The sequence below is a fragment of the Cnephaeus nilssonii genome, assembly GCF_951640355.1.
Source record: "Cnephaeus nilssonii genome assembly, chromosome: 5".
In the NCBI taxonomy this organism is placed as follows: domain Eukaryota; kingdom Metazoa; phylum Chordata; class Mammalia; order Chiroptera; family Vespertilionidae; genus Cnephaeus; species Cnephaeus nilssonii.
This window is the reverse complement of record NC_137076.1, coordinates 13,847,371-13,919,459: the sequence shown is the minus strand read 5'-3', so window position 1 is coordinate 13,919,459 and position 72,089 is coordinate 13,847,371. Positions and strand designations below refer to the sequence as shown.

The window sequence follows — 72,089 nt, the reverse complement described above, 5'->3', positions numbered from 1 at the left end:
TCCCCGACCTCCCCCTGGACCCTCCCCGCCCCCCGCAGCTAACAGCCAGCCCCGAGGGCACCCCTGCCTCTCAGCGCGCGGGCCTCTCCGCGCGCTCCCGGGCCCTGGGCCCTGGGGCTCTGGGACGACGTGGACAGCGGGGCCCCAGTTCGGGCGCCGGGACTGAGCCTCCGCTGCCACCAGCCCGCGGGAGCAGAGGGGGTGATGCAGGAGGCCATCTACCTGCCCCTGCTCGCGCACAGGAAAACGCGTCTAGTGTTTTTGTAGACAAACGTGGGAAGCAGTTTCTTGCCGGCTTTCGCCTGCCTTTGGGGGGCCCCACCGCGCCCCAGGGCTACTATTCCAAAGCGTCTCCAGACTCCTGTGTGTCCCCTAGAGCTGGCCTGTCGCAGCGGGTCTTTGCTCTTTTAATTCCTCCCCAGACGACCCTTTGCAAACCGGTGCAACAAACGAGCTGATTTGACGGCGGTGGCTGTGGGGCTCAATGTGCCTCTCAATTTCCCAAGTTCACTTAATGAGGGGCAGTTCTGACTGGACCAGGTCTTACCCCGAAGGGTGGGGTGTCTGTCCCAGAGCTGCTCAGATGTTAATGTGACTATGGATTGCCTGGGACCTTGTCGGAATGCAGGTTCCGCTTCAACAGTGTGGGCCCGAGACCCTGCGTTTCCTACAAGCTTCCAGATGCCGCTGGTCTTGTAAGGCTTTGAGTTGTAAGGCTTTAGACTTGCCCGCAGGCTCCAGGGGCAGAAAATTTGGGGTTGTTGCTCTTCCCCACACCCCTCCCTTTGCCACAACTTTGCCTGAGGCAGGTCCATTGCTTATGAATTGATTAGAAAATCAATGAAGAATAGACCAAGTCATAAGTTTGGCTTACACCGTGGACTGCAGGAACTTGGCTAAGTCACATAACTTTATATTTCTGTTTCCTAGCTTGTAAATGGGCATAGTGGCCTGTATCCCTGGGTTGATTCGAAGTCCATGCTGGAAAAAAACACACGAATGTGCTTTTTGAAAGATGCAAAGTAATGTAAAAGTATCAGTATTTTATTCTCTATGGATCTGCAGTAATTTCTCCAGAGGCAGATCGCATTGTGGTCAAACAAATAAAAGGAATACTAAACATTCATGTCGCCACACAGAGCTCTTTTATTCTAGAGGAAAAGCTAACCTCTTCTTTTTGGAATGACTTAGGGATCATGGTTCATTTTTTCGTATATTCATATATTCTTTTAAAATATATTTTTATTGTTGACAGTATTACAGATGCCCCCCATTTTCATTTTTATGAGGTATCAGGATTCTCAGGCGAAGGCATAGAAAGTAAAATGACAGTTTGTGAGGACCTTGCTGGCTGCATCTCTCTCGCCAGTCCTGGGGCGCGATTGTCAGGGGCCAGGTGCACCCTGGGGGTCTGGGCATGGGAAGGCATTCTTGATCCTGCTGACCACTGCATTTGGTGCTTTGTTAGAACTTGTGCGAGCTCATTTTTGGAAGCGATGATCCTTCCTTTATTTTGTGGATTTTTTTTCCCCTGTGTTAACACACAGCTCAGAACAAAGACCAGTTTTGTTTGAGCCCGTCTTTAGCTTGGCAGAGGACCCTCATGTTGCAGCAAGGTGGGCTGGAAAGAACTTGGAATTGGAAGAGGAGGCCAACATTCTAGTTTTGACTCAACCATTAACTGCTATAGTTGGTAATGACCATTTATTACATCTGTCTCTTTTTTTGAAAATGGGGCTTGCTTATATATTAGTGGTTGCTCTACTTCTTTTAAGCAAGGGTTGCTGAATGGTGGGTCTTCAGAGATAGTATACTTGACTCCCACTATTTGTTTGATGGTTTTACCATATTAACAGTCTTTTTAAAAAGAAATGTTATATTTGCAGAAAAATTGAACAGAGTATAGAGAGTTCCTACATTAACCACCCCTAACAGTAGCCTCTGTTATTAACATCTGTGTTAGGGTGGTACATTTGTTATAATTTATGAACCAATATTGATACATTATTGTTAACTAAAGTCCACAGTTCACATTAGGGTTCACTCTTTATGTTTATTGTACATTCTGTAGGTTTGGACAAATGTATAATGACAAGGATCCACCGTTACAGTATCATAAGGATTAGTTTTACTGCTCTAAACATCCCCTGTGCTCCACCTCATCTCCCCTCCTTTCCCATGAAACCCTGGCAACCACTCATCTTTTTTACTGTCTTCATAGTTTTGCCTTTCCCAGAATGTCATAGTTGGAATCACACAGTAGGTAGCCTTTTCAGACTAGCTTCTTTCCCAGTGATATGAATTTAAGGTTCTTCCAGGTCTTCACAGCTCATTGTTTTTATTGTCGCATATTATTCCATTGTCTAAATGTTCCACAGTTTGTTATCTGTTCAACTATGGAAGTTCATCTTGGTTGCTTCTAGTTTTTGACTTCTAGTTATGAGTAAAGTAGCTATAAATATCATGCAGGTTTTTGTGTGCACATAGTTTTTAACTCATGTGGGTAAATATCTAGGAGCACAATTGCTAGATCATCTGATGAGAATATGTTTAGTTTTATAAGAACCCATCAAACTGTCTTCTAAAATTGCTGTACTATTTTGCATTCCCACCAGCAACGAGGAGTGAGAGTTCTCGTTGCTCCACATCCTCACCAGCATTTAATGTTGTCAGTATTTGGATTTTAGCCATTCTAATGGTATGTCATTCTAGCCAATTAGCCATTCTAGTGGTATATCATTGTTGGCTCAACTTGCAATTTGCAAATGGAACCTTGTCATATGTTTATTTGCCATCTGTATATCTTCTTTGGTAAGGGGTCTATTCAGATCTTTTGCCCATTTTTAAATGGAATTGTTTTCCTATTGTTGAGATTTAATAATTCATTGTATATTTTGGATACAAGCCCTTTATCAGATATATTTTGCAAATATTTTCTCCCAGTCTATGGCTTTTCTTCTCATTCTCTTAATGTCTTTCACAGAGCAGTTTTAATTGTAATGAAGTCCAGCTTAGTTTTTCTTTCAAGGATAGTGCTTTTGGTGTTGTACCTAAAAAGTCATTGCCTGGACCGTACTGCATTGTAAAACTTTGAATTTGAGCCAATATTGAAAAACAAATCTGACATTGGACAAATACAAATTGAGGGATATTTGATAACATAACAGGCTTTGTTCTGGTTACTGTGGTTTTGTAACAATTAAACCCAATAATTATTGGTATAAAACAATTATTTAATATGCCCATGGCTTCTGTGGGCCAGGAATTCAGAAAAGGTGCAAAGGGGATGGTTCGTCTCCACTCCATGATGTCTGGGTCTCAGTTACAAGACTCCACGTCTGCGGGTTGGAATGTCTGCAGGCTCATTCACTTTTCCGTCTGGTGGTTGGTTGATGCTTGCTGTTGGCTGGGGTCTTGGCTGGGGCTGTTGGCAGAAGCACTATATTTTGTCTTTCCACGTGGCTTGCTTGGCTTACTCACAGCATGGTGGCTGGGTTCCCAGGGTAAGTGGAGAGATAGAAAAAGAGAAAAAGAGATAGAGACAGATAGAAAACTAGGCAAAATCCACATGCTTTTTATGGCCTGGCCTCAGAAGTCACACAACATCACTTCTGCCTCTGCCATACCTGTCAAAGCAGTAACAATTACACTCCCGTTCAGTGGGAGTGAAATAGGCCCCGCCTCTTAATGGACAGTAGTAAGGTGTTTATAGAAGAGCATGTGGGACTAGAAATATTGTTTTGGTCATTTTTGGAAAATATAATCTACTGCAGGCCTGTAATCTTAAAAATTTTCATGATTCTGAAAGCCAAAAGGAGACAGGGTAACTGTTCTAGATTAAAGGAAGCTAAACAGACATGAAAACTAAATGCAAAACGTGATCCAGGATTTTCTTTTGTGATAAAGGGCATTACTGAGAGAACTGGCAAAATCTGAATATCAATGCTAACTTACTTCCTGGTTTTGATAATTTCACTGTAGCTGTGGAAGAGAATGTATGCATTTAGAAAATATATGTACAATTATTTCGGTAGAAAGAGGCATCATGTCTTCAACTTCTCAGCTTAGAAAAAAAAATCTGTCTATCTATCATCCATCTATCACACACACAGAGAAAACACTAAAGCAAATGTAATAAAATCTTAATGTTTGAGGAAACTTGCTGAAGGATTTTTATATGGGGACTTTTGTACTCTTACTGCAACTTTTCTGTGAGATTAAATTTTGTCACATTAAACATTTTCTTAAATGAGGAAAGGGGGGGGGGGCGAGAAATCCCAAATCTCAATATTTGGCCTTTCTTGTAAATTTCAAGATCTAGCTGCATTGGGCATGCATTTCTACATGATAAAACAGAGTCAAAGAATGGCAATCTTTTAAACAATTGTTCTTACTTGTTTTTTAATATGGATTTTTATTAATATGAAAATTTGAGGATACATTCATATGGCTCAAAAAATTTTAAAAACATATCAAACAGCATACATACAGTGAAATTTTTGCCTACCGCTCATCACTTCCCTTCGCATGTGGCCACTTTGATGCTTTCTTGGGGAAAGTCTTCTAAGTTCTTCCACGCAACCCCCTTTACACAAAAGGAAGCATTTTCTATGCATAGCCACCCCCTTCAGCAAGGCCTCTCTTCCCAAATTTGCCCCAGCCTCCCCTGCCTTTGCTTTATGCCCTGCTTGTTCACTCCTTTGTATGACCGGCTGTAAAGATTACATAGGAAAATGTATGTGAACGTAACTTTTTCTAACAATGTGAGCAATATGGATTACATCCACACGTTCTTTGTATGGATCCATTGAAATAATGTATTTGAAAGGCAAAACCTGATACATACAAATGCCAGAGCACTGGCGACTTCCGAGTCACCATTACTGGAGAAAAGAGGAGCATTTTTTCAAGCATGACTATAATGATGTCACTGTCGCTTGGAAACTCTCCATGGGTCCCTGTTGTCATCTAGAAAAAGTTAACTGCTGATCCAGTCCATCTTTTCCAGTCTGTTCCTCTCCTGCGCTCTTAGTCCCACTGGTCTTCCAGGTAGAAGGACCAGCTCAGACTTCTGGAGACCTCCACTCCCTCCTGCCTCAGAGCCAGGGCGTGGGTCCCTTCTCTTTGTTTGAGTTCAAGTTTAGGAAGAAGAGAGAGCCCTGGCCCATATGGCTCCGTTGGTCAAGTGTTGTCCAGTACACCAAAAGGGGGCGGGTTCAATTCCCAGTCAGGGCACATACCCAGGTTGCGGTTGATCCCTGGTCAGGGCACAGAGGCAACCGATCAATGTTTCTCTCTCTCTCTCTCTCTCTCTCTCTCTCTCTCTCTCTCTCAAATTAATTTTTAAAAAATTAAAAAGAAAGATTGAGAAAAAAAAATACAAGTGGCATTTACCTCTTAGCTTAATAGCCCAGTTTCTAAAACAAAACAAACAAACAAAAAAATGAACAAAATACCTACATTTATTTAGGAGTTTACAAGATTGAATGGGTCCAGCGCTTCTCTAAGAACTATTTCTGGATTATCCTGTGTGGGTGGACAGTTTGCAGTGAGGAAAGAACACAGGCTTGTGTCAGAACCTGAGCCGCGAGCTCAGCTGAATGGATACAGCTTCCTCTCCATCAGAGGAAGTCCAGCTGAGCCCTAAGGTCCTTCTGCCTCTAAAGGTCTAAGACATGCCCACGTCTCAAGGAAGAGATACAGTGACTGATGCTGGGTTTGAACTGAAATATACTTTTAAATGAGCCTAGCTCCATAGGTACACAAGTGAGGATTTTATCATGTGTTTTTGGAACCCCTCATAGAGAACTCATTTGATAATTCTGGATAAAATAATTTAAAACATATTCTTAAAGGCATTGTTGGTCTGTGAAGAAAGTGTAGAATCTTCAGAGGTAAACAAAATAAAACAAAATAAATTAAAAAAACCACACCACACCCAAATAAGTGAAAGTAAGAAAAACATTGAAGGCAGCATTCACACCGAATTCATTTCGAACTCCTTGTGACTGTGAGTTTTTATGGCCCCAGGACATGAGATAAAGTTTAAGGCCCACCCAGGGAGCATCTAATAGAAGACTTCCCACATAAATCTGGGAGCCCTTGCAAGCTGTGCAAGTGGAAGTTAGGAAAAAGTCCATAGTCTGGAAGACACAACAAGTTAATCTGTTTATGAAGGCGGGTTGTAGACACAGATTACCTGAAAAGTCAAGCATAAAACTGGCACTCACATATGCAGTATTAATTCACATCATCAAGATGGCCTGAACATCAAGCTAGTAATTTAGTTAAAAAAATGCTTATCAATTATAGTGCCTCAGGTTCCTGATGGAAGCAAACACAGATGTCCAGTAGAGGAACCCACGTTCAAGACCCAGAATTCACACAGGTAATATTTCAAGGAATACAAAATCATGAGTAGAAGTCAAACACACACACACACACACACACACACACACACACACACAAATATACGAGGCAGATAAGGAAAGCTGAAATAAATTTCAAATAGATGCAAAATGGGTCAATGATCAATTGCATTCAACTGGACCTAACTTGCATTTCTACACTCAAAGTATTTTGCAATAGCATCATTTCTTTAACTTACAGAATTATATAATAAAGACAATGAAAGCAGATATAACCTGGAAAGATGCCCAAGACAGGACACTTTTTTTTTTGAGTAAAAAAAATTTCAAAATTGTTCATGGCAGTAGTTTTCCTCATGATCACAATATTATTTAACCTTAAAAAGGAAGGAAATTCTGACACATACTACAACATGGACAACCTTTGGAGACATGGTAATGCATGAAATAAGCCAAACATACACAAAAAAACAAATACTGCCAGATTCCACTTACATGAAGTACCTAGAGGGGTCAAATTCATAGAAACAGAAAGCAGAATGGTGTTTGCCACGGGCAGGGGGGGGGCATGGGGAATGAAGAGTTATTGTTTAATGGATACAGTTTCAGTTTTTCAAGATGCAAAAGGTCTGGAGATGGATGCTGGTGATGGTTGCATAAGTTGAATATACTTAATGCTATTGGACTGTACTCTTAAGATGATCAGAATGATAAATTTTATGTTATGTTTATTTGATCATAATTAAAACAATTTAAAAATGAGAAAACTTAAGTAGTTTTATAATAAATAAATCAAGTCAAAGGTAATAATAGCAAATACATGGCACTTGCTATGGTCCAGGCACTATTCTAAGTATGTAGATATATTAGATCATTAAGGTAGGGGGTATTATGATTCATTCTTTATTTTTACTTATTTATTTTTTAAAATATATTTTTATTGATTTCAGAGAGGAAGGGAGAGAGAGAAACATCAATGATGAACGAGAATCATTGATCAGCTGCCTCCTGCATGCCCCCCACTGGGGATCAAGCCTGCAACCTGGGCATGTGCTGTGACCGGGAATTGAACTGTGACCTCCTGGTTCATGAGTCGATGCTCAACCATGGAGTCACACTGGCCAGGGCTGATTCATTCTTATTTATTGATGATTATACTAAATCACAGATCAAGTAACTTGCCTAAGGTTATATTGCTAGTAGGAGACAAAGCTGGAGTTTCAGACAGTTTGACTTTTAGGTTTATTCTCAATTAGTAGGTAAAAGAATCGTCCTCCAGAGAAAACAGCAGTCCCAATGACTACAGCAGAGTTCTTCCAAATAGTCAAGGAATAAGTAACTCCCGTTCTACAAAAACTATTCTAGAACATCTGTGAGGGTCAACACTGGGTTCTGCATTCACCCAAAGAATGCAAGGTCAGTTTAACTTTGGAATGTTAATGAGTGGAATTTATCACTTAATGGGTCATTTTAATACTTTCAGAAATACAGGGTGTCCCCCAAATGTATACACACTATTAACCCATGATTAATTCCAATGGGTTGAATCTGAAAAGAAACATCAATTAAGCTATCAGCTTTAAAGTGTGTATACGTTTTTTGGCATACCCTGTATATTTGATTACAATTCAATATTCATGATAAAAACCTCTGCAAACTTGGAATAGAAGGAAACGTTCATAACCTGATAAAGTATATTCATAAAAAGCTTACGGTGTAAAGACACAACAGAGAACGCTTTCCCTGTGATTCTGAGAACAATGCCCAGCCCTTCCTTTCAGCATGTGCTGGAGGCCCGAACCAGGGCGGGAGCGACAAGAAAAGGCAGCCAACAGAAACTAAATACAAGATAATATTACATGGAAACTATAATTGAAAAATAAAATCATACAAATAAAAACAAAAAAGAAGCAAAGGCAGACAAAATACGGGGATTGGAAAAGAAGAAATACTAGTCACAGGTGGTCTAATTGTCTACACAAAAATCCAAATGATTCTACAGATACTTTCTTAGCATAGATAAGAGTTTAGAAGGTTTCCAGGTATAAAGTCAGTGTAAAAAACCCCAAACACATGGATATCTACCAGCAACCAAATAAATTAAATAAAAACTAACCATGTATAATAAAATCAAGAAATGAAGTACCGTGCCCTAACGGGTTTGGCTCAGTGGATAGTGTCAACCTGTGGACTGAAGGGTCCCAGGTTCGATTCTGGTCAAGGGCATGTACCTTGGTTGCGGGCATATCCCCAGTAGGGAGTGTGCAGGAGGCAGCTGATCGATGTCTTATGGATGTTTCTAACTCTCTATCCCTCTCCCTTCCTCTCTGTAAAAAATCAATTAAAAAAAAAAAAAAGAGGAAATGAAGTACCGTGACTAAATCTTTCAAAAGATGTACAAAATCCACTGTACAAAGCACCGGGATTGACCCTAAGAGACCAGAAATTGTATCAGGATTATTGTTTAAAGAGGAATCAGTCTACTTGTTAAAACAGTTAACCGAATTCACATAGCGAACCTATGGTGACAGGGTAATAGTGCCTGTATCTTGGTGACTGTACCCTCTGGGAAAGTTTTCCTTTCATGCCCCCCTCTTCTCTCCCTCTCCCCTTCCTCTCCCCAACAGCCCCACACATCTAACAGGTTTCATGCTGACGTTTCTTCCTTTGTCACTTTTCAGGCTTCACAGAGCCCCCAGTGGCTGGGTGACTCACCCTGGAGCCCTGGTCCAGGTATTGCAAAGTGTGTGGGTGCAAGACACCTTCAAGCATAGGATATACTAAGAATGTGCTGAAACCGTGATTCTGCTACCTTGTAACTTAGAAACCTCTTATTTTAATGAGGAGAGCCACAGGGCTTTCAGCAGGTATGTAGATGATTTAGAAAAATGAGGGGGTATGGGTCATTTTATCTTCAGATGAATTTATTTTGGGTAAAGAAAATCCAGGCATTATGCCTTCCTGCTCAGACAATACATTCTTCCTGCAGAGTACCATGTATCTTGATGCTTTGCCATCCAGACAGACCCCCTTTTGGGGCAGTGTTGGGGCGCACAAGAGACTTGGGGAAGTGTCAAAGGCGGCACCCCTAATTATTCCTTGACCTTTCCAAACAAGCCTGTGCATACGCAGACCACCGGGTGTTTATTAGAATCCTTATGCTTAACCCCTGGCTGCCCTTCCTAGAGTACAATGTAACACATGTGTCCTCCCAAGATTACTCACCCTACTGATTGTATCTAAAGATAAAAATTCCAATAAAGGCCTAACGAGGCAGGCAATAGAGGCTGCTCTGCCTACTAAAGCCAGGGGCCCCTTAGCCCTCCCTGGCACAGTCAAACTGTGTCTCAGTAATCTGTTCATTCATCGTTCAGGGGCTGCTGGTCAGCCCAGGCAGGGCAGGAGTTGGTCTACTTAAAAAAATTCTCAGCTGAGCCAGTAGGAACCCTGACTACCCCAGTAGGTTTTCTGTTGCCTTGGAGACATCTTGCTTCCCAAGATTCAGTCCATCAAGCAATACTGGACCTTCCTTCATCCTGGTTTGAGCTTAATTTAGGCAGATCAGTCAGCACAACTGTCTCTCAGACCCAGACCTGTACTCATTGGGGGCAGTCATGCTGTTGCCCCAACTCTTGCTGGTTACCTGCCTCAGAGCTGACCCATTGATTACCTCCTTCGAGTGCTTCTTCAGCTTTTGAGAATTGGTTTTAATCTCATATTACTCATTTGTTGCCGTTGTAGACATGCATTTCTAGTTGACCACAAAGTATTATCTTTTAAAGATTTATATGCAAGAGAAATAGTTAAAATTAACTTTACAGCAAAGTGGTGATAAAAGTGATTGAGCTAGAATCTAAATTTCCTCTTCTTGTGTGTTCCCCTTGCATATTTATTTTATTATTTTGTAATTAAATGACATGGTGGGGAGGAATTTGATCAAGCCATCTTCTGCTGCCTGCAGGACTTCCTGCTACCCACCACTCTATCTTTGATTTTTGTGTGTGTGCAAAATCCAGTGTTATCTTATATTTCCATATAACTTTTAATCTGCTTAGATGTAAAACAAATCTTTAAAAAAATGTATTCATGCTTTTCTCCCCGCTAGAAATTATGCACCCAACTTTTGTTTTTGTTTTAAAAAGTCTGCCTTCAGTGCTGGGGGTTCAGAAGGCACTGAGGGTTTTGAAGTCTCAATGTCACGAATCTCTCCTCACCACCTACTTGAACCCTTTCTTTGTCTCTCACCTGCTTGCCCTCGAGATACTGACATCACATTCAATAACACTTTTTTTGGGGAAGAAACCTCCCAAATGGCTCTATAAACAGAGGGTCTCTCCACTGATACTCATACCAAGATTTTTGTCTCAAGTTGGAACCTCACTGGAGCCTAGAATCTGGATCTGATTTGGCGATAACTCAGCTTCCCTGTGTGGCACAAGAAGCTGGCACAGTTGAACTAAATGACCCCTTGCTACACAATCAGAACCGAAGGGTTTGGAGGAAGCCGCAAAGTCTGGACCCCAGCAACTAGGGTGAAATCTTTGCCTTGCAATTATAAAAAAGTTAAGTCTGACATTTAAAATTTATTTTTGATTGATTTTTAGAGAGAGATGGGGAGGGAGAGGGACAGAGAGAAACATCGATGTGAGAGTGCAACATCTATTGGCTGCCTCCTGCATGCACCCTCCCCGCCTGGGGGTCCAGCAAGCAATCCAGGCATGCATCTGGAAGGGATGCAACCAAGGGCCTGTGTACTTGGTTTTCTGATTTTTATACAGGAAGTGTAACAGAGATGTAAATATTTATAATTTTTATGCTTCTGGCAAGACAGAACACAACAACACAAACACATTTTAATAGTGAAATATTATAAACAATATTGTCTTGTACTCATGGAATGGTTTAGTGACCACGAGAAAATCCCTGTCTCAAACATGCTCATAACTGGGAAAATCATTCAATTAAAGCAATTTTATAACAACAATAACAACAACAAAAATCATGCTAAATTAAAAAAATATTGGCCTTTGTGTACTTAGTATAATTTTCTATTGTTAGTGTTATTGAAATATATTTTAAAGCTATTCAATATTTGATTGAAAAAGCAGATCAAACTGCAAAAAAAGAATATATCCTTTGACTTAATCCTATGTTTGTATTCTACAGAAAGAATACATGATTGTACAAAGATCTATGCTCCAAAATGGTAATTGAAGTGGTATTTGTAATTGAAAACAGCCTAGATATTCATTAATAGACATTTTGGTGGTGATATAAAGAGCCAGCATGTAGTCATTTTTAAAATGTACGGATTTGGAAGAAAGATGTGCCATATATATATATATATATATATATATATATATATATATATATATTTAAGTGAAAAATGTGAGTTGTAGACAAATAAATATTCTACATTTAGGAAAAAAATGTGTGTGTGTTTGTGTGTGTAAATGCACAATGGCTTTGTGTGTTTAAATTTAGGAACAAGTTAGGAAGAATACAAACGAAATGTTAAGTTACTAACTTGGGAGGTGGGATGGATAAGCGGAGTGTACTTTACAGGTTCAAACATGAAGTGATGGGATTATGGGTAATTTTTGGTACCCTTTCTATTAGTTATTAAAAAAGAAAATCCTGAAACAATGCTGCAGGACAGGATGAAAAACTTTAGGCCAAGGAAAATGATGCTTGAGAAAACTTTGAGCCAACACTGCTCTCTGCTGGTAGAGTTGTGTCATGCACCCTTGGTTTCTGCCAATTGGCAGAAGTGAGGTCCTTCCTTCCTTGTACCCGGAGAGCGCTGCGGGCCACCTACTGAAAGAGCAGGGAAGCCGCCGGGTGTGTAGTTGACCGACTTTCAAACCTGAGATGCACGTCAGAATGACCCAGGTGCCTGCACGGGAGCAGGTTTACTTTTGAGACCAGAAAAAGCCCCCAGGCGTTGCTAATAGTCAGATGTGGGTTCTTGTCCCCAGCCTTCAAGCGGGTCACGGCGTTAGTCGTGCAGGGTTACACAGTAAGTTTTTAAGCAGGGTCAGGTCTGAACCCAGGTCCCTTGATTCCTAGTCTAGGAAATTCGTTTTGATTCTCCCCCTTGTCCTCCTTTGACATTGGCAGTGGGGGCGTCCCGTTTCAATTTGTGCCCTGAAACCACATTTAGCCAGCAATGACCTTGCCCACTCCTGTGGCCTTTCTTTTTGTGGGTGCACCTGGGAGTTTTCTGGACGTTCGCTCTTGTTCACCTCTTCTGTTAACCACAAGAGGGTCCTGGGATGCTAGACCGATAAGTTAGGAATCCAGCCCCTTCCCTTCGTTTCCCTGGGAGGCCCTAAACACAGGCCCCGGAGTTGGAAGTCTTGGCCAGAACCAGGCGCCACTGCTCATTACCTGTGAGATCTTGGGCAGGAGAGAGCAAATCTGTAAGCCTCAGTTTCCTCATCTTTAAAGTGGTACCATCCCTTTGAGGGTGGTTAAAGGGTCAAGTGGAATAATCTGTGTGCGGCATCTAGCTGTAGTGCTTGGCATCTGGCTAACTATTGGCTCTTCTTTTTCTCTTTTTGTTAATCTTGACCTGAGGGTATGTTTCCATTGATTTTTTTTAGAAAGGAAGAGGGAGAGACACACAGAGAGAAAGAAGCATTGACGTGATAGAGACATTTTGATTGGTTGCCTCCCCCATGCAGCCCAACTAGAGCCGGGGATCGAACCTGCAACCAAGGTAGATGCCCTTGGCCCCAATCGAACCTGAGACCCTTCACTCTGTGGGCCAATCCTCCATCCACTGAGCCAAACTGATTAGGGCTGATTTTCTTTTTCTAAGGCAATGTGGCAACATTGAGAGTGGTTAGAAGGTATAATGACACTTGGAGCCGGATGAGCAAAGGTAGCAAGCCGTGCCATAAACGGTCCCCATTCATTTCAGAGAAGTTCAGCCGAGTGTCCATTTAACCCTTAAAATCTGTCTTCACCTAGGAGAGGATGTATAGAAATAAAGACACCAAAAACTCCAGAAAATAAAAGTATTTTCTAATTTCAAAGTGTAAAAATTTCTTTTCATAAAAAATAAGTCTTTCCTTTTCCCCCAGTATCTTCACATCAAAATTTAGACATCCCCCAAATAAGCATTTTATAAGAAAACTAGAGGCCAGGTGCATGAAATTCGTACATGGGAGGGGGGTCTCCTCAGCCCAGCCTGCACTCTCTCCAATCCAGGACCCCTTGGGGGATGTCCTACTGCCAGTGGGGGTTCGGGCCTAAACCGGCAGTCAGACATCCCTCTCACAATCCTGGACTGCTGGCTCCTAATCGCTCACCTGCCTGCCTGCCTGGTTGCCCCTAACTGCCCCGCCCCCCACCGGCCTGATTGCTCCTCACTGCCTCTGCATGCTGGCCTGATTGCCCCTACCTGCCCCCCCCTCCCATCCCCTGCTGGCCTGGTCACCCCTCATGGCCCCCCCCTGCCGACCTGGTCATATGCAGCCATCTTGTGAGGGTGTGAGGGTCAATTTGCATATTATCTTTTTTATTATATAGGATTACTTATGCACAGTATATTTATAAACGAATAAAGTGACTTTAGATCCTCAAATAGCAAAAGTATTCAAATATGAAAAAGAAGAACAAAGCTGGAGGCATCACACCCCCCCTATTTCAAACTATATTTCAAAGTTATAGTAATCAAACCAGTGTGGTATTGGCATAAAAACACAATATAGTGGTTCTGTGTCCCATACCTCCAAGTCAATGACAAAGGAATGGCCCCTCCTCTGGTAAGACAAAATCCAGAATCTCCAGGGTTTGTACACGAAAGGAGAAGGTCCTGGTGTGTGTGTGTGTGTGTGTGTGTGTGTGTGTGTGTGTGTGTGTGTGTGTGTATTGCTGACAAAGCAATCTCAGTGTTGCTTTTTACAGTCTTGTCATCTTAGGGTAGAACCTCCAGTCTCAGGAATTTGCTTCTCTGCATTTAACTCTGCCTTCCCTTAGCTGGGATAAGCTGGGACTGTAAAGGAATAGTGAATTTTAATACATAGAGAGCAGAGGGAATTAAGCAGAGAATATCCTATATAATAAACGGCTAATATACAAATCAACTGAATGGTGGAAGGACCTGTCGCTATGACCTGTGCTGGCCACCAAAGGGCAGACAATCAACACAGGAGCTGGCCCCTGGTGGTCAGTGCACTCCCACAGGGGGAGCACTGCTCAGCCAGAAGCTGGGCTCAAGGCTTACGAGCACAGTGGTGGTGGCGGGAATCTCTCCTGCCTCCATGCAGCACTAAGGATGTCCGACTGCTGGCTTAGGCCTGCTCCCCTAAGCTGTCAGTCAACCCCCGAGGGCTCCCAGAGTGAGAGAGGGTGCAGTCTGGGCTGAGGGACCACCCCCCCCCCCCCCGCTTGAGTGCATGAATTTTGTGCACCGGGCCTCTAGTAAGGAATATAAAAGACATGCTTGCAAAGTAGATCTCACCCAAAGTAGCTTGCTGTCGGGGGCTTCCAGACCCTGTCCTACTCACTTGGACCTTTAGAGGAAAAGAGGACCCTTCTAAGGAATTCTCTCTTCTAATCTTTAATATCTTTTTTCTTTCTTTTTTGAGACTGGCCCATTCCCAAGGCCTGGGGCAGGAAGCAGCCCTGTTTTCAGTACAGGTCTAACAGGGGTCCAGTGGCTTAATATGGGACATTGACGAGAGCACTCGAGTAGCTAAAATGATACATGTGCAATGAGATGGGAGACTGGTGGGGAGGGAGGGGATGCTCTCTCTCACATCTACCTCTGATTAGATGACCTCTTGATTGCAAATACTGACTTACTGTGATATCTTTGAGAATGCATTTTTTACATTTTAACTACACTTTAAATGCTTTAGTATGAGTTCATGAGTGGGGCCGAGGACGGCAGCGTGCACGGGTATGTGCTTGCCTGTGTAGTTGTGGGATGGTGAATGGTGACTTACCTCGTGTCCCTCTGATCACAGAGAGCTCTGCGTCATGTTCAGTGGCATGGGCTCAAACATGGGTTGATTGAGAATCGAATGATGTTCCTCCCACACTGGTGGCGGCAACATGGGCTTGAGAACTGGGAAGCCAGGGAGAGTTGCCTCTTGTGGCTGCTAGGCCCAAGGACAGGAGAAAGGTGCTTTGGGAGTTTCAATCTTATGCTTTCAGAAGTATTTGCTGCCAGGGGTCGAGGGAGGGAACGGGCTAGAAAGGGTCAATGGGGGAAAAAAGGATACACCTGTATAACTTTCAACAATAAAAATAAATTAAAAAATAGTATATGCTGCTAGCATTTGCTTACCTTTCATCCCTCTGCCAGCTCTAACCCGAATCCAACCCTAACCCCACCCTCACCCTTCCCCACTTCCCCACTTCCCCTGCGGTGCTTTTCTGCAGAATAAGCCTCATCCTCCACGGCAGGCTCACTCAGACCAGTTTCCAGAACAACTTTGATTCCAGGTAAGAGCACTCTACACTGGCTCAGCTCTGTACCAGTCCCCCCTAGACGCTCCCCCAACCCACACATGCACACACAGAGACACAGACAAACAGACACACACACAGTAAAGTGTGGACATGTGCTCCAGCCATAGACCTCTGCCTTATTTGCTCTCCACCATGATATATATGATCAGTGAACTTGGCCTTATAATAGGGATCTTTTCCCAAGTTCCATAGCCTGAGCCTTTGCCATGTACCCAATATATTTTTGTCATTTGTCCCTTTATTGATCCCGTATTTACTGAGTGCCTGTCAGGCACCATGCTGGATGTGGAGGTTCGTACCTGCACCAGGAGCCCACTTGCCCCTAGCTTCCTGCTCTGACTACTTAGCAGTGTCTGTCCCACTCTTCTCATTTGTCTGGGTGCCAGAGTACCGTGACTCAAACCTGTGCCTCCCAGCTGATGATTGCTGATATGTCTGGACCTCATAGTCTTGTCCTCCCTGGGGCTGGGGCTTGTTCCTGGTGGGAGGGAACAACTTGTTACCCTTCACTAGAACTGTGATGGCAGAGGCTGGCCGGACCCTCCAGGGACAGCCCCTCCCAGTACCTAGAACTGCCTAGAACAGCCTTCTCCAATCCTGCCCAGCCCCAGGGGAACACTGAGAGCCCACTGAGCCCATTCCAGGGTCTGCCTTTCTGTGTGCTAGTTCACCAAGTCCTATAAGGTCTAGGTAAAGCTTAGCAACTAGTGTGAGCCCAGACAGGAGCAGTGTGACCATGTGATCATGTGTACAGTGTGCAGGTAATGACACTGTTGTTAGAAAAGAAGGAGCTCTAAGAGGAGAAAATTGAACTATCAGTTAGAAAAGGAAGCCTCCCAAAATAAAATGAATAAGTTCCTTAAGAAAAACTGTCTTGAGCTTGAAAGATGGAGGGACAGGCAGATTAGACAAGGGGTTGGCTCGGGGGGCTGGCTCCAGCTAACCTTGGTGATGAGAGTCGTGGGTCCTACATATCTGTCTGCCATGAAACCTCTGTGTGACCCAGGAGTATGAACCACGTGTTTCCTATGCTATGACATCTGGATCCTTGCTGACCCTGGAGGGACTGTCCCTCTCGGGGCTAGTCAACTCCTAGAGACAGTAAATGTATGGCCTGCAAGCCGCCTTTTGCAAACCAACCAATCCAGCACCCATTCCTTCAATTACTTGTATTCTGCCAGTGGCCACCCAGCATGTGCTACATAGTGATCTTCAGATGGCTGCTACTTGTGCTGAACTTGGAGGTGCCCAGGAGAGGCCAAACTGTGAAAAAGGCTGATTGCCACTAGTGAAAAGTATGGGGCACATTGATCCCAGATACTGCTTGTTTGAGAGATTTTAGGAATGTCTGAAGCATGAGCAAAGACAGGCTGTTCATATGGAAAAGCCACTGGAAACAGCTTGGGTGGGCTAAGAATTCGGTGGGGCAGAATCTCAAGGAATCACCAGGGCATGGCTAATGGTGTTAGCTAGATGAGTTGATGGAGATCAGATATGGCGCCTGCCTGCCAGCTCTGCAGGGGCTGGGCTCAGAAAAGGAACAACGGCCTCTGCCAGCACTTCTGTATGGGAGAAAGCTGTTCCCCAAGCTCTTTCCCTGATGCTGGGAAATTCAGTTCTTCCCCATATGTCCCTGGTGCCCTGTAAGCTGCTGCCCCAGTGCTGGAGCTCTTAGCCACTGAGGCTGAGTAAGAATCCCTCATTCCTCAGGGGGGACCTCCATAGAGGAGATGTCCCCTGCCACATGTAGGTGTGGGACCAGTCTATTTTGAGTCTCCACCCCTCCTACCAGTCTCAATGTGTCTTCTTTGCATCATTAGTTGCATTGGGTGCAGTGGGAATGGCACCGAGTGTTAGACCGGTGGGGTCAGACTAGACCTGGATTCAGCAACTTCGGTACTTGAGTTCTGGGTAGGAAAGAATTCAGAGCCAAGACTCAAACTATAAGAGAAGATCTATTTAGAAGGTCATAGACGTAGAAGAAATAATTCGTAGAAGAAATGGGCTGAGGACACAAGTTATAGAGGCAAAGAAAGGGCCCTTGGAGCTTGGGAGTGAGGAAGGTCAAGGTGATGCACCTGGGGATGGAAGGAAAGAGAATGGAAGGGTGCAGGTGTGCTCCTGGGAGGGAGAGCACACTGGGTCCTCTGTCCTAAGGGTTTTATAGGGGGAAATTTTTAGGGGAGGTCCGGGAGGAATATCTCACTAGAATATTCAGCAGCTTTCCAGATGTGGCCTTTCAGGGTCTGGGTCTGCGCTGATTGATTGGTCAGCACCAGGGCAGGGGTCATTATTCAATGCAGCTGGTCCTGATGTCAGCTATGGTGTTGTTTGTCTGAATTGGTTGCTTTTCTGGGCCTGGAACTGAAATACAACTGAGGCCTAGATGTTATCTCTAAGGAGGAAAGGTCAGGGGGTTCTAACCACATGACCAGCGATATGCTAGGGGAGGAGAGCTCACCCTGGGGATGAGGTCCCACCCTACAATTGTCCTTTGCTAGTCACCCAGGGCTTTTCACCCTGGTGACCTTCTATACCTGGCCCATTGTCCTTCCTCTGCTCCTATGTCTAACTGCCCACCACAATTGTAGGACTTTTTCTGTTTAGCTAGAATTCAGGCGGTTCTGAATGATGGTTGTCCTGTAGTTTAGTTGTAATTTTGATGTGGTTGTGGGAGGATTTGAGTACTGCATTTACCTACACCGCCATCTTGCCCAGAAGCCAGAGCTTTAGTTTTTGTGTGTGTGTGTGTGTGTGTGTCACTAAAATGAAAGATTGGATTCAATGGATTTTTTTGAGTCTCCTTTTAATGACTCAGTTAGGCTTGGCAGGTAGTGGGTCTGCTGCCTCTCCCCCCTCCAACTCCCTCAGGAGCCCTAACCCTGGGGATCCTTCCATCCCGGCCACTCAGGGGGCTGAAGGAGGTCAGTCCGTGCTCACTGCCGGTGGCACGTTTCCTAGCAATCCCAAAGAAAGAGCTCTGTCTCCTAAAGGTGAGATTGGAATTCTGAGTAAAAGTCAGATGATCTTTATGTCTTTTTGAAACGGAAAGGTGATAGTTCTAAAGAAAATACTGAATTCAGGTGCTTGAATGTGAAACTATTAATCACCCAAATAAAAAAAGTCCATTTATTACAACTTAGAAACATGGATCTCCATTTTTTGTTTTCCCAGAATCACAGATGTGCCCTCAGAGGCACTGTTGTTCTAGTCTCCTGTCCCCTGATAGCCCCAAGCAGAAATCCCATCTACAGTGTCTCTCTTTTTCTTTTATTGTGAGAACAATAAACATTTAAGTGTACAGCCCAGTCTTGTTAACTACAGGCACAGTGTTCACCGCGGGTCTCTGGAACTTATTTAGCTTGTGTAACTGCACCTCTATCCCCTCCGAACAACAGCTCCTGGTTCCTTTCCCCGCAGCATCTGGCCAGCACCACTATGTTCTCTGATTCTAGGAGTCTGACTATTTTATATGTTTTAGGTAAGTGGAATCATGCAGTATTTGTCCTACTCTCTACTGTGTCTTATAGGAAGTTCTCTGGGCTCTGGTGTTACTCTGATGTGTGAATTGATGCCGGGATCTGGGCACAGAACTTCAGGTCTAGCTGCCCCACGTGAGCCACATGGGCTCACAGTCATCTCAGATCTGGGCTCCTGTGACTGTGGCCCTAGGCAGATGCTTGCATTTGCCTTTCACTATTGGAGAAAAGTTCCAGGTCTGTATTTGCCAGAAAAACAGTTTTACCTTGTAAACCCTCTAGATGGTGCTACTTGTCCAGTGTGTCTTGTTTCTTCTCTTCCGCCCCCCCTCTTTTCCTTTATTTTGAATCACTTGGCATCTCACTGTGGCCCCCCAGGCCTGAGTTAGCATCCGTTGTCTTAGTGGAAAGTTACCATTGTCAGACTTGATGAGTGACGTCAGAGATGATTTCAAATGGAAATAATCCTCACCTCCGGGTATTTCAAAATGGTTTATGGTAGGAATGTGATGTAGGGCTTGTTTATGTGCGTGGCATGTGGTTCTCATTCTTTATTCCGTGCACGGAAGGTGGATGATGCAGTGATGTGGCTGGGGTGGGTGGGAGGAGTGAGCTGTCAGAGGTTAGGTAAAGTCTGTACCCTTTCCTCATCCCTTTCTCTGTCTGATTCAACTTTTCCTTAGATAAGAAAACTATCATGAGATCCTGGACCATCACAAGCCTCCAAGTATCTCCTTTGTCTATTCTCAATACTCACTGAAATGCCACCAGGATACATTAATTTCTTTGCATTACCAAGAACCTTTCTATTAAATATATATTTACTCACCCGCACAGTTAGCTGCAATCATACTGATCTGGGAGTCAGATTTTAATAACGGAAATGAAAGGATGATTTAGAGGAGTAGGAAAACTTTCTGTGACGGGGCAGGAAACTTGAAAGGTGGGTGAAGACTCGGGAGGAAGCACTGAGATGGGAAGTGGGAGGGAACCAAACACACACTTTGCCAGGAAGTGCTGAGCACAGCTGGGTCCTGTTTGAATGGGACACTGCTGATACAACATGGACCCCTAGGAGCAATCTCTTAGTAGAAGGGATGCTCACCGTACTTTGCTAGGGGTCCTGCTGCACATGCTCATGAACACTCACCAAGTTACAGGCATCTTATTCCTTCCCAGGAGCTGCTTCTTGTTGAGGAAGTGCCTGTGGAGAAATGGTTGCCCGTTGGTGGAAATGGATGGGCTGCAGTTCTTGATGCGATTTGTTAGGTGTTATTGGCAACATCTCATGGCTTTGTTCTATCATTTAGGGCTGTAGATGGCCACTGGCAGGTGAAGTAGATCATTAGGAGAACTGTGGGACTCGAGTAGGTTCAGGCTTCTTGCTACCATGGGTTTTACAGGTGTGAAATGTGAACAGAGGAGAGAGATGGTCAGATAAGAAACAATCGTTTTCTAAGTAATTAGTTAAATTGGATCCATAATTCTCAGTTTTCTCTTTGCTGTTAATTTCCATGTTGCAGTCTGAAGTAAGACTTACCTTGACAAAAGAAGGGTAGGAGGACTGAAGAGAGAAAGAAGGCCGACAAGCAAACAGTCTCTTTCCACCTGATGTGAGTGTCCTGACCCCGGGATGCAGGCAGGCAAACCTTGGCTATTATCCCGCACTCCTCCATAAAGTGGTGGTGTGGCCTGAGGTAGGTGATGGGAACACACAGTCCGTGCAGTTTACCTAATCTTTTTGGAGAGGCCCAGGCTTCTAGTTTATCTTACTTGCACAGGCGATCAAGTTCTTCTAAGATGTTGGCTGGTAAAGGCTTAAAATATCACTTCTAGGGATTTTTGCACTTTAAAAACTCTTGAATGAACTCTAAATTCCTTAGCTTTTTATTCAATGTCCTCGATGCTCTGTTCCCAGTCTTACATTCCTAGACGTATTTCCTCTTTACATGCCTTTTCAGATAGCTAGGCCACTAGACTGTAAGCTCTTCCAAGGCAGGTGTGTGATTTCCTATCTGGTGTTTGTGGTAGATACCCAATGAATTGTGCTTCCCTGAATTCATACCCTGTATAGTCCCCACCTCACTGAATCTGGACTGACCCTATGACTTGCTTCGACAAGTAAAATCTCATAGAAGTGATCTTGTGCCGGTTCTGGGCCTTGGCCATAAGATGCATTGTAGCTTTTGCTTTTGCTCTCTTGATTGCCATGCAAGAAAGCCTGGTTTAGCTTCCTTGAGGATGTGAATTCTTGGGGAGAAAGAGGCCCTGGAGTATGAGAGGCCACGTGGAGAGGGAGAAGGACATCTAGCAGTTAACCCACTGCCATTGCCCTGGCTGAAGTGCCAGACGTTGTGTGAGGCCTTCCTGGACTTTCCCGTCCTGGTGGAACCATGAGCTGATGAGGAGCAGAGAGAAACCAGGCTCCTGAGTCCAGTGTAGAATGCAGAACTGTGAACAATTCAATGGTTGTTGTTGTTCCAAGCCACTAAGCTCTGCGGTATTTGTTACTCAGCAATAGTTGATGGTGTAGTACTGTAAGTCATCTTTGTGTTGGCATGATAACAGGGTTTCATTCATTGGCTCACTATTTCCTAGGCATGGTTCACACTTTCACACCTTTTCATGCCTCTGTGCTCATGTTCCTCCAACATGAAAATCCAACTTGGAAAATTTTTTCCCCCATTTTTTTATTAAGGTATTAACATGTGTACATATCTTCCCATCAACTTGGAAAATTTGATTTTTCCCTTTTATTTATCAAAATATAATTGATCCTACCTTCTCTGACACCCCAACTAGAATTGATCCTTCTCATTCTGAATCCTTTGGTGCCTCTTGCTATTTGGCATATCCTGTCTTTATGCATATGTCTTCTGAATACAATTACATGTTAACCCCCTCAAGGGAAGGTTCTATTTTTTAAACATCTTTATTGAGCTCTAATTCATATACCAACAAATTCACTCATTTGAAGCATACACTTTGATGGGTTTTAGTATATTAGGTGTTCCATGGGTGATAGTCACACAACTCTGCCACAATCTAAGTTTAGAATACTTTCATCACTCGGAAAGAAAACCCATACCCATTAGTAGTCAGCTCCCCGTTCAAACCAACCCCCAGCCCAAGGCAACCACTAGTCTATTTGGGTCTCTACAGATTTAGGATATTTATTTTTTAAAAATATATTTTATTGATTTTTCACAGAGAGGAAGGGAGAGGGATAGAGAGCTAGAAACATCTATGAGAGAGAGACATCAACCAGCTGCCTCCTGCACACCCCCCACCGGGGGATGTGCCCGCAACCAATGTACATGCCCTTAACCGGAATCGAACCTGGGACCTTCCAGTCCACAGACTGACGCTCTATCCACTGAGCCAAACCGGTTTCGGCAGATTTAGGATATTTTTGTTATAATTTATTTTTATTTACTTTATTATTATTATTATTATTATTATTATTATTATTATTATTTGATCAAGTAGCAGAAGAACAATCTTTCTGTGTTGATGAATTGAGTGAAACCTCTAAAACCTTTCAATATCTCCAAGAATGACTATGCAGTGGTCCAATCTCACATTTGGTGACAGGGGCAGAGACAGATTTTGTTGAGGAAGATTTCCAGGGTAGCTCATACATTGCCCCATCTCTGCATCTCTGTTGTTTTATCTTCAGCGTGTACTGGAAAAAGAGCATGGTGGGATCTTGGGTTGAGCCTGGCCTCTGCCAGCTACCAGTTCCAAGCTTCTCTGGGCATCAGTTTGCTCAGTGATAAGACTTTGCGGGATTAGTGTGGCGACCAGATGAGATGACACACAGGAGATACCTCCCATAGTACCAACCAAGTTCTTTCCCTTTTCCCAATGCTTGTCCTTTGAGCCCCTCTCACTGTATAGAGACTTGATGGTGGCTTGGTCCTCTGGCCCACCACCCCAGCTACCACCTTGACTCTGCTCCAAGTGGGTTGTCCTGCTCAAATGAGGAATGGATGGGCCGAGGCACTATGGATAGGAGATGCCTGGAGAGCTGGGGACAGTGTGATGGTTCCAGGGGACATCCCCAGACTTTTCATTAGTTCCTTCGAAAGATAAGACTTTGGACTATGGCTCCTCCTTTGTCCAGTTCCCTCTATAGTGACTTTTTGGGGGCATGTGTATAGGCCACCGCTGAGTTGCAGATTGGGTGGGTTGCAGATTGCTCATCTTTTTCTATGGGTTGGCTGACGTAGATTTGCCCACACAGAAAGGGGGCTATGCCTTTAGTGATTTGGTCTTCCCTTGAAGAGATAGCAGAGAAAGACAAGTGTGGGTAAACACAGGGCAGGCTCTTCTGAATATGCTGGTGGACTTGCTATTCTCTTGGTCTATCAACTTTCACAAAATGTACAGTTGGGGCTGCCTGTTTCATCCTGAGTGCCCATGGAGAGAGCAGGCAGGGAGCGGAGGGCCCTAGGTGCAACATGGATCACCTTCTTATGATTTCCTTCCATCTGAGTCACCACATGCTCTTTGCTGCAGATTCTCACCCAGGGCTCCCAAGGGTGGGGATAAAGCAGCACAAGCAGAGCAGCATCTATAGAGTCAGGGCATTCTTGGGACAGAGTCACTCATTGTCATGGGGGAGGGGCCCTGGTAGAGACTGAGAGGTTGAGCTAGTCTTTTGCTTGGTCTCATGGGACAAAACGGGTATCAGTCCTGTTTTCTGGGCCTAGGACTTTGGTCTTTGGTTCCCACTTTGGGGAAAGAAGAGCAAGAAGGGCCATTTAGTCCTCAGTTCTCACTTAGTCCTATAGTCACAACACCCCTAGCTCCAAAGTTTGTTCTTACTATCCCCCCAAACTGCCAATTTTGGTGAAGTCTGGATGCTCCACTGCATATTCTTGGGTTCTCCCCATGTTCCCTCTGCACATGCTGCTGGCTGCTGCTCCGTGTAGCACTCCCATCCTCCCAGTGATGAAGTGGGGCATGGCGCCTGGTGAGGAGTGAAGAGTTTCAGATCATAGTTCCTTTTACTAACTGGTAAGAGAATTCCCAGCACCGGCCTGCTGGCTTCTGTGAGTTTGAGGGTACCCACCTGCAAATCTAACTCTGTCTTTGGTCGGAAGGGCTCAGAATGAGCCTTGTTGACTTCTCTCAGCCAGAGCCTGAGGGTGAAAGAGAGGAAGCTCTGTAGGCGCTGGCCCTGCGTCAGAAGTGCAGGAATAGGGGCTGGGGATGTGAGGATGTGAGCAAGAACACGCAGGAGACTCGCTCTCCTATCCCTTTGATTGTTTTCTCCCCCCTCCCTTTTCCACTTGCATACCCCCGCATTCATAAAAAGAGGAAGCGATGTCATCACATGTGTGCATGCCTCCCCTTCTGAGATGCCTCTGGGTCACCGCTTCCTGTTTCTGAGTCATCAGGAAGGTAATTTCCCCCTGGTGCTCAATATCCCCAGGGATACTCTGATCACTCAGCTTCTACCCAGTTTCCTCTTCTTCTCTCCCTTCTTTACCCCACACTTCCCCCACTCCCCCCCGCCCCCCCAAAAAACCACCCAACTAAATAAACACAGTACAGCTGCTGATCGGAGCTGCTGCAAGCTCACAAATTGCACGGTGGATTACCGCCCTCAGCCCCTATTAGGGAGGATGGCTGAGTGCCTGGATTTAATTGGATAGGTAATTACAACTGAAGATGACTCTTGAGTGCATCTCCTTCTGCAACAAGATCTGTCCTAGATCTTGCCTACTCAGGGAAGGGGGGAGGTATTTGGCTGCCCACCAAAATAATGAATCAAACTGCCAGAATAAGATACTCCAGGAGGCACGAGATGACACTGGCAGGATTTGTTAGTCAACTGAAGTAAATCTTCAAGGAGCCAGCCCCCCATTGCATTTGTCTTCCCTTCTCTTCTGTTCTCCTCACCGCCCCTTCCTTTCTAGTTCTTCCTTCTTCCCTCCCTCCTATCCCCCTTAAATTATATACCACACTTGCTATTTGCCCATTTTCCTCTTTCTGATTTCCACAGAAGGGAAGGGACCAGTGGGACCAGGAATATGAACCAAATGCTTGGGGTTCAGTAGTTAATTTCACAACCATTTATTGAGTACTCACTATGTGGCAAATGCTTTGTTAGGTATTGGGGCTCCAAGATCTGAAGATACCCTCTGGCCTTTAAGAATATCACAGCCCTGGCCAGTGTGGCTCAGTTGGTTGGAGCATCGTCCTATACACCAAAAGGTCATAGGTTCAATTCCTGGTCAGGTCACATATCCAGGTTTCGGGTTTAATTCCTAGTTGGGGTGCATATGGGAGGCAACCGATCCATGTTTCTCTTTCATCTCTCTCATTCCTTTCTTTCTCTCTCATTAATAAAAACATACCCTCAGGTGAGGATTTTTAAAAAAAAAAAGAATCTCACAACCCTTGTGGACATTTTGTTTAGTGATTTACCTGTGGATGGCCACTGGGATTGTTAAATGATATTTTAAATAAAACATGGGCAAAATTAGAGGCTGAGGTGGTCAGGGCTGAATTCAAAACTAGAGAAGTGACAGGACACAGCATCATGAGCCATTTTAGTGGATTTGCATGGATTACAAAAGGGGCGTCCACTCTGCTTAGGCTGGGGGCAAGCCACCCAGCGGTGGAGTGGGGAAGAGGCAGGCATGTTTGCAAGAGCCTAGGATTTAGAGAGAGTTCCCACCTGAGAGCCTCCATTTTCTTGGCAGAAGTTGGGAGGTGGGACTGGAGAGGGGGCAGGGTAGAGGTTGGGTGAGAAGGGCACAGAGCAGAGGGACCCCTACAAGCTTTGCTGAGGAGCTGGGCGTGCCGGTTGGACACCTGGCTGCACTGCATGGTTTCCTTCTGCCACCCTCCCTGGGACTCCCACTGTCTTCAGTCTCTTGTTTTCCTTGCTCTCTGAGCTGTTCAATTATGATTGGGACTAGAATTGAGAGACTTTGAAACCTGCTGTGCAAAACCTGGAAAAGAGAGGAATCAGAGAACTTTTCCATGGAGCCACCTTCCAGAATGCCATGCTGCCTCCCTGAGGAGTACAGCCCCTGCCTCGTGGCCACAGCCTGGACAAGGGACAAAGGGACTGTCCAGGCTCTAATGCTGTGGGGACCCGGGCAGGCGGTGGGACAGCTCCCAGCCTGCTGTCTTCATCCACCAAGGAGAGCTAATGACAGGAGCCGTGACACAGGGCAGCGTGAGCCTAAATGAGAATGATGCCGGAAAAGCTTGTGGCACAGATGGTGGCCACCCTCAGTGTTCAGGCTGTTAGCTGCTGGGCCGCCAGCACAGGGCCTGCTGTCCTCTGTGACCAGTCACGCTCTGGCCTCGTGCACCGGAGTTGCCCCCTATCCACTTAATCTTAATTCCCTCCTAATGGCCCTGGTGGTGAGAAGATCTCAAGTGTCACGGGCTGGTGTGGCGAACGCCCCTCCCCCTCTGTGTGCGTCTTCTGGGTGCGGCAGGCCCGATACAATTTCACGTATTATTTGGGCGCATTCACTGGGGTTATTCTGAAAGCATGGCTTTGTGAGGCTTCTGGGGCCTGGCTGGGAATTACGTAACTGCTTCAGGCGGGTGCACTGAAGCCTGCAGAAAATTTGCTGGGAAAGCTGGTGAAATGGAGCTGCTCAGGTTCCCGGAGGAGAGAGGGAGGCTCTCCTCTCTCCAGAGACTCAGGGGAGTCGGACACACAGTTTCATTAGTACCTCCGTCTTCTTTACCCAGCAGGTCCCGGCCACACGGGACGTTTTCTTTTCTGCCTCAGAGCCTTCGCACATGATGCTGTTTCCGAATGGAATGGTGCTCCTTCCAATCTTACCTGGCTAAGTCTTACTCATAGTGTGGGTCTCAGCTTAAATGTCACTTCCTTATGGAGAGGAGATCTTTGCTGCTCTTCGAACCTGAATCAAACCATCCTTGTGCTTGGAACTTCTCAGGAGGCAACGAAGGAAGCATGACGAGTTACAAAGACCTTGTCAGAAAGGAGAGGAAATGCTGGCTCCTCACGGGGGAGAGCTTTCTTTGGCACTGAGTTCCTCCCTGGGGCCTTCCTAAGGAATCATAAACTAATATGAATGGCAGATTGCCCTCAACATAAATCAGGTGATTAAGGTTGGACTAAGGGGACAGAAAATTCCAGCAAGTCCCAGTCTCAAGGTCTCTGAGGGGGGAGTTGGCCAGGGAAGGCTCCACAGAGGAAGTAGTGAGTCCTTTCCCTTGTGGATGGGAAGGATCTGGAACAACTTGGAGAAAAGACAGCCTGGGCAGGACTTGATGATTATGGGAATGAAAGCGTGAAAAAGTCCTCACATGTTGCCCAGCGTGTAGTAGGTGCCTGGAATACCTTAGTTTTGATTTCTCTAGTCCCTGGAGGTTAGTGTTAGTCTCAATAACACAGGCCTCTGCTATGGTACCCAGTGTGGCCTTTAGGCTAATCCACAAATAATCCCTGCCCACCTCCTGTGCCCACTTCCTCTTGTTGACAGTGTTTCCTCTAAACATCCGACTGCCTCACCATCATTTCCCCCCATTATAGAAAGCAACAGAGGAATAGGCATTCCAATAATTGAAATAGTTTCTGTTCTCCCAGAAACACAATATCCAAAGTTTTCTGTCCCACATACTTGAAACATCTTTTTGTAAGCATTTTGTCTTCAGAGGCATCTCTGGGGTACCATGTTGGGGCCAACTTCTTTAAACTCCGCGGCAGTGAGTGAGCCACATGTCTATAGAGCCTCCCATCCACACCAATAGTTCCCTTTCTGGGGGAGCTCTAACCTGCACAGGGTATTGGCAGGTGCCACCGTTGCTGTATCGTGGGCAGCCACTTTCCTGAAACAGGGAATGAGGTTGATCCCCCAGCAAGGATAATATTAGAGAAAAAGTAACTCCTCATATCTGTACCACATTTCATTATGCTGATGCATCTTATCGATGCCAGGAGTCCCCAGGTTCACGAGAGATGGACAGAGAGGGCCTCTGGACACTGCAAGAGCCGGTCATGGAGCCTGATCATCTCCCCACCAGGTAGTTGGTAAACTCGATACCACCAGGTGTCTTGGTCATTTCGTCTTCATAGCTCATTGCCACATCACAAGAAGTTTCCTTCACCACTGCGACTATCTTGCTGTCTGCAGCACTAGGTAGGATGATGCCATGGTCCTTCAACAGCATCCCGAGGTAGTCAGTAAGGCCAAGGCCAGACAAACTAGCTGCTGGACACCAAGAAGCAGACAGTAACCTTCAAAGATGGGCACACACTGGGTGATCACAGCACCTGAATTCACCACAAAGCCAGTTGTGAAGCCAGTAGCAAAAAAGCCAGCACCCCATGGATGGACATAGAGAGACTGGAACCCCCACATACCCAAAAACACTTCAGCGATCTGCTGTCAGCTGGCCAGTGGGCTCAGTGCTGGTTCAGTAGTCAGGACAGGGCTTTCGCTTCAGGTTGTGGTCATAGATCTGTTTCCACATGACCTCCAGGGCCCTTAGGACGTAATGAGAGCATGCTCCACTCACTGGGCAGCTGACGGACAGTGAGCTTCTCCGTCCTGGGCTGGTCACCCCGACACTGCTCCAGCGTGCCCTCTGCACCCAGCTGTGGCCTTTGGTAGGGCGGATGTGTGGGTAGGAGAACTGGGGCTCCTGGGACCCAGCAGGCCCGCCTGGACAACTCCTGAGCCTAGTGTATCACCACCGGTAGCTGGTGGTGGTAGCTCTCAATACCACCTCTGGTTGATGGCCCCGCTGTTGGCCACTTCTGCCTCCTGGCTGCGGTCAAGAGGGCGGAACGTGTGCGGGGTGCAGGGGCCTTACAAGGTTCCAGTGTTGCGTGGGGACAGCCGGCCTGGAACACCGCGTCACAAAGACCTCCCCTACCAAGGGCCCACCGCACCGCGACGCACAGTGCGCTCTGACGTGCGGCTTCTCCACTTCCTCTCTATCCGCTCAGACACTGACCACATCTGGCCAGCAGGGCAGGGATTAGGGGGTGACAGGTGAGGAGGGGCTGAGGGCGCTTGGAGGGTGAGCGGAGGGTGAGGGGCTGCTGAATTGTTGGCCGTGGGTGCAGTTCAGTCCTGGGGCACTCGCTTCCTCCGGCCAGCATCTGACCTTAGCCACCGGGTTATCATCCGAGATGCTGAAAGGGCAGCAGAAATCCTGGCTTCACGCGCGTGGGAGGAAGTGGGGAAGTGGCAATAGAGAGAGACGAGGAGCTGGACAAGTTCATTTCAAAGTCTGTTCCAAAAACATCTGACTTCGTTTCTTTACATTGTCAAGAAGGCTTTTAAAGCCCAGCTGCCTCTTATTAATCCTGTTTGGGCTGCTCCCCTTCCCGCCAGCCTTGCTCTCGGCGGTGCCAGCATAAACGGCCTGGTGGAAGCGGAGGGCACGCCGAGTGACGTCAGCGCCAGGGTCTGGCCTTCAGATCTCAGCCCAAGCAGCTGAGAACACAGCGCCTTGGTCTCTTTCCAGGGAGAATGTAAAATACTCCACCGACTGCCCTAGAATGCTCGCAAGGCTTGGGGGGGGGGGCCACGGGATGGAAGGGAGGGCATAGGGTGCCTTCTCTGTATGGCCTTTGGGGTAGCCTATAGACCCCAGGCCTACAAATAGCTCTCAGCATGAGATAGGGAAAGGAGCACGGGTCTTGGGGATCACAGAGCCTGAGGTTTGAATGCAGACACTCACAGTTGTGTGATCATGGGCTCGCTAAGTAGTCTCCGAACAATGTTTCCGCAAGAGTATGATGTGAATGATAATACCAGTATCCACCCAACAGGGTTGTTGGATTACAATATGTTTCTTTATGAAAAGAACCCAGCACAAACAGGGTCTGGTGCATAATAGAGGCTCAAAAATGTTTTCTCGCTGCGTCCCTTCGCCCTTTCTTCTCTTTCTCCCCCCTTCTCTTCCCTCTTTCCCTCCTCCCTCCCTCCTTTCCTTCTTCTCCTTCAGAGAAAGCTAACACATGTCTGTGGGAGTGGGGTGGGGTGAAATCAATGAGGAACATGCCCTTTCTTGTTGTGCAAACCTCGAAAAGCTTTGGAATCAGAGGAACCAGGCACCTCTGGAAGGCACGGTACTAGGAGGAGGCAAAAACCAGAAAGGCTGCTGGAAAGCTTGCACAAAGAACACAGGTGCTCATGTTCATTCTCCAGGTCACGAGGCAGCTGCCCCTCCGCCTGCTGCTTCTCCCCTCCCCCGCCAAGACTGTGATGTATTCTGACACTTGGCAACGTGCTGAAAGGGGGCACTTTGCACATTGAGCAGTGAGACCCCTTAGCCCCTTTTCCTGCTGAGCCCGCTCAGTGTGGGCAGCCAGGTGAGGGGACTGGACATGGTGTTCTGGGAAAGTTGGTGCTCCAGGCAAAAGACCGACCAGAATGATGGATCCCCCTCAAACTCTGGTTGAGTTTGCCAGGCAGTTAGGCCTGCCCATGCATAAAGAACCTCTAATGAATGTTTAGTTCCTCACCATTAGGTCAGAAAAGAAGGGGTAAGCCTCACTGGAGATTTGAGGCAGGATTATGATGGTTAAGATGGAGACCCTGACAAATAAATGAATGGAAAGACAAAGGTAAGGTAGGGGACATAATAAAAATTTGAAATACACTGATTAATGCCATCCAAGAGATAAAAAGAAATACATCTAAGAAATAAAAACAGAGTGTTATATAAAGAAACATTCAGAGAATGGAAAGGGGCTTTCAGAAGTTAAAATATGATAGCAGAAATTCCAAGTCTACAGGTAATGTTGAGAAGACCTCCCAGGGTGTCAAGCTAAAAGACAAAGTTAAGAAAAATAGAAAAGACGGGAAAAGTAGAGAATCAGTCTAGAAGGTCCAACATCTGACTATTAGGAGCCCCAGAAAGAAAGAAGAAAGAAAATAGAGGGAATTAATTATCAAAGAAAAGGGAAGCATATTTTCTGAAATCCTGGATTTCTAGTCTGAAAGGGACCAGTGAATGGCTAGCATAATTAATGAAGAACAGTTCTCATGCAAAGCACATTATTATGAAATATCAGGATCCTGAAGATAGAACTTCCCTAAAGCTACCAGGGAGGAACGCAGCAGGTTATATTCAAAGGACCAGGAGTCAGAATGGCATAAGACTTCTCAACAACTTGGAAATGGTGTAGCAACGCCTTCAACATTCTGAAGGAAAATGATTTCCAACCTAGAGCGTTGCTCCTAACAAAATGATCAGTTAAGAGTGAAGGTCTCAAAAAAAAAAAAAAGTGCCTTCCTTGCATCCCTTTTCAGAAAAACTATTGTAGGATGCTTTGCACCAAAATGCAAATGTAAACCAAGAAATAGGAACACTTAGAATCTAAGAATTAGAGGCAATAAAACCTAGGGAAGTAAAGGAAATTAGTGGGATGATGGTGAAGGGCAGCAAAGGACAGCAGTTGGGTAATGGCCTGGAGAGAAATCCTTCCATATGAAAGTGACGATGGAAGGATTATATGAGAAGAACATTTCAAGTAGTAGATTTCCTGTTGTTTTTTTTTTTTGGAAAGTGAGGGGCTGAATTAGAGATAGGTACACAGAAAGATTGAAAAAAGAGAGGTAATTATGTAAAACAAAATGTGTACAAGGAAAAGCATAGCCAAAGTACACTAAATGTATGAAAAATATATAGACATATTAACATAAATATTGAATAATAATTTCACCACTAACTAGATGTAATTATATGGGGAGGGTAGTGGGAGGGGAAAGGGCTGTTTGTATGCCTGGTGGGGGATGATGAGGGGCTGATAAAGAGAACTGAACATTCATCTTCCATGGTAGGAAGATAAAAGATAATCTCAAAAATTAAAAAGTTAAAATAGAGTATACATAGGCTATTTAGAAAAAATGAGGTTTACAGAAAAATATTTTAAAAATTATGAAGCCTTATAGCATTTTTTGACTTTAAAAGCTATGCTTATGCATTACTTTGATTAAAAAATGGGAAGTGAGGAATGTTTATTGCACACCTAGGTTGTGAAGACCATCAACTGGAAGTGGGGTCTTGAGTCATGGCGACTTCTATTTTTTTTAAGATGGGAGAGGCTCAGGCGCATTTATAAGCTATATTCTAAGAGGAAGACAACACAGAAAAAAGAAAAAGAGAATTAATGCTGCAGGCATGCAATCTAAAGCAGAGGTAGGTAGATTGACTTTAGAAGCAAAGTCTAGGGAAGGAAGGGTAGGTATGGACACAGACACATCTGGGAAACAGAGCTCCCACTCAAGGGCATCGATTTTCTTTGTAAAATAAGAGGCATAATGTTGTCAGAGTGAAGACGCTGTTATGGAGATGGTTTGAAGAGAGTGTTAAAGTTAGGGTTAGTATTAGTATTAAAAAAAATGTTGGGATCATTATTACCGAGGTGATGGGCCCTGGAGCAGATATCAGTGAGAATGGAAACCATTCACTTGGCAAATCTTTCCAGTTGTGAATTTTCTCTAGTAATCTCTGCAAACCTGGGGAACATGCCTGGTTGGGATATTGGGGTTTGCTAGATGAGCACTGAACAAGGGTAGGACAAAGAAGCTGAGGGTGATGGTGCGAAGGGGTTGACATTCTGCTGCACAGGGTCTAGACTAGACAAGGGAGGAGGTGAAGTGGAGAAGTGTGAACAGACTTGGAGAAAAAGCTTCAAGAGCCTGGGGCACTGTGTGAAGCTGGAGAGTAGAGTAGGAAGAGAGAGCAAGGGAGCTTCAAGGAAAAGGTGTTTTCACTGGAGGTAGGTTCTAGAATCTAAGAGGCTAACATTTTGGCAGTTCCCATGTGGACAGGGGGCGATGAGGCCAGGGTTCTGAGTGGGTTGTCCCCCGGGATCACTGCAGTGCCTAAGGTGGAGATAGCCAGTTTCCAAAGTCTGATGAGTGTCCTGAGAATTACTAGGCGGTGAGGACATGAGTGCTATGAGGAGAGGCAGAGAGTGGTAGAACCAGAGAGCATGAGAGTCCAAAGGGAGGATCAAAACTAATAATGAAAAGCTGGACAAATCTAGAATATGGGACATGGAAATATGTGCACTCCATGTTCTAGAGGGCTAGGAGGAAAACGATATCCTGACAAGGGTATCGATGAGGCAAGTTGATGGAAGGAGCACCTTTCAAAGATGTAGATGGGGTTTCCAGGGGGTGTAGTATTGGGAGGGAGGTTAGCAGGAAGCAGATGAGTCAACTGTGGAGCAAAGGAGGATACACTGTGGGTGGAGGTCTAGGATGGATAATAGGCATGGAACCACCTGGTTTTAAGAGTTTGATTTAAAAACTCTGATGCAGAAATGTTTTCTTTTATTGGAAGAGAAACAGACCTCCATGAGGTGGGGAGAAGGGTAAAGTGTAAAGCATTGCCTAAATCTGGCCCCAAGGAACTCCCAGAATGGAAGATAAGCAAACACATTCTACAGATGCCAGAGAGGAGGGAGATTCTGTGCTGCTGAGCTGACTGGAATCCAACCAGTCCTCTCAGTTTAATACTTTTTAAATGGCTAACTCAAAGCTAGCAGCTTCTGATGGGCATGACTAAGCTCAGCTTACTCAAGGACAGGGTGTTTCTAAGAATCTTGTCTTTCTCCAGGACTAAGGTCAGGCTGGGAATCTTAGGATGGTATTTTCTTGAGGTGGGATTCTAGTCAAATGAAGTTTGTCATCTTCTGGAACTGTTCCACATGGAGCCTCTTAAATTTACTCTTTGACTCCCAACATTTAGTATCTTCCAGGGTTTACTTCACAGCACCCCACCTTTCCCCCACCCCGTTCCCTGCCTCCTGAGCCCTGCTGGAGCTAATCATACAATTGGGTGCATTAACAACCTACAAATTCACAAGGGCTTACTTCCTATGTTATCAAGAAAAACTGAGGCCAAAAGACATGACTTTCTTGTAAACTTTTCCAACTTTTCCCCACCTATACTTACCTTGCTATTTTCTGCAGTCTTAGAGCTTACTTGTGGTTCATGTTCAGGTTCAACAGCTTTGCCAGTGGCTTTGGCCATATCTATCACAGCTGGCACTGCTGTCTTAATGACCCCCCCCTCGATTCTCCCAAGCTTGGTTACTGTCTTCAGTCATTCTCTCTCAACAGTTCCTTCCTCTCAGTCCATAAACATAGTTAATTCTTTCTCATTCTAAAAACACCAAGGCCCCCCAAATTCTCCCTTGATCTCTGACCTCCCCACCGCCTTAGCCACTTCCCTCTTCTGAAGACTGTCACTGACATTGCTTTTTTGATGGCAACCATGTCTTCCTAATGTCTGTATCCAAAGGATTTTTGTGGCCAAAACCGGTTTGGCTCAGTGGATAGAGCGTCGGCCTGTGGACTGAAGGGTCCTGGGTTCGATTCCGGTCAAGGGCATATACCTTGGTTGCGGGCACATCCCCAGTGGGGGGTGTGCAGGAGGCAGCTGATCAATGTTTCTCTGTCATCGATGTTTCTCTGTCATCGATGTTCCTGACTCTCTATCCCTCTCTCTTCCTCTCTGTGAAAAATCAATAAAATATATTAAAAAAAAAAGAGTGACTTTAAAAACACACACAAAAAGAATAGCAACAACAAGAAAACAACAAAAAAGGATTTTTGTGTATGTCCTGAGTTTTCTTTAGCTTTCTTCTGAATCTAACAGTATTCATGACTTACTTTCTTAAAGTCTGGTGCTTTTGGCTTCCAGAACTCTACAATCTCCTGATTTCTCTCATACCTCTCCAATCATTTAGAAACCGTCTCCTTCAGGAGCTCCTCTTCTTCTGTCCACCTTGTCAGTGTTTGTGTTTCCTTGGGTCCTGTCCTCTGCCCACTGCCTTTGTTCCAGGAAGTGCTCACCCAGACCCAGGACTTCAGTTACCACCTAGATGCAGGCAACTTCCAGGTCTCTTTAGGGAGCACCAAGTGTACATATTCCACTGCATCTCTACTTGCGTTCCCACAGACACCCCAACTCAACCTCTTCCACACTTGACTCATCTCCATAAACCAGCTCGATCCCCAGGAACTTGAAGGCCACGTGTGTCCCTCTCTCACACACATCTATACAATCCCCAAGACCTGACAAGTTTTCTTTCTAATTAATTTTTGAATTTGTTCCCTCATCTCCATTCCTGTTATGGACAACCTAATTGTTAACTTTCAAAATTTTTATTGTAACAATTTCTTGACTTCTCTCTGCCTTAATCCTGTCCCTGTTAAATCCACTCTTCACACATCTGCCCTGGTGATCTCTTTAAAACACTAATAGCTCCACATTGTCTACAGGAGAAAGTTCAAGCTTCTCAACACAGAATGCAAGGCTCAGCCCAAACTCGCCTCTCCAGCCCTTTCTGCCTCAGCAGCCCTTCCTTCCTTCCCACCTGCCGCACGGTTATGCTCTAACAACACCAGCTACCTCAGCATTCTCAGCCCATGCCAGGCTCTTACTTTTGCTTAGATTGTCCACTCTGCGAAGATAGTCCCATTCCCTCACCTGACCCTCCTTTGATACTCATCCTTTAAGATCCAATTCAGGTGAACCTTCTCCAGGAAGCCGTCCTTGAGCCCTTAGACTGCTTCTGCCCAGAGTCCTCCAGTGTCTGTATACATGAGACACTTGGTGTAATAAAAACAACAAGGACTTTCGAGGAAGACTCACCTGGATGAAAGTAGGAGCCCTGGGGCCTTGGACAAGATACTTTCAATTTTGAGCCTCAGTTTTGGGGATGATAATATATATATTTTTAAATATATTTTATTGGTTTTTTACAGAGAGGAAGGGAGAGAGAGAGAGAGTTAGAAACATCGATGAGAGAGAAACATTGATCAGCTGCCTCCTGCACGCCCCCCACTGGGGATGTGCCCACAACCAAGGCACGTGCCCTTGACCGGAATTGAACCTGGGACCTTTCAGTTCGCAGGCTGACGCTCTATCCACTGAGCCAAACCGGTTTTGGAGTGGGGATGATAATATTATTTAATTTATGAGGATACTGGAAGGGTTATCTTATATAATGTATTTGTAGTGCCAGATATATAGTAGGCCCTTAGGAAATGGTAGATATTCTTATTATTTTGCATCTACATTATTGTCTCTACCACAATATTTTATATAATCCGGGTGTAGGAGGGATCTCTTTTCATCCTTTTTAACTGTTATTAATGCGTGAAGGATTACCTGGGAATCTAGTCTTACTGCCTCTTGGACACAGGGCTTTCCTAAGCAGCTGTCACTAATAAATGGTGACTTTGCCTTGCGGAGAGGTGGACATTGAGGGGTAAGAAACGGATGCCCCTCCAGCCTGGGCTCTACAATGTGACTGGGGGCAGTTTCCATGTCTTCCTAGAGTTTTTTCAATCTTCTTCAGAACAAACACTGTACCACAGAGGAAAAATAAGAAGTCTTTTATTAGGGGCCGTAGAGCTATCAAAAGAACAGGACAAAGCAAACTGAATGGAGATTATATCTGTATCTAATTTGCGTGTTCCCTTGTCCATGCCCGGGAAGGGCGTTACAAATGGAAGACTTTGAAAAGAGGATGTCCAATGTGGCTGCTTCCTGTCTCCCAACCTATCATCTCCTCCATTGCCTTCTTAATGTCCCCTAAGCCTGTGCTCCCATTTCTTTTCACAGCCCCACCCTGCCCCACAGGAAGTGTGCCCTGCCCTCCTGTGCTTTACAGATTGGAGCGCCTCTTGCTTTGGCTGGATGCTGATGGAGTTGTCCCAATTTTTTTATTGCTACCGCTGGTTGGAGTGAAGATGGGCTCTAATTCTCCAAATATGGGTGGAAGTGTGTGCTCAAGTTGCAGTGTGATCTCCCCACCAGTTTAAACTAAAACCAAGCTCACCTTGCCAAGGTAAGCAACACAATTAAGGCTTATTTGAGGAAAGTCTATTCCTTCTCCAGTATCTTGCAAAACCAATAAAACCTACCATGAGTTTGTTAAGCAGCATTCTACTATGGTAGTTACAAATGCCCTCAAGCCTTGACCAGTTGGCAACAGATTTTACTAGATTTTTCTTAGTTTCAAAATGCCCTCTCCATGAAATGGGGGAAGAGGGGTCCCACTTAATGTTGACACATCCAGTGATCCTGTAATGTTTTACTGTGAGCTTCTTGAGAGCAGGGTCCCTGTTTTATTTATCCCGATACTCTCAGTCTCTCTCACAGTGCTGGCTGGCCTCATAGAAGGCTTTCTATGATTACATGCCTGTGGACTGTGCCAAGGCACCCCAAAGTTTAATGAGAGTTCTCTAACCTTTCGTTTCTTTTGTCAGTAGTGTAAGTCAGGTTTAGAGCATAGATTCACATGGGTTCTCATCCAGCACAGGTCTCTCCTTCCTGAAGGTCCAGCATCAGGATGTATGGGGCTTTAGGATGATACATCAGGCCTGTAGAACATTTCAAAGGCAGGGGTTGGCAAGTGTTTATTTGAGGTCTTACCATTTGCTTGCCAATGTGTTAGATGCTGGGATTACAGGAGGTGAGTGAGAGATAGCTCTCCTAGAATTTACAACTTTGCTCAAAATTCTTAATCTCTAGGCTATTGACAGAGTCAGTTTTAATAAAAGGAGGAAAACATGGTGTGATTTTAGAGGAACTCTCCCTTGCTCCAGCCTGATATTTAGAATGGACTTTAGTGTTGTATTATAATCACTTCAATCTCTTTTATGTACAGCCTTCTGGACAGCTAATACATACTGGTGCTTAACACTCTTGTACAAAAAAGGAATTGAGAGCAGTCTTCAATTTGGGAAGAGGGAAGACAATGAAGCTCTTTAGCTACTGTGTTGGGAGAAAGGGGATGGTGCTAATGGGGGCAGGGATGGGATCTGGAGGCAGTGGCTGCAGTGACTGACCCGGAGGGGCTAGGCAATACTGTGCAGAGTTTAACAGTCGTTGGGACTTCAGTTCTGCTACTCACGAGTGGGTTGATCTCTAGCAACACCCCTAAAAATTTAATAATATAACTTTAAAAATCTATAACATGGAAATTATAATATTCCATTTGTAAGAGTTATTATTTCTTTCTCACCTCTACAATTTGCCTAGATCTGTATGACTTGTGGGCAAAGGTATTATTCTCTGTTAAAATGCAAATACTCTTGGATTAAGGTATAGAAAACTATTATTGACCATAGGCATATTGGTAGGAATTAAAAGAAAAACAAACACAAAACACCTGTCACCTTGGAAAATAGAGCCAAACTCCAGGAAATGCATTCCCTGCTAGATATGTTGAGAAGAGAGGATAGTTGTTTTTTTTTAAATAGATATAAGCCTGAGTTTGTTCTGCAGTGAGGAGAGGACTTAAGGAGGGAAGGAGGACTCTACACATGGGATGAGGGGGTCCTAGAGTTTGGGATGGGAATTTGAAGCTTGTTGTCATGCCTCTTTCATAGTTTGGAAGGCTCAGTGCTTTATCTATCTATCTATCTATCTATCTATCTATCTATCTATCTATCTAATCATCTATCAATAATCTATCTACCTATTTTCTATCGTTCATCTATTATCTCTATATCTATTTTTTAAATCTTTTACATTGTTTGAGATCCTCATAAAAATAGAAGTTGCTTTTATGAAGATGTCTACTTCAAGCAAAGACAGCATTTTTGCCTAGAGAGATATATAGAGAGATAGAGGCAGAGATAGGGATAGAGAGAGAGACAGACAGAGAGGAAGGAAGGGAGAGAAGGAGGAAGGGAGAGAGAGAAAGAAGAGGGGGCAGAGACAGGGGAAGAAAAGAGAGGGGAGGGGAAAAAAAGAAAGGAAAGGAAAGCTATATTTGATGGTCAATGTTAGATCAAGAACAATATACTCTATCCTGGTCTGAAAGCAACTTTTGTTCAATCATACGTGCCACATTTTAAGAAGGACATTGATAAATCTGAGAGTAACTTAAGAAGACAGTTAAGAAATTGCTGAAGGAACCAAGGATGTTTAAGTTGGAGAAAACCTAAGAACCCACATGAAAGGTGTTTTCAAACATCTGAGGCAGAGTCTTGGGGAGAAGAAGCAGGGCTTGTCCTCTGTGTGAGGGAACTATGGGAAAGAAAGAGTCAGTGTCTGCTGGCCAGAGTCTCCCCCTCCCGAGCCCTCCAACTCAGGTGCAGGTCATGGAGGTCTGGCTGGTTAGGGGTGCTCCTGTCTATGGGGAGTTAGGCTAAATGACTCCAAAGCTCTCTTCTGAGTCTAAATAGTTAACAACTAATTGCTTTGATGTAATGAGACTCAGACCAACCTATTATTAAATACTACTTTAGAATCTTGTTATAAAAGCACTGGATATGCATTATGAAATGTTTGGGAAGTAACATTATAAAGATGTAGAAAAAGTGAAATGTATCATTGAATTTATCAATATTTCCATATGTAGATTCTGGTTTCTCATTGTTTGTGGCAATAACTTCTTCCCTCCAAAATTATATATAAAAACTAGCATTTGTCTTTTTGTTATGCTTCATTTTTAACTTTACTTTCATTAAGATTGGAGGCATTGATTCAAGTACCTGCCCCTCCACCCAATGGCTACTTGTTTGATTACATATTAAATATTTATCTCCTCAAAAACACACACACACACACACAAAAACACAACCAACCAACCAACAAAACCCAAAGCAAAAACAAACAAAAAAAGATGTAGAAAAAGTATTGTTCATTTCCTACCTGATGATAACAACTACTGACATTTTGACATATTTACTTTCAGTTTTTTTCTTCACATTTCAGGTCAAATAGAAAAGCAAATGAAATCTGTTTGTGCTCCTGCCTTCTCTTTGGTTTCTGTGTCCTTCCTTTCTGCTCAACCTTCCTTCACTCAGTTGCTTCATACTTCTCCCACTAGCCCTCTTCCAACCTGCTCTTGAGAAAGGATCACATTCCTTTTAAAAAATGTTTTGTTATGTTACGTCAGTGTCATTGCTACCAAAAATATCTGCATTCTAACCCTTATTCTTGACTGTAGAAATAAAGGCTTTGTTCTCATTGAGGTCATTCCTCAAGCACCAGCAGCCAGTGGGTAGAGGCAGTACTGAGAGATGCCAGGATCCTCCCATGAGTCCCTGAAATGATGATAATTATCGCTCCTGGGTGCCATGCTCCATACCAGCTAACTCCAGTCTTGACAAGTAAGCCATCATTTCTGCCAGTCAAGGCCCTTACTTACAAATAACAGAATCTACTCCAGCTAGTTTAAGCAGAAAGGGATTTATTAAAGAATGCTATGTACCTTACGAAATCTCTGGAAGGGCTACATAGCCAGAGAGGATGTTATACAACCAAGAACAATGCATCCAGGACAACAGCTAGGAGCCACACCAGGGAACTATTCTAGCAAAAACACCACTGCTGCCACCACCCTCCACCTGGCACAAATCATATTTGAGACTGGATCCAGAAGCTCCACTGTAGCTGTCCCAGAAACAAATACCTCCACCCCAACACTTGCCCCCAAATTTATCTGCCTGCATTCAGCCATTGCACAGGCAACCGCCTTCTACATCCAAGTTTTGGGTGGAGCTGACTGGTCACTTGCCTTAACTGTGCTACAAAGCAGTCTGGGAAGTGTAGTGCTTTTTATTTTACTTTGGGAAGTTGTATTAGAATTCTCCAAAGAAACAGAGCTGATAGCATGAAAATTATCTATCTATCTATCATCTATCTATCTATCATCTATCTATCTATCTATCTATCTATCTATCTATCTATCTATCTATCTATCTATCTATAATATGCCATCTAGCTACCTAGCTACACACAGTTGACCCTTGTACAATGTGGGGGTTAGGTGTGCCAACATCCTGCACAGCCAAAAAAAATCCACATATAACTACAGGCATTTCTCCACATACACAGATTCTTAACCTTGAAGTTGATTCTTGAAAAATTCAGTTTTGAACTTATGGGTCAATTGAAAAAAATTCACCTATAAGTGGACCTGCTCAGTTCAAACTGGAGGTGTTCAAGGGTCAGCTATATATACATATGGAGAGAGAGAGAGAGAGAGAGAGAGAGAGAGAGAGAGAGAGAGAGAATGGGGGATTTGGTATATTCTGAGGAACTGGTTCATACAATTGTGGAGATTGAGAAGTACCAGGACCTTCTGTCTGTAAGCTGGAGATTTAGGAAAGCCAATGTTGTAGCTCAGTCCAAGCTTAATGGCCTGAGAACAGGAGGACTGATGGCATACAGAGAGGCAAATAATGAATTCTCCCTCCTTCCACCTTTTTGCGTATTTGGACCCTCATCAGATTGGATGAGGCCCACCTACATGGAGGGGGGACAGTCTGCTTTAGTCAGTCTAATCTCTTCCAGAAACACCTCACAGAGGTACCTGGAAATGATGTTTAACCAGTTATCTGGGCATCCCCTGACTCGGTTGCATTGATACATAAAATTAACTATCACAAGAGAGATTCAGAGCTGGAAGTAAGAACATGCAGGGAGGGCATTCCTTGGTTTATAGAGGTCACACCGATGAGTTTTAGGGATCAAGTACTAGGCTCAGAAACCAGAGTCCGAGTCTTTGATGTACCTCCTGGTGTCTGCCTGTGATCTTGGACTTGAGGCAGGATGGCTTCTGCTTTAGTGCCGACTGCCCACTAGTCCATAAAATGGAGCTCCAAGCAGCTGGCTTAGACGGGTAATGTTTTAATATACATGCCATAGTTTTCAGTTGAACTTTGTGCCTATTACATAATTGTGGCTTTCCCCCCAGAAAATCGTATTTAAATTTATTTTTAAAATTGGGGTATCATTGATTTATAACATTATGTAAGCTTCAGGTATGCAACATTATACTTCAACATCTTGTATGTACTATGTTGTGCTCACCACCGAAAGCCTAGTTTTTGTCTCCTTTTGTTTGAAATGATTATTATTAGGCACTCTCCAAAGGCAGATCTGTTGGTTAATTTCATAGCTCTCTAGTAAATAAGTCTAGTTCTTCCATGATAAAACTCAATTTTTCTAGGGCACCCACACATTTTCTCTATGCCCCTCTTAAGATTTAACACTGCAAATAGTATTTTTTTTATAAGTAAACTGTGATTTTTTTAGGGCTCATTAAAAAAAAGACAAGCTTCAACTCAGAGTTAATTTGAGATGGAATTAAAATCCCATCTTCACAATTTACAGTGAGGAATTGCAGCGTTCCTCTGGCAGGTGGCTGGACTCAGGGCAGAGAAAAGAGCTGCTTCCTTCATGGTTAATTTAGACGGCGTGGGTGTCCTGCTTTTCTATTATGACCTCTAAATTAAACATGTCTGGTTAGATCCATGTAAGGTTTTTTAAAAGTGGCAAATTTAAGAATCACCTTTCTTTAAAACGTTTAAAAAATTATTTAATTTTTTAAAATTTCAGTTTTATTGAGGTATAATTGGCAAGTAAAATTGTAAGATATTTAAAGTGGTGATTTGGCATACATATACATTGTGAAAGCATTCTCCCTATCGAGGTAATTAACACATCCATCACCTCACGTTATCTTCCTTCCTTCATTTTTTTTTTGTGTGAGAACATTTAATTCTACTCTCTTAGCAAGTTTGAATTATACAATACATTGTATAACTATAGTCACTATGTTTTGCATTAGATCCATGTTTTATTTTATTTTTAAAAATGTTTTTATTGAATTGAGAGAGAGAGGAAGGTGAGGAAGAGAGAAACATGGATGTGAGAAAGAAACATTGATTGGCTGCCTCCACATGCACCCTGATTGGGGCATCTAGCCCACAACCTGGACATGTGCCCTGAACGGGAACAAACCAGTGACCTTTTGTTGCATGGGACAATGCTCAACTAACTGAGTCACACAGGCCAGGGCTAGCTCCATCTTTTAAAATAAGATGACCTTTTTATCTTATAGCTGAAAGTTTGTACCCTTTGCCAACTTCTCTCTCTTTCTTCCACCCTTGGTGACCACGTTTCTACTTTTTTTTTTTTTTAGATTCCAAAAATAAGTAATACCATGCAGTATTTGTTTTCCTTTGACTAATTTCACTTAGCATAATGCCTTTATTATGGCTGAATAATATTCCATTATCATATTTTCTTTATTCATTCACCTGTTGTGGACACTTAGGTTGTTTCTATGTCTTGACTATTGTGAATAATGCAATGAACATGGGTGTGCAGATATCTCTTCGGTATCTTGTTTTCAGTTCCTTTGGCTATATATCCAGAAGTGGGATTGATGGATCATATGATATAGTTCCATTTTTTATTTCTAAAGGAATATCCATACTGTTTTTCATAGTGGCTGCTCCAGGTTACATTCCCACCAACAGTGAATGAGGGTTCCTGTTTCTCCACATCCTCACTGACATGTGTTTTCTCTGGTCTTTTTGATGGTAGCCATTCTAAATGTATGAGGTGATATCTCATTGTGGTTTTGATTGTATTTTTCTGATTTGTGGTACATCTTACCATGTACCTATTGGCCATTTGTACGTCTTCTTTGAAAAAAAAAAAGTCTATTCAGTTCCTTTGCCCGTTTTCAAATGGGATTGTTTGTATTTTTGTTATTGAGTTGTATGAAGAATCACTTTTCAATATGCAATAAGGCCAAAATTGACACCTCATTTAATCATAATCACGGATACAACCGGACCCATGCCTGGGTCACTGTTTACTAACATTATACAAGTTAGTTCCTGTTTATCTTCAGACACAAACTGTCCATGTTTATGATTCTGGGTTCCTTCAAGGCCTTTACCCTATTTCCTCTCAGCTCCCCTCCCTCCCTTCCCATCTATCAAAACCCCCAAGACAAAAACCCTAGAAATACAGAAAGCATGCCCCACCCCCCACATACGAAAGAAGCCCCCACATATAAGTTTGCATTTTCTTTCTAAAATGATCGCTATGCTGAGGGTCTGACAAATGCTAGGCTTTGAAGGTTTATATAAAGGATGAAAGTAATGAGCCTGAAATATGGAGTATTCCATGCCCCACCCCCATATCTCACTTGGTGACTCGGACTGGGACTGATATGGAAGGGTTAATGAGCTGTGACAAAGTTTCTCTGGATTGGACACACTGCTTCCTGCAGCTTTGGCATTGGTCCTTTGCAAGGGTCACAACTGGGGTGAGGGCACGGACAATGTGGAGGTGGCTGGAGTTGTCAGACACTTGTAGGCGCCGTGGCCAACATGCTGTGTTAGGTTTAATCACAGCAAAGTGGAGTTCCCGAGTCACCATCCCCGGTGGGCATCAGGCCAGTTGAAGGTGAGATGTACTTTGGTCCGTTTCCCCAGATATTTTGGCATACCTGCGGGCCAGTGTTCACTGGAGGTCTGTTTCTCTAGGATTATTTTGCTATCCTAAGAAGGCTCCAAAAGTTGATTAATGAATGCTGGAAGACCCAGATGAGTCCATTTGAATTGGCTGTTTCTTCAGTGTGCTAAGGTGTTTGAGTATCCATTGTTTCCTGTTGGATGTGGTACAGCAGAAATAACCCCAGCTGAAGAGTCTAGGACCTGGCTTTTTAAAAAAATATATTTTATTGATTTTTTACAGAGAGGAAAGGAGAGGGATAGAGAGTCAGAAACATTGATGGGAGAGAAACATCGATCAGCTGCCTCCTGCACACTCCCCACTGGGGATGTGCCTGCAATCAAGGTACATGCCCTTGACTGGAATCGAACCTGGGACCCTTGAGTCCGCAGGCCGATGCTCTATCCACTGAGCCAAACCGGTTAGGGCATGGACCTGGCTTTCTTACTAGGCATGTGACCTTGGTTAATTTTCATATATATGTATATGTATGTATGTGTGTGTGTGTGTGTGTGTGTGTGTGTGTGTGTGTATTGAGTGGCCAGATTATTATGATCTCTGAAAGCATAATAATCTGGCCACTCAGTGTATATCCCATATAATAAAAGGTTAATATGCAAATTGTCCCCTCTATCAGGAGTTCGACCAGCAGGCAGGCCGACCAACTGCTCATGTCCCCTCCCCCTGGCCAGGCTGGCTGGACCCCATCCATGCACGAATTCATGCACCGGTCCTCTAATAAATATATATATATATATACATATATATATATACTGACTGGCCAGATTATTATATGTTCAGAGATCATAATAATCTGGCCACTCAGTGTATAGTATATATATATAATTAATCTTCACTGGAGGATATTTTTTCCACTGATTTTTAGAGAGAGTGAGAGGGATGGAGAGAGGGAGGGGGAGAAAGAGTGGAGAGAAACATCTATGTGAGAGAGACACATCGATTGGTTGCTTCCAGCATGCACCTTGACTGGGGCCGGGGATCAAACCTGCAACTCAGGTACCTGTTCTTGACTGGGAATGGAACCTGCAACCCTTTGGTGCACAGGCCAATGCTCTAACTACTGAGAAACACTGGCCAGGGCTCATTTCAATATTTAAAAATGATTCTTCAAAATCATATTTACCTGTGAGGTGGCCACACAAGTTAAAAAAAGCAACAAGATTTGTTGCTTTGGGCTGAATTAGGTCACAATCAGGTGGCAGTGCTGTCGCCTGTTGCCCAGAGGCTGTGATTATCTGTCAAGGACCTCGTATCTGGAACACACATGCTGAGTCAGCCCAGTCATCTGTTAGATTATCACAATGTCTGAGTTAAAATACTACTGTGAGCCCTAGCTGGTTTGGCTCAATGGATAGAGCGTCAGCCTGCAGACTGAAGGGTCGCAGGTTCGATTCCGGCCAAGGGCACATGCTTGGGTTGCGGGCTCGGACCCCAGTAGGGGGCGTGCAGGAGGCAGCCAATCAATGATTCTCTCTCATCATTGACATTTCTATCTCTCTCTCCCTCTTCCTTCTTCTCTAAAATCAATAAAATATATAAAAAAATAAAATACTACTGTGAGTTCTGCTACTACTACTGATAATGGTGTCTTTGGTGGTGAATCCTGAGGTGCCTTGGAGCTCTGATGTTCTAGAAATTTCTAGGTAGGAGAGAGGAAGAAAAGGCTGCAAGGAGAACCTTCTTGACTAATTGTGATCATGTGAGGTGTCTAGTTATGAAGTAGGAAAGCTTGCCTCCAACAATGCAATGTGTCTCTACTCCTGTTGGGTCCCTTCAACTGGTCAAGTCATACAGATTGGCATGTTCCATGTTCCAGGAACATCTACCTCTCCTTCCCCCACCCCCAACCCACAGACACTTACTTGTTTATCTGCCAGGTACCAAGGGGCTTCTTAAATCGTTTGTCTGAATGTACTCTGTGTAAACTAAAGTACATCCAGAAGGACCAACAATTGATAAATCTTCTCTGGGGACAGGTTGTCTGCGCAGAGAACCCAAGCACTCAATACAAATGTGTTGAAATAAATGATGTGAGTGCAATTTGCCTTGTCAGTCAGAGCTAGTTACTTCTGCCTGAATCACTGGGAAGATTGATATTTAAAGGAGTCTAGTCTGCCATGTCAGTTTATTAGCAAGTCTATTCTTCATGGAGAATCTGGATAAAGAGTATAAAAAATACTGAAAAAGCAATGCTTATGACACCCATGCCAAAAAATAAAAAAATGTTCCCAGACCCACTCTGCTCTTTGGAAGCTTACTTTGATACGTATGAAATTCATTTTTAATTTTTAAAGAAGTGCAGTGTTTTTCTCAATGCAAACAAAAGAAGAAAAGCAAGGAAAGAAGGATTCTGCCTCCCAGAAGTGGTGGTACCTCAGACATAGTTAATGAAATTCAAACAGAAGAATCCTATATAATAAGAGAGTAATATGCAAATCAACCAAACAGCAGAACGACAGATCGCTATGATGAACACTGACCACCAGAGGGCAGATGCTCAATGCAAGAGCTGCCCCCTGGTGGTCAGTGTGCTCCCACAGGGGGAGCGCTGCACTCCTGGTGAGTGCAACAGCGGTGTCTGGAGCCTCTCCCACCTCTGTGGCAGCTGGACATCCCCTGAGGGCTCCCGGACTGCGAAAGGCCGCAGGCCGGGCTGCGGGACACACCTCTCTCCCCCACTCCTGCCCCCCGGAAATGTCATGCACCGGGCCTCTAGTATAGTCATAAAAGTGTGAGAAAAATGACAACTTACTTTTTCCTCTTAAAAAACACTTAAAAAAGTCTGTGTGTTAAAATAGCACTAACTGTATTTGCAGGTAATGCTTTACTGACACTGGTATTTAAACACCATGTTATGAAGCAGCTTTTTAAAAGATATGTGATAGCAGCTAACTGAACACTTACCATGTTCTAGGCACCATGCTAAGCATTTTATATGCATTGTCACATTTAATTCTCCCAGCCTGTCTTTATGGTAGGTACTGTTATTTTTTTATTTTTATTATTTTTAAAAATATAGTTTTTTGATTACTAGAGGCCCGGTGCATAAAATCTGTGCACTTGGCGGGGGGCAGTCCCTCAGCCCGGCCTGTGCCCTCTCACTGTCCGGGAGCCCTGCAATTGATCGCTCCAAAGAGGTAGGCCCTCCCACCCAGCCAGGGCTCCGTGATGGATCGCCCCCACGGAGGGAGGTCCAGGCTACCCACTGCAGTGCTGCTAGCCGGATAGCCTGGCCCTACCTCTTTGGGGCGATCATGCAGCCCACCGATTGATCAATCACCCTGCCGGCCGGTGGCCTGGGCCTCCCTCTGCAGGATGATCATGGGGCAATAGCTGGGCCCCTGACCAATCACATCGCACTGGCCTTGGCTGGCCTGGCGCCAATGGGTGTCTTAGCATGGTCGTCCAGAAGGTCATCCTGACGGTTGTTCTGCTGTTTGGTCATTCGGTTGATTTGCATATTACACTTTTATTATTATAGATATTGATTTCAGAGAGGAACGGAGAGGGAGAGAGATATAGAAGCATCAATGATGAGAGAGAATAATTGATCAGCTGCCTCCTGCACAACCCCTACTGGGAATCAAGCCTGCAACCTGGGCATGTGCCCTGACCAGGAATCAAATTGTAACCTCCTGGTTCATAGGTCAACACTCAACCACTAAGCCATGCCGGCCAGGTAGTACAGTTATTTTTATAGATCAGAAAATGGAGGCTCAGTGGGGCTTCTGGCTTATATATCTAGATAGCTGTAGAGCTAGAACTAGAATGTAGGTCTCTGTGATTCTAAAGACCGTGTTCCTAACCTGCAATCACTATTGTTCATTGCACAAGAATTGGCACTTCCTCATCAAAGCTCTTCTCTGACAGATTTTTTATAATCTGCTACACAAACTGTAATCCGCAGGTCCACCAGATTACCTTCTCCTGGAAGCAAAGCTGCCCTCACCTTTAGGAAGGAATGGGAGGATCCAAGGTTTGAGAGGGCAACTGCAGAGACTCTGAGGGAGAGGGTTGATTGAGAATTAGAAAAAGAATTGCTTTCTACTTATAAAGGGAATAAATCCTGGAGATTTATGTACAGCATGGTGACTAAAGCTAATGGTACTGCATTGGTAATAAATTAGATCTTAAAAGCTCTCATCACACACACACACAATTTGTAACTGTGTGTGGTGATGGATGTTAACTAAATTTACTATAATCAGTTTGCAATGTGTACATATATAAAATCATTATGTTATACACCTAAAATCAATGCAATGTTATAAAAAGGTATTGCCCACCACTCTTCTTGAGTTAGGAAGATAAGTGTACACGTTCAGTAGTGGACTATTTTCAGCAAGTTAGCTCTTACTAGCTGTGTGACCTTGTCCAGGTCTTTGTAATGACTCTAGCCACCACCTTTGAACAGCCTGCTCCTATAGTTAACTACCCAATATTGTAGTTTCTGCTTTTCGTAACAACCTCTCCCTCTTTCTCTTCCTTTTCCCTTGTACATCCCACAGAAGAAAAGGAGAAAGAACAGTGGACAGAAAGTCTAGTAATAAGAAGCAAGTACTTCCTGCCATTTTATTTTTTTGACGTGTAGATTTATTGGTGCCTTTTAAAAAGAAAAGTCAAACATTTCTGAATTCCTTTTCAGGTTAGGAATTGATGGAAATATTTTGGATATTATGCATAACTAGTTGAATTCCTTTAGCATTCCTTAGCAATCAAAAAGTTTTATAGACATCTCAGGAAGTTATTTGGGAAGGTATTTCCTCATATGTATGACATGGAGCAAAAATTTGAACTAAGCTTAAGTAAGAATGTTTTAAATTGAGATTCAAGCTAGTATCATGAGATACGGTTTTCACATAAACAAGTGATATACTTTTGAGGCATTCCACTCTTTTTTAAAGCAAGTGGTTTAACAGCATCTGTTTTTGTTTAAAATTTTAAAATTATAAATAAAAAAAATTTAGTAAAACAAACTCAGAAGTACAAAAAGCATAAAGGGGCAGAAATGAAAGACTTTAAGTCCTACCTCAGAGAGACAATCACTATTAACATTTCCTCCTAATCTTTTTTTTCTATTCGTGCTTTAGGTAGTTGCTATGATACAGGAGAGGCTTGGTTATGAAAGGATAGCAAGCATCTCCAAATTTCTATCTTGTAAAACTACAGAGATTTTTTTTTTTTTTTTTTTTTTTTTTTTTTTTTGCTCCACGTCCATTGTAGATCTGCTGGAAACCCTGCACGTATGGCGTGTCTTCAGTCAGAGCGACCACTGCCTGGAACACTGCTGCTGACTACGGGGGGGAAGAGTTCTCCAAGTGGCCATACTAGAGATTGAAGGCTCAGACAGGAAATGACACATGCTATTGCTTCTTCTCACAAATAAATGGCAGTAACCGACCACGTGGCCTTACCAACCACAGAGCACCGTCACATCATGTAGGTTTTAATATAATACATTTATTACTAAATGTTACTTCTAAAGCCTAGTTCCAGTGGTATGAAACTCATAAAATGACACTGCTTTTTGAATTAGTCTATAGTTCAGACTTTCAACTAATTCCCATGGGATTGTCATGGGAATTCATTTGTGTTGGTCATATTAATTATAGTTGGTGTTCAAAATAATGTGTCTCCCCCGTTCCCTCCGCCCCGCGCCCCCTCGCCTTCCACAGGTTGAGAGAACCACTAGCTTAATACTCTTGTACTCCAGTGACTAAATTTGACTGCTGAGTTGGGAAAGAGAAATTAGCTAACATAGCACAGGTCTTCTCTCTTTCCTCCTGAGAGGGCGCTGTCCACAGGAAGTACAATCTTCCTTCCCCCATGCTATCAGGGCCATCTGCACTGGCCCAGTTGGGGCGACCAGTTGTCCGCATTGCTCAGGCTGAGGGGTTTCCTCCAATGGGAAGCTTTCAGTGCTAGAACCAGGAGAGTGCTTTTCCATGACCAGCTAGTCAAACCTGGATAATCCTGGGATCCAGGACTAGGAAGCCCGTTGTTCCATGTATGTCACTGTCATGTTTATCAGTAATATCATCCATAAAGCTGATAGTTTAGTGTAGTGTCCTATCAAAGACAGGCTTTTGTCTCATTTCTCAGTTGGACCAGAAGCCAGACGCATGGGAGAGATGCTGCTAACAAACCTGTTCTACCTGAGCGCTGGGCCAGCACTGTCCCCACTCGCCCTGACGCCGTAGCCTGACCATGGACTGACTTGGCAGTCTCCGCAAAGAAGGAACCCAGATCTGAAGTTGCACTTCTCCAAGATAAACATCCCCATGGGACTAATAAGCTTGATCTCATTGAGGTCTAAGATCAGAGTTTATTTATCTATTTGGCTTCTGTGGTGTAATTTTTGCAAAGCCCAGGGATGTTTAGAGAACCAGACCCATGGTGATTAAGGGAGGGTCAGATCAAAGTAGGGCGAGACGAGCAGGGGGAGACCATGAGTGAAGGAGGCTGAGGAGGAGGACAGTGCTGGGGCAGCTCCCTCACCCTGAGGAGGGCCAGGGTAGGGCAGGCCAGAGAGCACTTTCGGATTCTTTAGTGTAGGGGTAGCAGAGACAGTGACTGGCTTCACTTCAAACATGGAGAAGCCAGGGAAGCGGCCAGTACGCCTAGAGATCGACTCTGGCTTCTCAGACAGAACCATCGCCACATATGCTGCCTCCTTTTACTTTTCATACATTGCCAAATATTTCAGTTAAAGCTGCGATAAAAAGAAACAAAATCTCCTTCAAACATTTAAGTAGCTTCCAAATGTTTCATTTGCATAAACTTTTCTGCTGTGCCTATTTGCATATCTGTCATTTGCACAAAGATAGTCTCTTAAATATTTTTAAGATCTATTGTGGCTGATACTCAGCTGCTTTTAATGTATTCATGCCGTGGCGACATGCAATGTTTAACAACCGGCATAGCACAGGCCCTGGCCAGTCAGAACAAATACTAGGTTGCTAGGCTAATTCCCACACAGGCCACCCTCAGCCCCATCCCTGAGCCTTGCTCGTGTCCCTTCTGGGTCTGCAGTGTCCTCCCAAATCCTTCAAGGTCAAGTCCATGTCCTTCTTGTCCAAGAAGCTGTGTCCTCATTGGTTCCTCTCTCCTTGCGTTCCTACAGCACCTACAATTTGAGTGATACAAGCTTACTATGTCCTGTGTTGTTTTTCTCTCATTTCATGCATGTTGATCGATTCTACTGAATTACTCCTAAAGGTCAAGAACCAGTCCCTAGCCTTCTCCTAAACCCCAGAGCACTGGCATAAAGCTGAACAAATGCTGATCCTGGTGTTCGTGCAGGTGTGGTCATTTTTAAGCCAGCCCTGTGTATATGTGAATTATCTTGTTAGTACCTCTCTGCAGGTTAAGTCCCAAATTCTCTGATACTTCAGTGTTCTTTGCAACTCTAGGCCTCCACACCTTTTCATTTTTTTTCTGCTTTTTGTATAGTATTTCTTAAAGAGTGGTGTTCTGGGGAGCTTGTTAAAAACACAGACTTCTGGGCCTTCCTTCAGGGTCCTTGGGGTGGGGCTCAGGTGTCTGCTTTTTAAAGGGCTTCTGAGATTATTCTGACGCAGCTCACCTGGCTTCCTCAGTTTCTAAAGACACATTATACTGTAACTAGTGGCCCAGTGCATGAATTTGTGCACATTGAAAGGAAATTAATTAGAATAAATATTTAATATCGCTACTCGCCCTTTCTCTATAATAGAAGTGTCAGAGATGAAAGAAAATTAGTAAAATGTACATGAAAATAATATATAAATTGATCAATAAAAACAATAACAACATGATATAACAACGGATATTTTCCATGACATTTTTACTGTCAGAATCTTTGTTTATCATTAATTTTTTTAGATATGCGGAGTATTCTGGAAAATTTATATCATTTGGACAAACTTTGCCTTTGTTACAACATCGAGTACATTTTCCATCAGATGCTTTTTCATCGGAGAAATTTAGGGATAGGCAAGATTGACATGTAATAGTCATTCCACCACAACTATGTTTGATAATTGCATCCTCATTGACCTCATTTTTGCTACGAAGGCATTTTCTACCGGTATTGGTAGTATTTGTCAATGACTGTTCTTCAGACATATTCTGTTGACAATTTTGGCTTCAGAATGTCAACAAGAACGTGATGTCATTACCTGGTGCCTACAGCCACTGTTTGCAGCCTGGGCTGGGCTGTGGGCCGCATTTTGCACCATGGCAGCATTAGCTGTGATTTGGTGGGTTGTCACTTCGGGATGGTGGTGGGGCTTGTGTCCCACTTGGGGGGACCCGAGTGTTGCTTTGTCAGCGCCAGGTTCCTGGTGTGTTTCTCTGTGCAGGTCACCACTGCATCTGTGTTGAGCATCTACCCCCTGGTGGTCAGTGCACGTCATAGGGACTGGTTGGAAGGTGGGAAGGACACTTAGCATATTAGCCTTTTATACACTGAGTGGCCAGATTATTATGATATCTGAACGCATAATAATCTGGCCATCAGTGTATATCCTATATAATAAAAGGCTAATATGCAAATTGTCCCCTCAACCAGAAGTTTGACCACCAGGCAGGCCGGCCAACCGCCCATGTCCCCTCCCCCTGGCCAGGCTGGCCGTACCCCACCCATGCATGAATTCATGCACCGGGCCTCTAATATATATATACTAGTAGCCCATTTGCAGGAAGAATCCTGCAAGTGGGCCGCTGCTGCCGTCGTCATTGCAGCCGCCGCTCCTGCACCCGCGCGCCGCTGCCGCCTGCCCACTCCGCCCTGCCCCGCCTCGCCCCGCTCCGCCCCACCGGGGCTTTCCCTCTGGCAGCCACCTTGCTTTCTGCTTTTCCTCCCTCTTCTTTCTAAGTTGTCTTCAGTCTTTACTCCTCCCTCCCTCAGCGTATGCAAATTAACTGCCATCTTTGTTGGGTATTTGCATACTCGCCCTGATTGGCTGGTGGGCATGGCTTTGGCTGGTGGGCGTGGCTTGGGCGTAGCGAAGGTGCAGTCAATTTGCATATTACTATTTTATTAGGTAGGATACTGACTAGCCAGATTATTATGCTTTCAGAGATCACAATAATCTGGCCACTCAGTGTATACCAGTATATAGATGTGACTGTTTACCTCCTGCTTCTCCCCCACCTTTCATTTTAAAAGTTGCTGTCCTAAAGGTGGGCCCTTATTATGATTGTTTGGCATTTTGAGACCAAAACTTCAACGTTCTCTGGTCCATCGCGCTTTCCTTGCCTCCGATGCCATCATGCTTGCTGCGAGTAAATACAAGCTTTTCCAAAGGGAAGTGCACGGTCTTGGGTCTCACTTTCTTGTCTACAGAAGAGGCCTGTGAGGCTTTATGGATTTAAAAAAAAAAAAGAAGAAAAAATTTCAGTCCTTCTTTTTGATGAGAAGGTGCAAATGAGGTGCTAACGATGCTGTCAGGAACACAAAAGGCAGGTCTTAGTTTTTCTCTTCCAGGCCAGTTTCATAATCAATGACTTTCTGTTCAGGTTTCTTCTCCTTGTAGGCAAAGACTGTCCTGGAGCTGGTGGTTTCTGTAACCACTGGGTTTTGAGAAGCAGGTTTTAGGATCTTCCAGCAGTTTGTGGGGCTGGAGTAGCATTAGCTACGTGCACCAGCGAGCATGCACCTAGACGTGGAAAATGCCCACTGTGTCTTCCAAAGTGGGTCCCCAATAGGCCTGTGGAAGCGTTTTGGCCAGGGCCCTCTGCAGATATGAAGCTAGAGGCAACCATACTTCCATCGACAAGTAGTTAGCATGCCATTCATAGGTCGTTAGCTTTATACCAGTGCTCTGGGGTTAGGAGAAGGCTAGGATTGGTTCTCGAGGAGAAGCAATCAATGGGCATGAAATGAGAGAAAAGCACTGAAAGATGAAACAGAGGGCCGGAGACCATGGGATACCAGGACACAGGCTTTATTGGAGCTCACCCTGCCGGCCGCCTTCCAGAGGGGAAAAAGGGAGAGAGAGAGCATGCCTGGGTGTAAGCGCCTTTTGAGGGGAGGAAAGGAGGGGACGGGACTTAGGGCACTCAGCACACGCTGATTGGTGGTTTCATATAAGGCACATGATTGGGCACCTAGGGACTTAGGAATCAGGGGTTTAGGGTATTTGGCAGGTGCTGACTGGTGATTCAATGTACAGTCCATATAAGGTGTTCAGGAATGTCCGGCTGCAGGTGGAGTTTACGTCATACTCCGTCCATCAGTTGGGGGAAGGGAGGATCTATCAAGCACCACAGGGCAGTGTAAACTTATATCACTCAAAGGCCAGAGGAACCAATGAGGACTAGAGTGGCAGGGCAACTTCTTGGAGAAGATGAACGTGGACTTCACCTTGAAGGATTTGGGAGGACACTGCAGACCCAGGAAGGACACGAGTAACGCTCAGGGGTGGGGCTGAGGGTGGCCTGTGTGGGAATTAGCCTAGCAATAGCCAGGGCTCAGTCTGGGACCTGTGTGGTGGGACAGGCTGAGAGGGCCCCTGAAAGGCAGGCAGAGAAGCTAAAAACAAAACAAAACAAAACAAAACAAAACAAAACAAAACAAAACAAGAAATAGGGGGCAGTCAGTGTTTCTGAATGGGGGAAATGACATGTTTAAAGAAGTTTTTGTGGTTTTTCTGGAAATGACTTTATAACCCAGGATTTTATTGTAGTTCAACAATTTAGCAACTATCTTGCTGATCTCTGAGGAGTTACAATTTGACTCTGAGCTGCTTCTTCCTCTTAGATTGTTTTTTCTTTTCTGATTTATAAGGTGATGATGATGATTTTTTTGCAGCCCCCCTATGTCTGGGCACCAGCCAATCAGAAAGGATGAGGCTTTGTGTTGGAGCAGGTTCCTGAGTCATCCCATGGGCCTAGGGGTTAACCTTTCTTTTTTTTTTAATATATTTTTATTGATTTCAGAGAGGAAGTGAGAGGGAGAGAGAAATAGAAACATCAATGATGAGAGAGAATCATTGATTGGGGGCCTCCTGCATGCCCCTACTGGGGACTGAGCCCGCAACCCAGGCATGTGCCCTTGACTGGAATCGAACCCGGGACCCTTCAGTCCGCAGGCCGACACTCTATCCACTGAGCCAAACCAGCTAGGGTGGGGTTAACCTTTTACTTACTGGATCATGGGAAGTGTGGCTAACTCTGGGGCAGGTTCAGGGAGAGGTCAGAGAAGTGTGTGTGTGTGTGTGTGTTTAAACCATTTGTAAAATATTTAAATATCTTTTTGTTGTTGTTGTTGTTGGTTTACTAATCCTCACCTCAGTATATTTTTCCCATTGAATTTTTAGAGAGTGGAAGGGAGGGAGGAGGAAAAGGGGGGGGGGAGAGAGAGAGAGAGAGAGAGAGAGAGAGAGAGAGAGAGAGAAGAGAAACATCGATTGGTTGCCTGCTACATGTGATCAGGGCAGGAATCCTGCAACCAAGGTACACACCCTTGATCAGGAATCAAACCCTCCACCTTGATCAGGAATCAAACCCTCCACCCTCTGGTGTTCCAGCCGACTCGCTAACCACTTAGCATACCTGCCTGGGCAAAATATCTTAACAGCTAGTGCAGCTACATCAGAGAGGACTGATGGGATATCAGCTTCTCATTCATATTTAGTTTTTGGTGATAAGTTTTCTTCATTACACAGTTGAAAGTAGACAACAGAGAAACTAAATGCTATGTTCTACATCAAACAAACAAACAAGAAATAGTGCTGTATTGGATTTTATCCCTTGTTTGATAGCTTCTGTGTTACCTTGGTAAAAGATTTCCTGAATTTTAAGCCTTTTTCAGGAAAAGGTTGAATGGGAATGGGGGACACGAGCAGAGAAGGCGAGAAGAAGCCAGCATTTCATAGCGTAACGAAATGTTCTCACCCACAACTCAGTGCAAAGCTGGGGACCCCTGTCTGCTGGGAGCCAGTCCCTGGGGAGGGGTTTGTGCTGGTGAGGACCTCTTTCTCAGCACCTTACTGTGGAGTGATGAGTGAGTCAGAGACAAGGGCCTGAAGGGAGAGCTGAGAGACTCCAGTTCCAGCTCCAGCTCTTCCAGGGACCAGGCCCAACTACCTTTCTGGGATCATTTCTTTGCTTCTGAAATGCAGACAACTATGCCTGCACTCCACTGGCTGTAGGATCTGATGAGATGGTGCCTGTGCGTCCCGTGGGCATGAAAACTTCATGCAAAAAGAAGCATTCGGTGTCTTTCCTCTAACTGGCGTGGTAACCTTCTCTGTGTTGTCCAGATAACCACGGTCCAGATAATTAACGTTCAGTCATCAGAGTTGCCTGTTTTTTTTTCCTCAAGTGGGTCTTTCCTCCGTGTGAGAGCAGCTGAAGTGGTGTCTGTGCACTTTATTGCTAGCTCTGTGACTGTTTCCTATGGGGCCAATGGACTTTGGCGGGGTGGGGAGCTCCGAAGCCTGGGGTGGCTTCTTGGGCAGTTTCACCAGTCAGATCCTCTGATCCAATATGCCCTGGGGCCCCGGAAAGCATGGGTGTTTGGGAAAATAGACTATTGACCATGAAAGTCCTGAGCATCTGACCACTAACAAGAAGCTTAACTTTCTCCCAGTAAAATGGTCCCCTACCACCTGGGTGATCCAGAAGGTGGGTTGGATGTTGGCTGGGCCTTACACCAGGGCTGAGTCATCAAGAAGTCAGAACATCCTCCTGTCCAAGGGCTAGATATGACCAGGGGTCTGGATTGTACTGACTTCAGTTTCCTTTGCTTTTCTAATCATTTCCAGGCAGCCCCATGAGAAACAGGGCCTCTGTTTATAGAACTTGTGTGTGCAAACTTAGACTTTGGGGTCCTCGTGCACTCAGTAGGGGAAGGTCTGGTTGATGACACTGACCAAGGATTTATGTGAATGCCAAGAGGAACTTGGATTGGGGACTAGAACATCCCTGTTCAAGTTCTAGCTGCAATATTCAGTGGCTATCAACATCAGGCAAGCCTAGCTGGCCACGCAAAAGTTTATGAGCTATAAGTTTCATGTCTTAAATGAGAATGATAATTTTTGTTCTTGATAATCCTCACCAGAGGATATTTTTTCCATTGATTTTTTTTTAAAGAAAGAGTGGAAGGGATGGGGAGAGACAGAGAGAGAAACATTGATGTGAGAGACACACATCAGTTGGGTTGGTTGCCTCCTGCACGTGCCCTGACTGGGGCTGGGGGTCGAGCTTGCCACCTAGGTACACACCCTTGACCAGAATCAAACCCACGACCCTTAGTCTTAGAACTAACACGCTAACCATTGAGCAAAACCAGCTAGGGTGAGAATGATAATCTTTTTCCATCCCATACCTGTCCCCAAGGTTTGTCGGAAAGATTAAGTGAGATACTGGATGTTTGAGGAAGCACTTTTAAATCATAAAGAGTGGCATAATGTAAGCGCTTGGACATAACAGGAACATTTGGGGAAAGGAGGAGCACTGACCCCTCAGATACTGCTATAGTGAAACTTTAGGGATATTGTCAGGGTCCCTAGGGTACCATGGGGTCAGCTTGGCTGACCTACAAACCTGTGGGAACCTGGGAGTTATTCATGTTGCCAGGCAGCTCATTCCTTTTTTTCTGTTCAGGCAGGCCTCACTGGTGTGCAGATGTTTCTGTAGGGGCCTGTGTGATGGGCTGGTGGTGTGAAAATAGTGTAGATACAGCCGGGTGAGTGAGCTGTTCCTGTTCCAGTCTAGAGATAGGTGATAGCTGAATGCGTTTAAGGAAGGGGAGCTGGCCAGTGTGTTAAGGCCCACAGGGCATACTGCCCTCATCCCATTTCCAGAGAAGGTAAAATTGCTCCACTCCAGAAAGAGCTGGAGAAGAACTGTCCCCTGGGTTGCTTCAGAGTTGTGTCTCAATTGGCATTTTGTTTTAGGCACTAGATTGGGCCAAAATAGACTCCACCAAGTCCCTTTTCCTTTGTGTGCTTGAAAGGATATGAAATCGATGTTTGGGCCTATTAACACTCATTCATCATGGGCCATTGGCAAGAACGTTTATCCCAGAGTGATTTCCTGCCTGGGGACGAGGCCTGTCCAAGGCAGTGGGCTTCACCCCCTGCTCTGCTCTTGTCTTGCCCTGTGACCTGGACTAATCTCCATGTCCTTTCTGTTACCCTTATCTTCGGCTTTAAAAGATAATGTCCATTTAATTTTAAAAGCAAAAACTAAACAAAACCCCAACTCCACTAATCTTCCAAAACAGAAAAAAAAATGTGCCTTTTGAAAAGAGGAAATTGCTTTTTATTAGGTGTAAAGACCAACAAAAAAGCGCCCAACATCTCCAAAGGCCTGGAAGTTGCCATGAACCGCTGACCCCATTCTGCTAGGTTGGCGAACAGTCTCCCCAAGCCCGCCATCCAAGCAAAACAGCGAGCCTGACTTGTGCCACAAACAGCCTTCCCTCACATCACGTGGAGAGATGTTTCCGCATCTGCCCAGGGATGCCGGCATATTCTTGGTACATGTCCTCTGTAAGGGATACTCATTGATAGATTCATAAAATATGCAAGCATGGATCTTGAGGACCTTAGTGTCATTATATCATTTGAGACATGAAGAGACTGCAGCTCAGAAAGGGGGTTGTGTGCCAAAGTCACAAGGGGGTGGAAGGAAGAGCTGGGACTGGGACCTCATCGCTGACTGAATATTCCATGTGCTCCTCTCCATTTCCCAGCGCTCGGGTTGGGGCTAGATGACTAGGTCTGGCCAATGGGTTCTCAGCAGAAATGAATAAATGTTGACATGAAGCAAATGCATGTTGTGCTAAGTCACTGAGACTTTGGAGGCATTTCATTATTAAGGCATAACCTAACTTACTCAGATCTACACACAAACCAACTTTGCAAAGCGTCCCAGGAAAGTTGATTCTTTGAAGGTGGTGGAATATCTCACCCAAAGGGTGTTGTCTTTTATTGACTGGGAGACAGTCTAGTACAGTAGTTTTAAGTCAAACTTTGCTTTCTATAGGCATGAGGGTGTGTCTCTCAGACCCACTACTAATTATCTGTGTGATTTTGGGGCAATTTACTTAACCTCTTGTGCTTCAGTTCCTTATCTGTCAAGTGGGAAATTAATATTGACTCTACCATTGACTTGTTGGGTAGATTAAATAACATATGGAAAACCCTCGCTTGGCTGGTGTAGCTCAGTGGTTGTGTCCAGGTTGTGGGCTCGATCCCCAGTAGGGGGCGTGCAAGAGGCAGCTGATCAATTATTCTCTTTCATCATTGATGTTTCTATTTCTCTCTCCCTCTCCTTTCCGCTCTGAAATCAATAAAAATATTTTTTTTTAAAAAAAGGAAAGCCCTTTTCATAGTGCTGACTGTAGAGCAGGCATTTAATACATGTTAGCTCATGTTATTTACTGAACATGTGCATTCTGTAAAAGGCACTGGACTGGGCTTTTCAGATGCTTTCAGAATGACCTGACCTGAATCCTTTTCATGAATCACCACTCAGCAGTCCAACAGCTAGATGCATATCACATAAGACAAAACCCAGGCTACAGACATGGAAAGTATGGGCCCTCTGGGTCAGGAGCCCCAGGTTCTGACCTCCTTCTGTGACATTGTCACCTAAGTCTCTCGGATGGTGTTGGAGTATGTCTCACAGAGGAACCGATTCAATTTTAGTATTCACAAATATTTGTGTTCAGAAAAAGATTGGCCTTTGAACTTAGGTTGTATAACAACCAATGTAAGTAGAAGTTTTTTGTTTTTGTTTTTAATATATTTTATTGATTTTTTACAGAGAGGAAGGGAGAGGGATAGAGAGCTAGAAACATCGATGAGAGAGAAACATCAACCAGCTGCCTCCTGCACACCCCCTACTGGGGACGTGCCCGCAACTAATGTCCATGCCCTTGACCGGAATTGAACCTGGGACCTTTCAGTCCGCAGACCGACGCTCTATCCACGGAGCCAAACCGGTTTCGGCGTAAGTAGAAGTTTTCAAAATACCTAAGGGCTCCTGGTTCTGACCTCCTTCTGTGACATTGTCACCTAAGTCTCTCGGATGGTGTTGGAGTATGTCTCACAGAGGAACCGATTCAATTTTAATATTCATGAATATTTGTGTTCAGAAAAAGATTGGCCTTTGAACTTAGGTTGTATAACAACCAATGTAAGTAGAAGTTTTCAAAATACCTAAGGGCTATGGTTGACATTAAGAAAAAAAAAATCTTACAAGGGAAAAATAATAAAATCTGGTTCCAAATAAATGGATCATATCCCCTGGTTCTACTAAATGCCTAGACATATATTTATTTATTAGACAACATCAACTACTCTACTACTGTGGGGCTGGCGTTGGTCTGGGAGTGGGAGCAGGAGCGCAAGGCTTAGACTTCCCGGTTCTGGGTACCTTACATGTCACTTGGGAACAGCCTGCCTGCCATCTTCTAGCACTGCCCCTGAATGCCTCCTAGAAATCTTGATTTCTAACGTTAGTTATTTTCTACAGACTGAAAGGGAAGGAAAAAACAAAACTTCATCAGATAACCCCTGGGCTGTAATTTCTAGAGCAAAGATTGTGACCACCAGAGCACTTCCCTTTGCTTCTCTCATGTTCTATCACCAACTTAAAAGCAGCTCAAAAGCAAGGACTGCCTTTTCAGCTTCTCTTGTATGTAGGATAATTTTTTAAATAGCAAAGGCTGGCTGTGGCCAATGATCCACATGGGTTAATTCCTCCCCACACTCCCCAGCATTATTCTCTGTCATGAGAACCAACTTGTCGTCAACAATATTCACCACCTGAGCATTTCCGTCGGATAAAATCAACCTATCAAGGAGATGAGCTTTGCATGTATTTTTCTGTCTCAGTTTCTTTCTGAGAGGTTATTTTTTTTAAAAAAATTATATAAAAAATTACTACCCTGCTTTGGAGGTTGTTAGAAGAGAAGTCTGAGATGGGAAAAGTGTCATAACATTTTTAAAAATAGTGCTTTCCACTTTTCAGAACACTCTCACTTTCACGGTGTCATTTGATTTTCCTAGCATCTCTGTGAGGGGTGTTGAGTAGACATTTTAATCCTGATTTTCCAGACAGAGGAACTGAAGCATGCAGAGCCTCAGGAACACAGGAAATCAAGTGAAAAGTCAGGACCTAAACCTAATGCAATGTGTGCAAGTGATAATAGGGAACAAATAGTTCTTTGTAGAACCTCCGGAGACCTGTGGTTGATTTCTTATCTGCCATTGATTAGGAATGTGATCTTTAACAGATCACTTAAAAATTCTGAACCTCAAGTCTCCTCATTTACACAGTGATAGGGCTAGATTTCAAACTTCTCTGGCTCACTTCCGTACACCGAAAGGTTGTGGTTTTCATTCCCACATAGCTAGGTTTCTGGTTCGGTCCCTGGTACAAGAGGCAACTGATTGATGTTTCTCTCTCACATCAATGTTCCTCTCTCTTTCTCTCTCTCCCTTCCTCTCTCTAAAATTAATCAACATATCCTTGGGTGAAGATTAAAAAAATAAATTTAAGATAATTACAATTAAATAAAAATTTTAAATTCCAATTTTTAGTTGCACCAATCATATCTCAAGTGCTCAGTAACCACATATGGTGAGTGGCTACCATATTGAACAGTGCGATCAAGAACATGTTGATCATTGCAGAAAGTCCTATTGGACAGCGTGGTCCAGGCTGTCTGGTTTCAAACACTGGCTTCTCCATCTTGCTGTGTGATTTCGGTGTCTCAGCTTCTTCATTTACAAAGTGGAGAAAATAATAGTACCTCCCCACAAGATTGTTGAGGTTCAAATAAGATAAGCCATGTAAAGTGAGTGGCAGAGCACAGAGCTCAATGTTAGCTGTAGCAACAACAGCCTATAGACCCTGGCTGGGTAGCTCAGTTGGTTAAAAGTGTCCTCCCGATACTCAAAGGTTTTGGGTTTGATCCCCAGTTAGGGCACATACAAGAATCAATGAATGAATGCATAAATAAGTGGAACCACAAATTGATGATGTTTTTTTTTTCTTTCTCTCTCTCCCTTCCTCTCTCTCTAAAATAAATCAATACATGAAAGTTAAAAAAAACCCAACAGCCTATATTACTGGCCTATTGTATCAGAATCCTCTCTCCCCACCACAAAGGATGGCTCTAGTGCCAAACACTAAGTAGCCTCTCAATAGGTACTTGTTAGACGTTCAGAGTGTTAACTCTTGAGAGAACTAAGGGCTCAGATGAAAGGGAGTTAGAAGGTTACTTGGCACAGCTGGTTCTGTTGAGTCAAGACTGAGTTTTTCTCTGTGTACGTGCAGTCATTTGGCTCTTCTGTTGAACCAGAGGACATTCTGATGCTTTCACCTTTTCTAAAAGGACAGAAATTTCCCTGATTGTGGGCTTTCAGCCAAGGGTGAGCACGTATTGACCCTCTCCGGTTCTCTCTCTCTTTTTTTTCCCACACTGAAAGCATATTCCTTCTTAAGAGGAAGTTTGTTTTTCGTGTCCTGGAAATGTCAGGCTCCCCAGAGGGCTGAAGGGTGGACCTCTCTCAGTCAAATGTCTCTTCCTCTGATGCAGTGGGTGACCCCCCTGTTTTCTTGAATGACATCAGCTGAGCCGTAATCAAAGTACTCACGCCTGACTCACCATGCACTGTGGAGAATTGACTTCCAGCGTAGCAGGGTGGGGGTGAGATGGAGGAAATGGCCGTTGGCATGTGAATGACTTTTTGACTTTTGACTCAGACATTATAATTGTGGTCAGGCCCCAGCATTCCCCTGCTTTCTCGGAGCATCTGTTCATTCCCTTGAAGCTTCTTGACTTAATTCCTTGCCAGTTTACAGTGAGCCCACCCTGGGCTGCACAGCTCCCTGCAGGACAGCTCAGTCGGTTGCCTAAGGAGGGAGCTAAAATGTCAGGATACTTTGCAGGATGTACCACATTGCTGGTCTCTGAATTGTAAGTTCCCATCAATACACAGGAGCTGGAACACGTGAGTGGATACATTTTGGCATTTGGCGATGACTTATGTGGAGAGAGAAGGCAGTGTTTGGGATTTCAGGAGCCAACCTAGCATTAGGGGAGCTAACCTTGAATTGCTTTCAGAAGCAGAGATGTCAGCTGTTTCCCAGCCTCTCAGCCATCTAGTCTCCCTTGTAATTATAACTCATTGTTCCACTGACTTCCTTTTCCATAGGACAGTGTCTCAAGGGTGGACCTGTCTCGGGGCAGGGCAGGGCTTCCAGAAGCAGTCCTAGAGAGTGCTCAAACACGTGTGCTGAGATTTTCCCAGAGCTCCTTCAAGGCTGACTGATGAGTTGTCTGAGAGCCAAGCCCAGCCTAGCAGAAGCGAAAATTCGTTTACCATCGGGGCTCTTTCCCTGCTGAAACTACTGATAGCTCACCACCTCATCCATCATGAGGAACTCAGCACTCAAACACTTTCCCCTCTTGCTTTCTAGTGCACAGCAAGATAAGCCTTTTCACTCTAGGGTGTATTGCTTTCTAGATTTTGACTTTTGGGGGTAACTTTTTATTTTTAAAAATATAATTTCCAAGTTCCAAAAAATAGTTGCAAAAATAGCACAGGAAAATTTTAAACACCATTCTTTACCAATCTGATTCAACAACTGCTGACAATTTTCCCCATTTGCTTTTTTGCTCTATCTATCATCTATCTATCATTTATCTATTTATCATGTATCTATCATCATCTATCTAATTTTGTCCTTTACCCATCCTCAGTCACTCACTCCCTCAGGTATATTCTCAACCTCATGCTCACCAATAACTGCAACATCTTCATAATCACAATCTCATGCCCCCCAACTCCCCAGCATCACTATTCTTATCTTTCACTCTTTCTAGTAGCCCAATATCATGACCTCCAATTCATTGGTCCTACCATATTTTCCTTGCAACTCATCCCCTTGATCCTCATTCCTCTTTATGTATCTTAAAGTCCATGTTCCATTATGATAATCCTTGCAAATATCTTTGATTCCCTTTTCACTCTTACTTTATCATATTCTCTTGGCCAAATCACAATGCTGATGAAATCCAATTCATTTTCTGCTCAGTGCCTATACCTAAGCTTAGAGAAATATAGTCAGAGAAAAACATATAATCACACTGGCTAGTCTTACTTTAAAATCATAACCTTGAATCTAAAGTGGACTTTTTAAAAAATGCTGAGAAATAACATTACTCTTAACCCCTGGTCATTTCATTTGCTCCTTTCTCTAGAATTGCTTCACAATTTGTCACAACAATCTCAACTCACACACTCCCTCCCATATAACTTAATTTTCAATTGAATATTTTAAAAGAAAAATATGTAATGGTTTAAAAAGTCAACACATAATATTCGATATATAATGAAGACTATTATATATTTGCCAAATTTTTCTTTATTTCTAGTTTTTATATTTTTGAAGTAACACTCTCAACTCATTTACATATTTCTTTGTTTTCTTCCCCAAATACCATGATTATATTAACATTTAAATTTTTTCAATGATATATTGTCTTTATGCACACATGCACACACATATTCACACACACATTTTCTCTCCTGTTACTCCCCCATTTTTCCATTATGTTTTTTCTCAAAAATTTTGTTTAAATCATCCTTCAGTGTTTAGATTATTATTGCTAAGTAACTAATGTTCACAGCTGAGCTCCAGAGCATGCCAGGAAACCATTTTTTCTCCTTTTTAAAATATAACTTTACATTTTTCCCTATTATTAATGATTTCACTTTTATAGTTGCTAAGTTTCATTTGTTCCAATCACTACATTTCCCAAATTTTCCTCTGAAACAAATCAGAAAATCTCCTCTGAAGATGTCAGGTGTTTTGCCACTCTTCTTGATGACTTCCTTCTGGGAACCTCCCTCATGGGTTCCGGGTAGCTGGTTTCTCTCCAGCCTCCTGTGGAAATATCATCCTGGGCTTCCCTTCATTTTCATTCTGTGGGTCCTTCTCCCCTCTCCAGTGTGTTGGAGACCATGTCTTCCGCTTTCTTCCTTAACTCTACTGTGGAAGAGTAGGTCATCCAGAAGCTTCCTGGGGTACCTTGAATGTCTAAAATACCTTTATTTCACCTACAATACTTGATGGATAGTTTGGGTGGGGACATAATTCTAGATTAGCATCATTTTTTTTCTCTCACATTTTGATGGTATTGCTACATTGTTTTCTACTTTCCAGTGTTGCTAAAATTTTTAATGACACTGATACATCTTTTGTAAATGAACGTATTTTTATTCTCTACACACTTTTAGGTTCTGCTCTCATCCCTGGTATCCAGAAATGTCACGTGATGCACCTTTAAATTTTTTTTTTAATTCATTGCACTGCTTTTTAAGTGGGCCTTTCAATCTTAAAACTCAATTCTGGAAATTATTATTGTTGTTCTTATTATTGTATAATTATTGTCATTATTGTATAATTGTTGCTCACTTCCCTGTTTTCTTTTTCTAGAACTCTTATTAGTTGGCTGTTGTACATACTGGATTGATCCTCTAATTTCCTTACTTACCTCACTAATTTTCTCTCTTTCTCTATTTGTTCTACTTTCTGGGGTCTTTTCTCAACATTATTTCTCAACATTTTTACTGAATTGAAAAATTTTGCTATTATGCTTTTACTTTGCAAGAGCTCTTTTCTTATATTCTGAATGTTCCCCCTTTTCTAGTGCCATGTTCTTGTTTCAAGAACCCAATATGTCATATATTTAGGATGAGACCAATCATAACATATTGCTTTTAGTCCTGGGCACAATGTGAAAACAAACAAAAACACACTTTCTAAACACACAGGAATGCCTCTGTGCCTTGGGATTTGGTGCTCCGTGCTGGGCAGGGATGTAACCTAAACATTTGTTTTCATGACCTACTCCAGGGAAATATTTCTTCGCATCTCCTGCCCTACATCTTAAAACTGAAGGGAATTGTCATAAACACGGCGAAGGCCTGACTGGTGGTGTCTCTGAGGACTTAGAGCAGGACACTGCTTAGGTGAGTGGGAGGATGTCAGTGATGGGAGCACTTACATAAATGTAAAAAAATTATTTTGTCCAACAGTTTTCTCAGATAGCATGAATCAATAGATTCTTACGTAATAAAGTATCATTTTCCAATAGTACCCAGTATCCATTTCTTACTCCTCTTCAGGTTTAAATTGTGGTTTTAGAATTATTCACAGATTAGCATAATATTTGTAACAGTTGCTCATAGCAGCTGAAGAACATTTTGCAATTTTAAACAAAAATACTCTTAAATTTGTGTATGTGTGGGTCTAGACATAACATGGTGAAATGCAATACCAATTATTCATTGGCAACTAGATGGACATTGATTGGGAATAGGTTTATTTTTATAAAATATGTCATAGTAAGATGTAATTACATTTTCAAAAAATTAAAGCCATCTTTACTTAAATAATTTTGATATAAACTTTGAAATTTTTTACTAAGATTTGATTTTTTTGTCTTTCAATTTTAATAGATTATTTTGAAAGCTTTAGAAGAAATAATTTTTGGATCATAGTATGAACATAAATTTTTTTGACATTTAAGTTATACTTTTTTTGAAATTACATTAGAATTTTGTAAACTTTAATACAATTATATTTTATTTTATAATATTACTAGAGGCCCGGTGCATGAAATTCTGCACAGGTGGGGTCCCTAGGCCTGGCCAGTGATCAGGGCCTACTGGGGCCATCTTGCCTAGTCCTGATCTGGGCTGGGCCAGCCAGGGCCTGCTGGCTGCCAGCCGGGGCCTGCCGGCTGCCAACTGAGTCCTGCCAGATGGGGCCTGCCGGCTGTGGGGAGGGACCACAGGAGGTTTGCTGGCAAGAGGGAGGGACTTGGGAGGTTGGCTGGTTGTGGGAGGTTGACTGTGGGAGCTCACTGACCACCAGGGGGCAGCTCCTGCATTGAGCGTCTGCCTCCTGGTGGTCAGTGCACGTCATAGTGACTGGTCGACTGGTCATTCTGGTCATTCCAGTCATTTGGTTGAAATGGTCGCTTAGGCTTTTATATATATAGATTATACAAGAAATAATCAATGAATGCATAAATAAGTGAAATAGCAATTGTTGTTTCTCTTTCTCACCCTTTTTCTCTCTCTCTAAAATCATTAAAAAAATAAAAAAAGAGTTTTAATATTGCCTTTGCCAGTTTTGCTCAGTGGTTAGAGTGTCGGCCTGCACACTGAAAGATCACAGGATCACAGGTTTGATTCCTGGCCAAGGGCAGGAATATCTGTTGCAGGCTCAATCCCCATACAGGGCTGTGTGTGGGAGGCAACCAAACCATGTGTCTCACATTGATGTTTCTCTCTTTCTCTCCCCACCTCTCTTCCACTCTGTCTAAAAAGTAATAGAGCCTGGCTGGCATGGCTCAGTGGTTGAGTGTGGACCTATAAACCAGGAAGTCACAGTTCAATTCCCAGTCAGGGCACATGCCTGGGTTGTGGGCTCGATTCCCCCATGTGGGGTGTGCAGGAGGCAGCCAATTAATGATTCTCTCTCATCATTGAGGTTTCTATCTCTCTCTCCCTCTCTGAAATCAATAATAAAAATATATTAAAAGAAAAGCAATAGAAAAATATCCTTGGGTGAGGATAAAAAAGTTATGATATTATTATAGCCAGTAGAATCCAAAACATGTAAAAGCCTTAATTATAACAACATTGGTTTTACTAAAATGAGGACAAGAATAATAACGTTAAAGAATAAATAAGTAATAAATGAGTTTTGTATGATTTTTTTTAGTGGTCATTTCTAACCCAGCAACAGAATACCTAAGGACAGTAATAATTTATTATTATTATTTTAAAAAATATATTTTATTGATTTTTTTACAGAGAGGAAGAGAGAGGGATAGAGAGTTAGAAACATCGATGATAGAGAGACATCGATCAGCTGCCTCTTGCACAACCCCTACTGGGGATGTGCCCGCAACCAAGGTACATGCCCCTGACCGGAATCGAACCTGGGACCCTTCAGTCCGCAGGCTGACGCTCTATCCACTGAGCCAAACCGGTTTCGGCAGGACAGTAATAATTATAATCAGTTATTATTGATATTTTTCTGACTTTCAGTCATTTAAATCCCAGTTGTACACATACTTTTCAAATTTCTCTTTAATGAGCATATACTCATCAAATAAGAGGGGAGAGCAGCCCTGGCCAGTGTTAAAGTGTCAGCCCATGATACCAAATGAAGGGTGGCAGGTTTGATTCCAGTCACGGGCATGTATCTTAGTTGTGGTTCGATACCCATCCCTGGTGGGGGCATGTGTCTCTCACGTCAATGTTTCTCTCTCCCTCTCCTCCCTCCCTTCCACTCTCTTAAAAAAAAAAAAAAAGAAATCAACAGAAAAAATACCCTCAGCAGAGGATTAAAAAAAAGGAGAGAGCATATTTTATTTAACAGTTTTAGCATTTTAAATTATTTATTTATATTAGATTTATTGAGATAACAGCCTTTATAATAAAGAGGTAATATGCAAATTAATCCTCACACCCTCACAAGATGGCTGCCTGTGACCAGGCAGGCAGGGGGTTGGTGAGGGACAACCAAATGACTGAACAGGCGTGGGCGACCAGGCTGGCATGGGGGTTAATGAGGGGTGACCAGGCCAGTAGGGGGGCAGTTGGGGGTGACCAGGCCAGCAGGGGGGGCAGTAAGGGGCGACCAGGCCAGCAGGGAGGGCAGTTAGGGGTGACCAGGCCGGCGGGGGGTTCAGTTGTGGGCAACCAGGCTGGCAGCGGGGGCAGTTGGGGATGACCAGTCCAGCAGGGGGGGCAGTAAGGAACAACCAGGTTGGCGGGGGGGTGCAGTTAGGGGCAACCAGGCAGGCAGGCAGGTGAGCGATCAGGAGCCAGGTCGGCAGGGAGGGCAGTGAGGAGTGACCAGGCCAGCAGTGGGGGCAGTAAGGGGCAACCAGGCCAGTGGGGGGGGGCAGTTGGGGGCAACTAGGCTGGCAGGGGGGCAGTTGGGGGTGACGAGGCCAGCAGGGGGGCAGTTAGGAGTGATCAGGCAGGCAGGCAGGTGAGCAGTTAGGAGCCAGGGTCCTGGATTGTGAGAGGGATGTCTGACTGCCGGTTCAGGCCTGAGGGGATCGGGCCTGAACCGGCAGTCGGACATCACCCGAGGGGTCCCGGATTGGAGAGGGTGCAGGCTGGGCTGAGGGGATCCCGCCCCCCCTGTGCATGAATTTCATGCACCGGACCTCTAGTAGATTAATAACATTATATAAATTTGAGGTGTACAACTTTATAACACATCTGTATACTCTCATGTAAACATATGGTCCATGGGGCTTCATTTGTACTTCTGCTCCAAGCCTTTTCATTTGAGGACACTTAGGATAATTTTATTAGGTTTAGGCCTAGAACTGAATTGTTCCCTGCGCTCTTGTTTTCCCATCTTTCCTCCCCAGTCATCCACCCCTCCTCTAAACTGGAACAGGGAGGCAGAGACTATGGAAGTGAAGTGTATAATTTATGTTCTGACAATCTATTGTTGAGGTAGAGAGTAATACAGACATTCTCCACATAATCAATTACTTGTGGTAGAATGAATGTCCTGTTATCTTTGAGATGGGATCATTGAAAATTACCAGGTCCTTGGGGATAGAGGTTATGTAGACCTAACCTTTATTTTTACAGTGCCTAGCAGCGTACTGTGCAAAGTGGGGACTGTTTTCAGAAAAGGTGAGACATTTGCAGGCCTGTAGCATGGGTAGGATTTGCACACAGAATGTTGGAAGCATTTACACTGGGAATGCAATTGGAGCAAGGTGCAAGGGTGTACATATGTGTACATGTGTGTATGTGCACACATATGTGAGAGAGAGATGGGGCAGGGTGAGAGAAAGATTTCAGCTTGGATGAACTGAAGGGTGTGCTGGAGAAGAGTGGGGAACAAGATGGGGTAAAACAGGGCCTCAGCTGATGCAAGACTTTGGGGAAAAAACATCATTCTCAAATTACTTTATGAACATGTGGAACAGAGAGGCAGTGCCATTGGAAAAAGGTGATTTATGGGTAACTGTGAATTCTAATTGCTTTCAACCGAGCAGGAATGATGAGGGAATGTCCATTTGTATGAACTTTGAGTTTTAATATCTGGAAAGCACTAGAGAAAGCAGAAAGCAAAGTGCATCACCAACCTCACAACCAGGCTCTTTCTCTGAGAGACATTTTTAAGAGCCAATTTTTCTACTGTCTTTGCTTAACTAGAAAGAAAGCAAAGAGAAGCAGGAAGGGTGAGGGCCAGGAAAATTTGAGATGATTTTTCCCTTGTTACATAATTAAACCTTAAAAAAAAAAAGTAGATAAGAGCATCAATCAGTAATCAGTTTCTTTGATTTTGGACCAAGTCGAAATGTCCTCTGTTCTGTTTGCTCATTTTAAAAAGCTTAATGTGAACAAACTGTAATCCGTTCAATTCTTCCTTGATGCTCTTAGAAAATACAACACCTGTCAAAGAAAATCTTGCGATCAGCTTTTATGAAAATGAATGCAAAAAGGAACTGGGGCGAATTAATTTCTGGCACTGCTTTCTAGTTCTAAGGGGTGTTGAGAAGAGTGTCCTGTTTTATAAAATGCAATAAACATGTACCCCATAGCTTGAGAATTACCCTGCAAATGAAAGTCATTGAACAAATAATCGCAGGGAGTTCCAGGACTGATTTCACTTTTAATTGGCTGTATGATTTTGGAAAACTATTTTTTTGGGATCCCATTTTCTTTTCCAAAAACAAGAAAGAGCTAAAATAGATGATCTCAAAGGTGCACTTTAGGAAAGAGATATAGGGGTCAGAGGGAAAGGAGAAAGGGGTCATAAAAGAAAGGTCCTGGGTGCTAGATATGTTTGTTGCTACTGAAGTGTTGCTTCTAAGCCTTGTCAGATGACAAAGCAAAAAAAAGGTTGTGTGTATACTGACCTGTTATATACATACTAGAGGCCCGATGCATGAAGATTCGTGCAAGAATGGGCCTTCCTTCCCCTGGCTGCTGGCACCGCCTTCGCTCTGGCCAGAGCCGCCTTTCCACATTCCCACGCTGCCCAGAGGCCCAGAGCAGCTGGGGCAGTGCGGAACACCTGTGTCATCACCATGGCAGTGATGCAAGCATCCCGCCCTCTGCCGCTTGGTGACTGTGTATGCAAATTAACCTGCCATCTTTATTGTGTTAATTTGCATACTCACTCCTGATTGGCTGGTGGTTGTCATGAAAATATGGTCAATTTGCATCTTGCTCTTTTATTAGTGTAGATATCTACACACATATATAAACATATAATCATTTGTATCTACATTGAGCTAAACATACATTCATACTGATACCTCCAACTCTGTGTCCAGGTGGATCATTCTAACCTTCTTCCTTTGATTATCTGTAACCTCCCAGTCCACTGTCTGCCATCCACTTACTTAATTGGTTGATTCTAGTATACATTTATGGTGGCATCAAAATGGTTACTCTATACC

At 43.9% G+C, this 72,089-nt stretch overlaps 1 pseudogene across 1 annotated transcript; it reads right to left on the bottom strand.

The window, feature by feature from the left end:
• Window positions 1–27,990: 27,990 nt before the first annotated feature.
• Window positions 27,991–51,269, bottom strand: LOC307100327 (actin-related protein T3-like; annotated as a pseudogene). The gene is made up of 2 exons: window positions 51,113–51,269; window positions 27,991–29,110 (listed from the first exon to the last, which is right to left on the bottom strand). The product of its transcript is annotated as an actin-related protein T3-like (transcript).
• Window positions 51,270–72,089: the final 20,820 nt, after the last annotated feature.